Genomic DNA, 72,089 nt, shown 5'->3' with positions numbered 1-72,089 from the left:
ATGTACCGTGAGAAAGTTTGTGCTTTTTCTTTTGGCTCTTTGGTCTCGACCACTTTTCAATTTGCTTGGTGGTGAATCATGGGAAGGCCGGCACGGCAACGCAGCGGTTAGCACGGTTGCTTCACAGCGAGAGTGTGAATGGTTGCTTGTCTCTATATATGAGTGTTGAGCCATGTACTGGAGGTGTGTCCAAGTGTACCTCGCCTCTCAACCAACCGTCAGCTGAGATTGGCTCTGCGGAACCTCGAGAGGATAAGCCTTAAGAAGAAAATGGACGGATGAATCATGAGAAACTGAACGGCAGTTTTAGGCGTATTTTCCATTATGTAACATCACTAAGAGGCGTCTGATTGGTCCCACATGTACTGTATTGATTGATGGCACGATAACCACACCAAATATCCATCCAGAGTCATAAAGAATCTTCTTTTGGACAATAACTGCATATAAAAATGATGATCAGGATCTGTTCTGCTTGAGGAACTTGTGCACTTTGTTTCTCAGGGAAACACTTCCCCTTTCTACGCAGCCTGTTTACTGGTCACTTGGGATGTTATTTATAGAAATGTTTCCTGACTTTACTCCAGATTTCCCTGTAAGATCTTTTCCCAGAATGTAAAAGAACAAGATGCACAACAGGATGATAAAGAAAATGAACTCGAGGCAATGAATGTAAGATCCAGACAGGCCGTTTTCTATAGCTTATAGTATCCTGTAAGCAGTTTGTATGTATGTAAGCTACTGATACAGGATGTTACTGCATGCAGGATGCTGCTTATTAACAGTAGTGCGACTGCTCAAGTAGATAAATAAATAAATAGATCAGCTTCAGAGATTTGGGGGATACTTTTGGACGGTGGCGGAGGCTGTTTTAGTCATCAGGAGCCTCAGTGTGTGATTCCACAGATGCATGAAGGTCATTGAGTAATACTTAAACATTAAAACTGTCTTTTCCCATTATTGATTCAGTTTTATATGTTGATGGGAAATGTGAAAACCGTTTCTTCAGAGTTCCTGTTTTTAAATGTGGCTTTTTATTGAGTTTTTGGTCGTCTTGATTTATGGCCAGTTTTCACAAAATGCAAAAATGGATGCAGACTTGTGTTTGCTGTGCTGGTTTACACAACATGACAACGTTTCAAATTGATTTCCAGACCATAAAGATGTTAATGCCTGGGCAAATATACATATTGCAATTACTGTGGCCCCTAATTAATGCAACTGAGTTTTGTATATTTGTATTGTATTTGCACTGATATACTTTTGATAAAGAGCTGGAACAAGCTGATTCTGATATAAACTGTATATGACACTGTTGGACAGAGTGGGATGAGATTGTTTTAACAACCTTAAACAGAAATTTCAAATAGGACTAGTTCACCCATGTGGTAAGGTGCAGGGCTGGGTAGTACAGTACCAGCACCAATCCAAGTACCCTTAAAGTGATACTGATACCAACTAGGTACTTCATTAGATTCCCATCATGTGAATAGAAGCATTAAATAAAATGCCACCACTCTTCCACATGGCAGTGGGCCAATCACATGTTGCATTAAATCGAAGAACGTCATATTTTCTAGCTCTGGGTGCAAAAAGGATCGATTGAGGATCGACATGGCCGTTGTGCACTTACCAGAAATGACGATTAGTGTTAGCATTATTGTTTGCGGTACCAAATCATTACAGACTGCTAAATGAACCCAATAAACCTACTGATGGCTTTTATGTGATGTGGTCCCTCCCAAGCAGGCGGGGAGTTCTGGTCCCTTGAAATGATGCCAACGCGGAAGTAACTTAAAACTGCATTCTATCAAAAGGCCACCAGGGGGCGACCGTTTTGGTGTCAAAAGGACTTCCGTCTCTATACAAGTCAATGGAGAATTCACCAACTTCTCACTTGATTTCTAACCTCAGTAAACGTTTTCAAAATGTGTTTATGGTCTCAATCGCTAGTTTAAAGCCTTCTTCAATGCAGTATGATGTTCATTTGTAAAATTTTGGCCTCCCTGATTTTATATTTGACGATAAAGCAGGGTATGCATTAGGGCGTGGCTACGTCGTGATTGACAGGTTGATTGGTTCACAGGTTCAGGAGGGCGCCTCATGCTCCTCCTGATGCCCATATAAGTAGAATCCCTGTTTTTATTTTTCCCGCTATGCACCTGAAAAATGTTCAAGATGGCGCTGCTCAGATCCGATACTATTGGCTTCCGAGCAGCAGTCCACAAACCAATGGGTGACGTCACGGATGTTACGTCCATTTTATATACAGTCTATGCTCCCAAGTCTGACATAGTGGCCGCACTATGTAATTACATCACATGATGCTGACTCAAAAAGACTTTTCCCCCATAGACTTACATTGTGAAAGAGACGTCTGTAAATCAGCTGATACATTCATCTGAGCTACGAAATGACTCGTTTAACTATCCGTTCGGTTTGATCACACTTTGAAAGTCCAGAAGAGTCACATGATCAGATTGTTTTATCCCCATTCTAGCTGAAGTCAGTAGTGCGCTTGCTGTTTGGGCCCAATGATGCACAAGCAAAGCAGAAGAAGAAGAACCTAGAAGAACCATTTTTAGCTTCATGCACCACTGAGCTGCTTTCATAGGAATGATGAATGCGGCTCCGCCTCTGACGCTGTATCAAGTTCTCTTTATACATCCATGGTCCTTCCTTTTCTGCTACGGAGCCAAAATGCCGTCCGTTGAGGGCGAGAAGTTTCCATAGTTACACACTCAACTTTTTGACTGTTTTGAGTGAAACCATCCAGATACTCATAGTGCTGCATGTTTCCATTATTCTCAGTGTGAACGCACTTATGAGCTAAAAATATAAAGAAGTGTAAGAACAGAAGAAGAGATTAGAGACACAGTAATAAAAATGATTCCTTCAGAGGAAACAAAGGGGGGTGGGAGAAAGTGGAGGTTAGGGGTTAAACTACAATTTGGCATCAAAGTCTCATTTCTGGTATCATGACTGTGCTGCTATAAATAAATGTGACTTCACTGTGGTTGGTTTACAGTAGCAGCTGCCCTCCATACACACAGCCTGTCCTCTCCATCCTCCACCGTCTTACCTCACTGCTAATATTAGTCATCGTCTTTCCAGCTGTTCCCAGCGTCTGGCTCTCCCACACACATTATATCAGCCTTTCTCTCTCTCTCTCTCTCTCTCTCTTGCTTTCTTTCCATTTGTCTGTCTGCCTCTCTCCACCTTTTTTCTCACTTTCTGCTTTCCCCCTTTTCCCTCCGTCTCCATCGCTGTTAATCCCTGCAACAAGCTCCAGCTGCAGGGCCGGATGCTGGGAGGGATTTCCGAACAAAGACAAGAGTTTTGACCACTGAAAACACATTCCTCAATCACTAAATGGCAAATGTGAGTTTGATGTAATGGATTTTTTATGTTTGTATGAAGCATTTTTGTGCAGTGTGTGTTTGCAGAGAGGAAAATGTGACAGAAGAAGAAGTTTAAATGGGGTAAAAAGTGATTGTATGTTGTGCGAGGTGGCCGCCGCTCCACTTGGCTCCAGCTTGTGGAAGGAGAGGCTCGACGCATTCCTCTGACATCATGCTCCACCGCAGGCACCCACCCTAACCCTCCCTTCCTCTCTTTCTCCACCTCTTTCTCAGTTACAGTCCCTCTCTTGCACCATGTCACCCATCTCCCCCCCCCCCCCCCTCTCTCTCTCACAGCGGCTGCAGCTCAAGCATGACTCAAAAATGAAGGGGTATCGTGGCAAAAATATGCATTAAAGTGGTTTTTCCTACATCCCCAAAGTACCCTGACACATCTAGTAATAAACTCACTCCCACAACATCAACCACTGTGTCAGAGGATGTGTCATTTTGGAGTAAAATTCTTAAAAAACAAAGTACAAACTTAATGGAAAACTGGTGTTGGTTTTGGTGCATTGTGTTCTGGTGAATCAGTGTGTTACACCATGTGCTCATTTGACAGTCAAGCTGTCACAAATCATTTAGTTTCTTCCTGTTTTCCCACGTAAACCGTCTATAAAACATTAAATGATGTAATGACGCAGAACCAAGATCTTACAAAGAGCTGGAAGAAGTACTCTGATCATTTACTTAAAGGAAAAGTACAAATACAGCAATTTAAAAATACTCTATTACAATGAAAAGTGCTATTTAAAAGTACTGCAGTATTATGAGCGATGTAGTATGCAGTATTACAGTAAAAGTACTGCAGTATTATGAGTGATGTAGTATGCAGTATTACAGTAAAAGTACTGCAGTATTATGAGTGATGTAGTATGCAGTATTACAGTAAAAGTACTGCAGTATTATGAGCAATGTAGTATGCAGTATTACAGTGAAAGTACTGCAGTATTATGAGCGATGTAGTATGCAGTATTACAGTAAAAGTACTGCAGTATTATAGTGATGTAGTATGCAGTATTACAGTAAAAGTACTGCAGTATTATGAGCGATGTAGTATGCAGTATTACAGTAAAAGTACTGCAGTATTATAGTGATGTAGTATGCAGTATTACAGTAAAAGTACTGCAGTATTATGAGTGATGTAGTATGCAGTATTACAGTAAAAGTACTGCAGTATTATGAGTGATGTAGTATGCAGTATTACAGTAAAGTAGTGGTTTGGTCCTCTGACTGATATATTATTATTATGACATCATTAGATTATTAATAGTGAAGCATCAGTGTTAGAGCAGCATGTTACTGTTGTAGCTGCTGGAGGTGGAGCTAGTTTACACTACTTTATATACAGTTAGCTAGTTTAGTCCAGTGGTTCCCAACCTAGGGGTGGGGCCCCTCCAAAGGGTCAGCAGATAAATGTACTACAGTACAGTACAAGTACCTCAAACTGTACTACAGTAAAGTACAAGTACCTCAAACTGTACTACAGTAAAGTACAAGTACCTCAACCTGTACTACAGTAAAGTACAAGTACCTCAACCTGTACTACAGTCAAGTACAAGTACCTCAAACTGTACTACAGTAAAGTACAAGTACCTCAACCTGTACTACAGTAAAGTACAAGTACCTCAAACTTTACTGCAGTAAAGTACAAGTACCTCAAACTGTACTACAGTAAAGTACAAGTACCTCAACCTGTACTACAGTAAAGTACAAGTACCTCAAACTGTACTGCAGTAAAGTACAAGTACCTCAAACGGTACTACAATAAAGTACAAGTACCTCAACCTGTACTTAAGTAAAGTACAAGTACCTCAACCTGTACTACAGTAAAGTATAAGTATCTCAAACTGTACTACAGTAAAGTACAAGTACCTCAACCTGTACTACAGTAAAGTACAAGTACCTCAAACTGTACTGCAGTAAAGTACAAGTACCTCAAACGGTACTACAATAAAGTACAAGTACCTCAAACTGTACTTAAGTAAAGTACAAGTACCTCAAACTGTACTACAGTAAAGTACAAGTACCTCAACCTGTACTACAGTAAAGTACAAGTACCTCAAACTGTACTGCAGTAAAGTACAAGTACCTCAAACGGTACTACAGTAAAGTACAAGTACCTCGAACTGTACTACAGTAAAGTACAAGTACCTCAAACTTTACTGCAGTAAAGTACAAGTACCTCGAACTGTACTACAGTAAAGTACAAGTACCTCAACCTGTACTACAGTAAAGTACAAGTACCTCAAACTGTACTGCAGTAAAGTACAAGTACCTCAAACGGTACTACAGTAAAATACAAGTACCTCAAACTTTACTGCAGTAAAGTACAAGTACCTCAAACTGTACTACAGTAAAGTACAAGTACCTCAAACTGTACTGCAGTAAAGTACAAGTACCTCAAACGGTACTACAGTAAAATACAAGTACCTCAAACTTTACTGCAGTAAAGTACAAGTACCTCAAACTGTACTGCAGTAAAGTACAAGTACCTCGAACTGTACTACAGTAAAGTACAAGTACCTCAAACTTTACTGCAGTAAAGTACAAGTACCTCAACCGGTACTACAGTAAAGTACAAGTACCCCGAACTGTACTACAGTAAAGTACAAGTACCTCAAACTGTACTACAGTAAAATATAAGTACTTCAAACTGTACTACAGTAAAGTACAAATACCTCGAACTGTACTACAGTAAAGTACAAGTACCTCAAACTTTACTGCAGTACAGTACAAGTACCTCAAACTGTACTACAGTAAAGTACAAGTACCTCAAACTGTACTACAGTAAAGTACAAGTACCTCAACCTGTACTACAGTAAAGTACAAGTACCTCAACCTGTACTACAGTCAAGTACAAGTACCTCAAACTGTACTACAGTAAAGTACAAGTACCTCAACCTGTACTACAGTAAAGTACAAGTACCTCAAACTTTACTGCAGTAAAGTACAAGTACCTCAAACTGTACTACAGTAAAGTACAAGTACCTCAACCTGTACTACAGTAAAGTACAAGTACCTCAAACTGTACTGCAGTAAAGTACAAGTACCTCAAACGGTACTACAATAAAGTACAAGTACCTCAACCTGTACTTAAGTAAAGTACAAGTACCTCAACCTGTACTACAGTAAAGTATAAGTATCTCAAACTGTACTACAGTAAAGTACAAGTACCTCAACCTGTACTACAGTAAAGTACAAGTACCTCAAACTGTACTGCAGTAAAGTACAAGTACCTCAAACGGTACTACAATAAAGTACAAGTACCTCAAACTGTACTTAAGTAAAGTACAAGTACCTCAAACTGTACTACAGTAAAGTACAAGTACCTCAACCTGTACTACAGTAAAGTACAAGTACCTCAAACTGTACTGCAGTAAAGTACAAGTACCTCAAACGGTACTACAGTAAAGTACAAGTACCTCGAACTGTACTACAGTAAAGTACAAGTACCTCAAACTTTACTGCAGTAAAGTACAAGTACCTCGAACTGTACTACAGTAAAGTACAAGTACCTCAACCTGTACTACAGTAAAGTACAAGTACCTCAAACTGTACTGCAGTAAAGTACAAGTACCTCAAACGGTACTACAGTAAAATACAAGTACCTCAAACTTTACTGCAGTAAAGTACAAGTACCTCAAACTGTACTACAGTAAAATACAAGTACCTCAAACCGTACTACAGTAAAGTACAAGTACCTCAAACTTTACTACAGTAAAGTACAAGTACCTCAACCGGTACTACAGTAAAGTACAAGTACCTCAAACTGTACTGCAGTAAAGTACAAGTACCTCGAACTGTACTACAGTAAAGTACAAGTACCTCAAACTTTACTGCAGTAAAGTACAAGTACCTCAACCGGTACTACAGTAAAGTACAAGTACCCCGAACTGTACTACAGTAAAGTACAAGTACCTCAAACTGTACTACAGTAAAATATAAGTACTTCAAACTGTACTACAGTAAAGTACAAGTACCTCGAACTGTACTACAGTAAAGTACAAGTACCTCAAACTTTACTGCAGTAAAGTACAAGTACCTCAACCTGTACTACAGTAAAATATAAGTACTTCAAACTGTACTACAGTAAAGTACAAGTACCTCAACCTGTACTACAGTAAAGTACAAGTACCTCAAACTGTACTACAGTAAAATATAAGTACCTCAAACTTTACTGCAGTAAAGTACAAGTACCTCAACCGGTACTACAGTAAAGTACAAGTACCTCAAACTGTACTGCAGTAAAGTACAAGTACCTCGAACTGTACTACAGTAAAGTACAAGTACCTCAAACTTTACTGCAGTAAAGTACAAGTACCTCAACCGGTACTACAGTAAAGTACAAGTACCCCGAACTGTACTACAGTAAAGTACAAGTACCTCAAACTGTACTACAGTAAAATATAAGTACTTCAAACTGTACTACAGTAAAGTACAAGTACCTCGAACTGTACTACAGTAAAGTACAAGTACCTCAAACTTTACTGCAGTAAAGTACAAGTACCTCAACCTGTACTACAGTAAAATATAAGTACTTCAAACTGTACTACAGTAAAGTACAAGTACCTCAACCTGTACTACAGTAAAGTACAAGTACCTCAAACTGTACTACAGTAAAATATAAGTACTTCAAACTGTACTACAGTAAAGTACAAGTACCTCAAACTGTACTACAGTAAAGTACAAGTACCTCAACCTGTACTACAGTAAAGTACAAGTACCTCAACCTGTACTACAGTCAAGTACAAGTACCTCAAACTGTACTACAGTAAAGTACAAGTACCTCAACCTGTACTACAGTAAAGTACAAGTACCTCAAACTTTACTGCAGTAAAGTACAAGTACCTCAAACTGTACTACAGTAAAGTACAAGTACCTCAACCTGTACTACAGTAAAGTACAAGTACCTCAAACTGTACTGCAGTAAAGTACAAGTACCTCAAACGGTACTACAATAAAGTACAAGTACCTCAACCTGTACTTAAGTAAAGTACAAGTACCTCAACCTGTACTACAGTAAAGTATAAGTATCTCAAACTGTACTACAGTAAAGTACAAGTACCTCAACCTGTACTACAGTAAAGTACAAGTACCTCAAACTGTACTGCAGTAAAGTACAAGTACCTCAAACGGTACTACAATAAAGTACAAGTACCTCAAACTGTACTTAAGTAAAGTACAAGTACCTCAAACTGTACTACAGTAAAGTACAAGTACCTCAACCTGTACTACAGTAAAGTACAAGTACCTCAAACTGTACTGCAGTAAAGTACAAGTACCTCAAACGGTACTACAGTAAAGTACAAGTACCTCGAACTGTACTACAGTAAAGTACAAGTACCTCAAACTTTACTGCAGTAAAGTACAAGTACCTCGAACTGTACTACAGTAAAGTACAAGTACCTCAACCTGTACTACAGTAAAGTACAAGTACCTCAAACTGTACTGCAGTAAAGTACAAGTACCTCAAACGGTACTACAGTAAAATACAAGTACCTCAAACTTTACTGCAGTAAAGTACAAGTACCTCAAACTGTACTACAGTAAAGTACAAGTACCTCAAACTGTACTGCAGTAAAGTACAAGTACCTCAAACGGTACTACAGTAAAATACAAGTACCTCAAACTTTACTGCAGTAAAGTACAAGTACCTCAAACTGTACTGCAGTAAAGTACAAGTACCTCGAACTGTACTACAGTAAAGTACAAGTACCTCAAACTTTACTGCAGTAAAGTACAAGTACCTCAACCGGTACTACAGTAAAGTACAAGTACCCCGAACTGTACTACAGTAAAGTACAAGTACCTCAAACTGTACTACAGTAAAATATAAGTACTTCAAACTGTACTACAGTAAAGTACAAATACCTCGAACTGTACTACAGTAAAGTACAAGTACCTCAAACTTTACTGCAGTACAGTACAAGTACCTCAAACTGTACTACAGTAAAGTACAAGTACCTCAAACTGTACTACAGTAAAGTACAAGTACCTCAACCTGTACTACAGTAAAGTACAAGTACCTCAACCTGTACTACAGTCAAGTACAAGTACCTCAAACTGTACTACAGTAAAGTACAAGTACCTCAACCTGTACTACAGTAAAGTACAAGTACCTCAAACTTTACTGCAGTAAAGTACAAGTACCTCAAACTGTACTACAGTAAAGTACAAGTACCTCAACCTGTACTACAGTAAAGTACAAGTACCTCAAACTGTACTGCAGTAAAGTACAAGTACCTCAAACGGTACTACAATAAAGTACAAGTACCTCAACCTGTACTTAAGTAAAGTACAAGTACCTCAACCTGTACTACAGTAAAGTATAAGTATCTCAAACTGTACTACAGTAAAGTACAAGTACCTCAACCTGTACTACAGTAAAGTACAAGTACCTCAAACTGTACTGCAGTAAAGTACAAGTACCTCAAACGGTACTACAATAAAGTACAAGTACCTCAAACTGTACTTAAGTAAAGTACAAGTACCTCAAACTGTACTACAGTAAAGTACAAGTACCTCAACCTGTACTACAGTAAAGTACAAGTACCTCAAACTGTACTGCAGTAAAGTACAAGTACCTCAAACGGTACTACAGTAAAGTACAAGTACCTCGAACTGTACTACAGTAAAGTACAAGTACCTCAAACTTTACTGCAGTAAAGTACAAGTACCTCGAACTGTACTACAGTAAAGTACAAGTACCTCAACCTGTACTACAGTAAAGTACAAGTACCTCAAACTGTACTGCAGTAAAGTACAAGTACCTCAAACGGTACTACAGTAAAATACAAGTACCTCAAACTTTACTGCAGTAAAGTACAAGTACCTCAAACTGTACTACAGTAAAATACAAGTACCTCAAACCGTACTACAGTAAAGTACAAGTACCTCAAACTTTACTACAGTAAAGTACAAGTACCTCAACCGGTACTACAGTAAAGTACAAGTACCTCAAACTGTACTGCAGTAAAGTACAAGTACCTCGAACTGTACTACAGTAAAGTACAAGTACCTCAAACTTTACTGCAGTAAAGTACAAGTACCTCAACCGGTACTACAGTAAAGTACAAGTACCCCGAACTGTACTACAGTAAAGTACAAGTACCTCAAACTGTACTACAGTAAAATATAAGTACTTCAAACTGTACTACAGTAAAGTACAAGTACCTCGAACTGTACTACAGTAAAGTACAAGTACCTCAAACTTTACTGCAGTAAAGTACAAGTACCTCAACCTGTACTACAGTAAAATATAAGTACTTCAAACTGTACTACAGTAAAGTACAAGTACCTCAACCTGTACTACAGTAAAGTACAAGTACCTCAAACTGTACTACAGTAAAATATAAGTACCTCAAACTTTACTGCAGTAAAGTACAAGTACCTCAACCGGTACTACAGTAAAGTACAAGTACCTCAAACTGTACTGCAGTAAAGTACAAGTACCTCGAACTGTACTACAGTAAAGTACAAGTACCTCAAACTTTACTGCAGTAAAGTACAAGTACCTCAACCGGTACTACAGTAAAGTACAAGTACCCCGAACTGTACTACAGTAAAGTACAAGTACCTCAAACTGTACTACAGTAAAATATAAGTACTTCAAACTGTACTACAGTAAAGTACAAGTACCTCGAACTGTACTACAGTAAAGTACAAGTACCTCAAACTTTACTGCAGTAAAGTACAAGTACCTCAACCTGTACTACAGTAAAATATAAGTACTTCAAACTGTACTACAGTAAAGTACAAGTACCTCAACCTGTACTACAGTAAAGTACAAGTACCTCAAACTGTACTACAGTAAAATATAAGTACTTCAAACTGTACTACAGTAAAGTACAAGTACCTCAAACTGTACTACAGTAAAGTATAATGAGCTGAAACTCACGATAAAGCTCCATAAAGCTGAGAGGAGCTGCAGAGTCTCTGATCATTCTCTGTAGGTTCATCACTACGACACACACACACACACACACACACACACACACACACACACACACACACACACACACACACACACACACACACACACACACACACACACATCAGCATCATGAAGGAGCCTCATGTGTCCTCTAATAAATGACAACATCCTGATTTGAGCAATAAGTATTTTACATGTTTAATCCATTTTTCACTTTGTGTATGTGGATAGAAACCTTTCAAAGTCTGGTTTTTATTTGGTTTTAGTTTAGTTTCCTTCTTGGAAAAATAGCATAGCAAGATGGGTAATGAATATTTTTCATCATAGTTTTAGTTTGAAGTGAAACACAGCGGGGTGGAAAGGATTATTTAAGAATTCACAAAATCAAAACACACAATTGCACTGAGCTTTCTTATTTGTCATGAAAACATTTGTCTGCTTTGTATTAGAGTCACATTTCCTCTCTTTTTAGGTTCAACGTGTTCATTGAAGACCACAGTTAAAACATTTAGTACAAATATAAAGACTTTAAATGTGAAACTGGGGTCTTTGGCTCCAAATTCATCACTTTTTTTTTTTTAATGTTTCCTCAGACCTGCTTCTAGACAGTCACTGGAAAGTCCTCTCTGGTATTATAATGGAAAATATCAATTACAGCTGCTTTAATGCTGCCAGTAAACACATACTGAAGTGTAAATACCACACAGAAGAATATGTTATGTAATCAAGAGGTTTACATACTAGCATTGACTCCATTCTGTCTATAAGCTCCTCTCAGGCTCTCACTAAACATTCATATATAGATGCAGCTGCTCATGAATTCCCCCTTCATGCATTTTTTCTCGCATTAGTCCTGCAGGCGGTTTGTATTTTTATTGACTGTTGTACAATAGAAGCAAAGTTAACAGGCTGTAAAATTAAAACTCCAGAGTCTCATAACGGTCTAATCTTCACACCGTGGTGTTAGTTTAGTCAGACTGAAGGAGAGTTTGTCCCAGAGTGTGAGAGACGGACAGAGCAGCAGCAGGAGCAGGAGGAGTCTGCTACAGCTCAATCATAATTACATCACTTCAGATTAAATTACTTTAATTGTATTAAATATATAATACATGTATAGATACATTGGGATCTATTCAAAAGACTCGGAAATGCTTTATTTATTTATAATGTATTATTATTATTATTATTATTATTATTATTATTATTATTACATATATTATTCTTATTGTTCTTATTGTTCTTATTATTATTATTATTATTATTACATATATTGTTGTTATTGTTGTTATTATTATTATTACATATATTGTTGTTATTATTATTATTATTACATATATTGTTGTTATTATTATTATTATTATTACATATATTATTCTTATTTTTCTTATTGTTCTTCTTCTTCTTATTATTATTATTATTACATATATTGTTGTTATTGCTGTTATTATTATTATTATTATTACATATATTGTTCTTATTGTTGTTATTATTATTATTATTATTATTACATATATTGTTCGTATTGTTGCTATTATTATTATTTTAATATTTATTTATTAATATTCTTCCCCTCTTGGTTTCTCACTGTTTCTAAGAGAGATGAAGAAAATAAGGACATCTGATTATTGACTTATTTTTTAGTTTAATGGCAGAAATAAAGTAAATAATGAGAATAAATGATGCTCAAAAACTAATGTTAACTACTTTAGTTAATTAGATTAGTGAAGTCATTACTTACTTTTTATTTTATTTTACTTTTAGTATTTTTGTGACCTAAACTTAAAGTTAAATTAAAACTATTTTAGATTAAATTCAGATTAATAGTTTTTCTTTAATTCTCTTGTTTCAGCTTCTTTCAGGGTTTTTATAAAAAGTCCTCTATGATGAATAACTGAATATCTTTGAGTTATAATCGACACGTTTCACCATTTACAGACCACACAACTGATCCATTAATGGAGAAAATAATCAGCTGATTCATTTATAATAAAAATAGTCATTTGTTGCAGCCCTAATATTCATTATCTTCTTTTATTTCATATTTGATCTCCATTCCTGTCTTCCATCTTCTGTTTAAAGCAGTAAATATAGTCAGAACTTGAGAAACATGCACTAACCTTTCTTTATCATGCAGCAGAAAGACATAAACTTTCATGCAGATATTGTTAGAAAAGTCTTTGAAGGTGTTTTAAATACCTTAAAACAGTGTTGCAGCGAATTTTTAAGGAGCACAACAGTGTTAAAGTGACAAAATATGTTTAAATATGTCTAATTTTAGAGTAATACACAGATTAAAACTTAAAGAAATGTAAAGTAGTTGGTTTGTGGATTATATTTAATGTGGTTAAAGGCAGCTTTATATACTTTTATGCAGATTTTACTGGGAAGTAGAGCAAAGAAGGAACATTTCAGGGAGAAAACATCTGGATAACAACAGTATTAAGTGAGGAAATATGACTAAATATGTCTAATTTTAGAGTAATGAACAGATTTAAACGGGGAAAAAAGTAAAGTAGTAGGTCTGTGGAGGATGTTTAATGTGGTTAGAGGCAACTTTATATACTTTTTAACCAGATTTGTTTTTTGAAAAGTCTTTGATGGTGTTTGAAATACCTTGAAAACAGTGTTGCAGTGTGTCTGTGCACAAAGAAGGAACATTTCAGGGAGAAAACATCTGGATAACAACAGTATTAAGTGATGAAATATGACTAAATATGTCTAATTTTAGAGTAGTACACAGATTAAAACTTAAAGAAATGTAAAGTAGTTGGTTTGTGGATTATATTTAATGTGGTTAAAGGCAGCTTTATATACTTTTATGCAGATTTGACTGGAAAGTAAAGCAAAGAAGGAACATTTCAGGCAGAAAACATCTGGATAACAACAGTATTAAATGAGGAAATATGACTAAATATGTCTAATTTTAGAGTAATGAACAGATTTAAACTTAAAGAAAAGTAAAGCAGTAGGTCTGTGGACGATGTTTAATGTGGTTACAGGCAGCAGATTTAACAGCGCTGCTCATTTTCCTATCAGGCAACGCAGCCACAGTCTGTGGTTTGGAGCTGACACATTACATCACAACCCAGCTGTGTCTCGTTGAGCAAATACAAGCAGAATCACTCCCAAAACCAAATGCTTGTCACTTTTAAATAAAAGTCTTGCACCACTAATAGTCACAGCTAACTTTGAGTATGAAATGCAAATATGAATCACGTACAGCATTACATGTTGAAAGAATAAATAATCCCCCCCAAAAAACAGCGATGAAAGGAGTGTGCTGTGTGAGTGTGTGTGACAGCATGTGTACTTACATGGAGCGCTCAGTGCTGGTTAAGGTGGCATGCTGCTGCTGCTGCTGCTGCTGCTGCTGCTGCTGATGATGATGATGATGATGATGATGATGATGATGATCTGTCCAGCTTCCTAACGCAACAGCTGCTTCCACATCTGTCTGCAGGTTGACTGGAAAAACTCATCAGTCTGTCTGACGAGAGAGCGAGAGGAAGAGAGAGAGATAGGAGGAAAGATAATCAGCAGAGTGTCAATGAAAGAGAGAATAAAAGAAGAGAGGATAGAAGTCTTACTTGTTGGATAACGTGTAGATAAAACTCTCCTCAGAGGCGACAGCATGACAGACACAAACACTCTGTCCATTTTCTCTCTGTGCCACTCTTTCCCTCCTTTCTTCTCATCTTTTTTTTTCTCTTTCCCATTCCCTCACTCGCTCCTCACTCCCCTCTCTCCTCCTCTTTTGGGAGCCGCCTCTCTTTGTCCAAAGGCAGAGACATTTTTTCCCCCCTCACACACAGAGAGGCTCAGTGTGCTGCCATCTAGTGGTTAAAAATGTCAAAAGTATTATTCATTTTACACCTGTTGATGCTGTGATTTATTCACTGATTGCTGTTAATATAATGACAAGAAATATTTATGCTGGAGGTGTCAAACATACGGCTCGCGGCCCACAACCGGCCCGCCAAAGGTTTCCAATCCGGCCCACTGAATAATTGAAGAAAAGTAATCCCAATATTTCTGCCTCAGAGAGTTTTGACCTGAATACAGTTCTCTGAAAAAATAATGAGTACATATTGTGTTCATATTTAAATCATATCATATCATTATATATTGAATTATGTGCAAAATGTTGTCAATCAGCAACTTCTGTGCAAAATAATCTGAAAAAATGGACATACTATTGTTGAAATTGCATCTCATCTGTTTTGTAAATAGATGATTTATTATACCAAAGTTATAATAAATAACATACGACATTATATATTATGTGTAGGTTATTATGGAATGGTTTTACTGGTCCAGCCTACTTGAGATCAAACTGGGTTGTATGTGACACCCCTGATTTAAGCAGTGGTGGATTGTAACTCAACTAGAGCACTTAAAGACCGTGTAAAGTGAATTCAGACATTTTCTTCTAAACACATTAAATAGTTCATAAATGTATTTATAAAAAAGGTGTAAAAAGCATTTCAACCATTTAGATTTGAATTGTGGAGCTAGGCTTCACAAACTGTGTTTCAAGATTTCTGTGTCTGGATTTAATGGCATAAACCCGCCCTGCTGCTGTAGAGGTATAAATACATTCAGCGCACACTACTACTACAGTCTACAGTTAGCCAGTTAGCTGAGTTAACCGCCGAGCTAACCAGCGAGTTAGCCACCAAGCTAGCCGCCGAGTTAGCCGCCGAGCTAGCAGCTGAGTTAGCAGCGGAAAGCTCTCAGGCCTAGCGTCCATGTTTCTGGTAGAGGTGGTGACTTTGATTGACAGGTGACACTTGGTAGGGGGCGGGGTTTCAGCGGACTCGGCGGCCACTCCCACAGTGTTTGGGAGCAGAGACAGAGGCAGACTTTTACACAACTTTGAAGCCTAATTTCATATATTTGGCGATTTTTTTAATCATTCAAATTTTGCAGGGTGGTTAACAACACACTTTTCTGTGTTATGCCAAACTCAGAACACATATTTATACTTACTTTACACGGACTTTAAGTACAGTTTAAAGGTATTTCCCCCCCATTTTATGCCACTTTAGAGGCAAATGTTGTACATTACACCATTTATCTAACAGCTGGAACCACCGGTTAATTTTCAGATAAAAATATGACATTTACATTTATTTAAGATTAAAGATAAAAACCAGCACTTCCAACCTTTTGTTTTTTTCTAGTGAGATCGTGTTTAAAATCAGCTTGTAGTTGTGTCCTTTTAGATGTCTAAGTTGTTAGTGTTTCCCTCTAAACTTCTCACATGGTTTCAATAAATGTTCAAATGATCCAATATTTCATCAAAAATCAAAGATTAGAGAAAAGTCCAAAAACTGAAAACACATTTGTGTATCAGAACTTAGTTTTTTCTTCTTTCCTCTCCCATTAATCATCTCACCAGCCCTCACATTTATTGGCTGAACTCTAAGACACTCACATAAAAGTACAGAAGTATTATAAACTAAACTTACTGAAAGTATTAAAAGTATAAGTACTTATGAAGCAGAAAATCAGCCTTTGTGAGTTAAATAAATCCTTAGTTTTGGTACTTTTTACTTCAGTTGTCCTCTTATTTTTCCCCTGGTTATCCTAAGTGTTACTTCCCTCATCCCCTAGACATGTTCAGGGTTGTAAAAGTGAGAGTTAAACTATATATAATATATAATAATATATTCAAGATTCCTTTATTTGACATTTTTATGCACATTGACTCACAGGTCAGTGTCTAAATGCTTCACTTAACCCTCCTGTTGTCAAGGAAGGAGGAAGGGAGTAAGGAGGGAGGGAAGGAAGGAAGGAAGGAAGGAAAGGAGTAAGGAGGGAGGGAGGAAAGGAGGAAGGAAGGAAAGGAGTAAGGAGGGAGGGAGGGAGGGAGGAAGGAAGGAAGGAAGGAAGGAAGGAAGGAAGGAAGGAAGGAAGAAAGAAAGGAAGAAGAGAAGGAAAGGAGGAAGGAAGGAACGAACCAAGGAAGGAAGGAAAGAGGACGGAAGTAAGGAGAGAAGGAAGGGAGGAAGGGAACGGAGGAAGGAAGGAAGGAGGGAAGGAAAGTAGGAAGGAAGGAAGGGAGGAAGAAAGGAAGGAAGGAAGGGAGGAAGGGAAAGGAGGAAGGAAAGGAGTCAGGAAGGAAGGAAGGAACGATGGAAGGAAGGAAAGGAAAGGATTCAGGAAGGAAGGAAGGATGGAAGGAAGTGAGGAAAGAAGTATGGAAGGAGGAGGGAACAAAGAAAGAGGGAAGGAGGAAGGAAAGAAGGAACAGTCAAAAGAGATGGGGTCAATTTGACTCGGGAGGACGACAGGAGGGTTAAACAGACTTTTCTGAGGACAATTAGAGAGTTTAAATAAATAAAAACTACATTATAGACTCAATCAATCCAAAGTTCACACACACAAAATTTAAGAGTTGTAGGTTTGGTAGAAGCATAGACTGTATATAAAATAGACGTAACATCCGTGACGTCACCCATTGGTGCTCGGAGGCCAATAGTATCGGATCTGAGCAGCGCCATCTTGAAAATTTCCGGTGCATGCTGGGTGAAAATAAAAACAGGGATTCTACTTATATGGGCATCAGGAGGAGCATGAGGCGCCCTCCTGAACCTGTGAACCAATCAACCTGTCAATCACCACGTAGCCACGCCCTAATGCATACCCTGCTTTATCGTCACATATAAAATCAGGGAGGCCAAAATGTCCCAAATGAACATCATACTGCATTGAAGAAGGCTTTAAACTAGCGATTGAGACCATAAACACATTTTGAAAACGTTTACTGAGGTTAGAAATCAAGTGAGAAGTTGGTGAATTCTCCATTGACTTGTATAGAGACGGAAGTCCTTTTGACACCAAAACGGTCGCCCCCTGGTGGCCTTTTGATAGAATGCAGTTTTAACTTACTTCTGCGTTGGCCTCATTTCAGAGGACCAGAACTCCCCGCCTGGGTAGAAGTCATTCTCACCGCTGCATTTAAAAGTTCCCAGACTTCGATAGGCTGGGAGATCTCTAATGGTCTGGTATCATGAGACTATAAAAACAAATGTTGTTCCTCCCAGTGCAAAACAGAGCAAAAGAAAAATACACAATATGTCTGGAATAATATGTATATAAGAAAAGAGCAACTAAAAAACTCACTCAGTTTAAAAACAGTCAGCAGCAGTTTGGTTAGAATAAATATAAGTACCAGCATCACAATCAAATATACACACACACACACACACACACACACACACTCCTGTTGGTACATTAGACGTTATTTAACCTTCGTGTCGTCCTCCCGGGTCAAATTGACCCCGTCCGTTTTGACTGTTCCTTCTTTCCTCCCTTCCTTCCTTCCTTCCTTCCTTCCATCTGTCCTTCCTCCCTCCCTCCTTCTCTCTTTAGTTCCTTCCCATCTTTTTCCTCCCTTCCTTCCTTCTTTCCTCCGTCCTTCTTTCCTTTCCTTCCTCCCCCCTTTCCTTCCATCCTTCCTTCTTTCATTTCCTTTCCTTTCCTCCCTCCCTCCTTTCCTTCCTTCTCCCTTCCATCCTTCCTTCTTTCTCCCTTCCATCTTTCCTTCCTCCCTCCTTTCGTTCCCTCTTCCTCCCTCCTTTCCTTCCTTCCTCCCTCCTTTCCTTCTCTCATCCCCCCTTCCTTACTTGACTCGAGGACAACAGGAGGGTTAAACAAACAAGAGTGATGCAATAGACGACATTGCAGCATTTGGGTTATAATAAATATTAATACATATAAGTACCAGCATCAGAATCAAATATCCAGTGTTCAAACTGTTGAGTCTCACTGAGAAATAATAAAATGTATAAATTAATAAATGAATAATGTACTAAAAACTGTTTAGCCAGACTTTTCCTAATGTGACCCACAGTATACAGAAATGGAAATGAAATGCATCTGTTTTCTTACATTTTAGATCAGCTGGTACACATTTTTGTTGTGCATATGTACAAATTTGTGTTTATCAAAAAAAGAAAAAATAATCAGCATTCAAACATGTTTTATTCTTCATATTCTATCAAGTATTTGCTCTCTGACAGCTTTTCATTAAGGATTAATCAAACATTTATTGATGACTGATGGGGGAATGTATGAATGTGAATTGAGTAAGAATATGAGCAGTATTGGATCTTGAGACACACACTGGTCAAACACATACTCACACACTGCTGTCAGTACATTAGAGGCTATTAAAACAAACCACAAGAGTAATGCAGTTGACCATATCGCACATTTCTGGTCAGAAGGGGCTACGTTGTTTGTTTTGGACGGGACTGTAGGTGAAGGTACGAGTGTGAACTAAGGTCACGCCGAAAAAAAACACTTCATATTTGCAGAGCAACAGCTGCTGTTGGTAGCAACTAGAACCAAACCCTGAACCACCAGATCCCAAAGAGAGAGACCGAGTACAGCAGATGGAAAAACTGGCTTGTTTTTTTTGTGTGTTTTTTTGAGGGTTCGGTCAGTGAGATCACTTCCTGTCAGGTTCTCGTTCTTGCCAAGACAGACAACATGGCAGCCAGGGGCGGATCTGTGGCACCAGAACATCCAGTGCTTCCACAACCAGGATGCTGGGTGGAGACACAGCGGGCAGCTGCTGCTTTATTTACTCACATCTTCACAATATAAGAGGTCGAGTTGGACTTTTAGGGAAGGCAAGGTCCACTATGGTCCAGTCTGAAATATTTCGACAGTTGTTGAATGGATTACTTAAAAACTTTGGTGTGGACGTTCATGATCCCCAGAGGATGAATCCTGATGATGATGATGATGATGAGATTTCAAGATTCAATACTTTATTAAGGGTTGTCCCTGCCTATCTAACTCAAAAGGCCTTTACAATCATTTACAGAGATACTCAGATTAGGGTCGTCTGCAGTGTGACTGTTGGCTTACAAAATCCACAATTTATGCCACCTTCAATTCAATGGTTGTATTGTTTCAAACTGAAATGACACATTATACCTCCCTGAATGTTTTAATGTCGTGTGTCAACATATTTTATTTTGTCATTGCACTTTAATTTGTAAAGGTATATCTTTAATTAAAACAAGTAGTTTGAGATGTATTGGATATCCCCTCATCCTTTTTGCACTACGTAACAGAAAGCGTGGTAGTAGTGGTACTTTTACTTTAGCCCTTTCATGCATGAATTATGATAAATAAGTGTTTTTATTTCTCTTTAGACATAAAAAACAATATTTGAACTATATTTTTTTCATCAAATTGCATTGCTTTACTTTAAAATAACCCCAAAAAGTTGCTGCAGATGAAGTGGTAGTGTATGGGATGATGAACTAGTGTCTACTGTGGTGGTTAAAGTGCTACTATGACATAAAAATCCATGCATATATATAATAAAACAGCTTTTGAATAGCTGCCCACTGTAGTGACCACTATGCATGAAAGGGTTAATATACCCTTGACGAAACAGGATGCAACACACATCCAAAAACTTTCACAGGTGCTGGATTATAAATCAACAGAAGGCAAAAACCAGAAAAAGGATCCACACACTGTATTAAAGCAGCTTTTATTACAAAAGCAACGTTCCAATCTCACAGATGTTGGTCAGACAGACACAGGTACATTCATTACACAGGTGAGTGTGATCTGCATCACTGAGAGTCAAGCTGCTCTCAGATTGGACCAATCAGAAGCAGAGCTGGACAAAACACTGTCTGATACTCCCATATGGAAGACAAAGCATATCTCTATGAAAAGGGCGAGAACAATTACAAGCAAATCAATCGAATAAATCACATCAACAGCAAAGTCAACGGTTCACCCTCAACCTTCACACATGCAAAATGTATAAAAAATCTGCATTTGTAAGCGTTTTTGTCAGCATTTAATGTCAAAATAATTACCTTTGCATGAAGGAGAAGTAGCAGACCTCACCTCAACTTATCATTATTATTATTAGTCTATTATTATATACATGTCTAAGTACAAGTCAATTAAAGTGCTTAAAGAAAACCATTATCAATCAAAACAATTGCAGGTTGGTATAGACTCAACAACCAAGGACTTGACAATGCTTTTAAACTCTGTATATGAGACCAGCTCCTACAGAACACATAATGGACTTCCTGCTCAGACATTAAAACAGTAACACACTTTGTTGGGTATAATTTTAGTGTTTGAGTTAGTGAAGAAATGTTATTCAGTGGAGAAAGAAGACGGTTTAGTTGAAGGACTGTTATTTACAGTTGTCAGTGAACATGTTGCCAGTTTAACCCTCCTGTTGTCCTCGAGTCAAGGAAAGAAGGGAGGAAGAAGGAAGGAAGGGAGAAAGAAGGAAACAAAGGAGGAAGGAATGGAGGAAGAAGGAAGGAAATGAGGGAGGAAGGAAGAAAGGGAGGAAGAAGGAAGGAGGGAGGGAGGAAAGAAGGTAGGGAAGAAAGGAGGGAGGAATGTAGGTAGGAAGAAAGGGGGGAGGGAGGAAAGAAGGACAGAAGGAAGGGAGGAAGGAAAGGAAGGAAGAAAGAAAGAAAGAAAGAAAGAAAGGAAGAAAGGAAGGAAGGGAGGAATGTAGGAAGAAGGAAGGAAGGAAGGAAGGAAGGAAGGAAGGAAGGAAGGAAGGAAGGAAGGAAGGAAGGAAGGAAGGAAGGAAGGAAGGAAAGAAAGAAGGCACAGTCAAAACAGACGGGGTCAGTTTGACCCGGGAGGACGACACAAAGGTTAAACACAGTGAAGCCTGTTCGTCATGTCAGCTACCTGTAATTGGTTGGGAGCTGTGTGTCTGTGTGTGTGTGTGTGTGTGTGTGTGTGTGTGTGGGGGGGGGGGTGGTCTATAGTTTTCCACTAAAGGACTGAGGAATCAGTTGATGTTAGGGGGGATTAGCACAGAGCTAAAGGCAGGCATTTTGTTATTTTGGTGTTGTCTACGGCCCACAGTAGTAATATGGTCCATCCTAACCCTAACCTCCTCTATTCATTCAATCGAGGATCACCACGTATTATGACAGTATCATAGTGGGAGATAAGTATATCATCCCAGGCCTGTAAAATAAACACCATCATATCTCATCTTTTTGTTCCATCTTGGCATAAAGATCCCTACCCCCACAGGTTCAAGCACAAACTGTCTTCTCCAGCCTTCGCCACCTTTTTTATAACTATAACAGAGCTGATTGAGATTTGTACTAGAGAGCTCACAGACATACAAAAGCACAAAAAACCCCACTCATGTAATACATAAAAATAAATATTTAAAACTAATAAAAATAAAAATCCAACACGGCTCAAAAAATAACCATAAAACAAAATGGTAGAGTGCACTGAACTGAACCCCACCACATTTTAACTCCTATGGTGCCACCAGCTGGTCAAAATGTGTCATATGTTGTGATGCTCTCCAGACATGTTTTAAGATATATATGAAATACTCTATTTTGAATAATCCTTTGTATTTTATGTCGTTTTTTTTACAGACAAAAATAGCTAAATTATAATGTTAAAATCCTTCAAATGACACAAAAAAAAAAATCCAGAATCTAGAAATATGCAAATATATTGAATCTGGAAACTTTCCCTGTTGGACAACGAATGTCTCCTCCTTCACTGTAAAGTCCATTCTAAGTGTTTGTGCATCTGCAGGCTTCAAGTTTCCACGTCACACTTGTGTAAGAAGAATGGGTGAGGATGAGACAAATGGGTGTAAAAGGTGCCAAACACAAACAACCACTCACTGATAACAGCTGCTGACCTTTGAGCAACACTGGTAGAAGACAGTTATAGCAGGGTGGGGATCGCTAAGGCTTCCTGCATACTTGACTTAATCTCATCCTGTGGCACACTAACCAGTACCACCTTAACACTGCTTCCTCTTGAGCTGAGACTTTCAAATATATCAAAGAAATTAGGAGATAGAAATTAATCATTTAACATCACAGGAGCATCCCAAACATCAACCTGCAACTGTTTTCTTGCAGCAGCAACTTTTTAATATCTACTTGATGGATTATCATCAAGACCGGAAAAAGGTTTCTGTGCAGACAAAATTTGCCTACAAGCACCTTTAAAGGTCAGTAGTAACATTACAATGTTGTATCATGTTTATTTAATGACCAGGTTGTAGTTTTTCAGGTGATCCTATCCTGGTACGTGTCCTGTTTGCATACGCATGGTTTATTTTTAGATTACAGCCTCTTTTTTCTTTCTCGTGGTTGCAGTACCACTTTCCCTGTGGGCCAGCGTGATGCAAATGACACACTTTCAGGTGGTTAGATTATCTTGCACGATTGCACCACTGCATTATTTTGAAAGCATGTATTTATTGATCATTAATGCAGTGTGTGGTTGCAGTTTTCTCAGCACTTTGCAATGCATGGTTTGCATTGTACACCACTGCACTGTCCTGTTGTCCATGCATTTCCACATATTTTATGATTTTAATCTGTGGAGAGTTTCATCACTAACAATGATGAGACAAACTACAGGACGGAGGTATGCCAGTGATCACAACTATAATCTCTCTCTAAATGTGGAGAAGACAAAGGAGATTATTGTTGCTACACACACTTCTTCAGTCTCTTGTCATCTTGGAGGAGATACCGCAGCCTTCAGGCCCGCACCTGTTCTGGATTTATTCTTTATTTAAAATTGTAAAAATATTCTTTAGTAATGAAAATCTGGATGTATGGAAGATGCTTGTGGGATGCAACCAAGTTCCCTGACTTGACCGGTAACCATGGCCGGATCTACAAATGTGGGAAAGTGCCATGGGGCCCCTGAGGGTACTAATCTAGCCTTGCCATTAACCAACTTTCCTGATTTCTCAACACTGACTGGACACCCTTCTGTAATTCTGTAAATTCCCACCATTTCTTGTTTGAAAAGTGGCCCCTCCCCTTCTGCTACGTAGCCAAAATGGCGACCGTTGAGGGCGAGAAGTGTCCATAGTTCCACACTCAAGTTTCTGAGTACTCATAGTGTGCTGCATGTTTCCATACTTCTCAGTGTGAATGCACTTTTGCACTCAAAATATGAAGTATAAGTACAGAACTGAATGTAAGCAAAAAGTGAAGGTGCATACAGTATGTGTGTCACTGCTAGAAAACAACTTCCAGTGAAAAGCTCTCAGGGAACTTCCACAGTTTCGTTTCATTTCCCTTCAGTGTTTCCAGCTAACATCCTTACACTGTGCACAGGAATGAGGCGAGGAAAAAAAGATTTTTAGAAGAAGGAAAAAAATTAGTTTTTCTCTCTGAGCTGTGAGTAATGGATATGCACCTTTTTAATCATGAAAAGAACAATACGTACGTTGTCAGGCATCTGTATTCATTTGTCTCAGCCTGCTTTAGTATTTTCTGTAGCCAGATTTCTGTGTTTTTTTTTCATAACTTAAAGTTGATGCCAATTCATTTTAACTGGAACTGAAAGTGTCAGAGAAGCTGTCTGCATTTAGGTTAGAACAGGAAGCACAAACCAAGTAGGCATTTCACACAGACCTTTGACGTACTGTCTGTTTCCAGTAAATAACATTTAGACATTGGTTTACAGTAACTGATTGTGTACTTTTTATTTTCTCAATAAATATTCACATGATGTTAGTGTTGCTCAAGGGCAACACAATTTTAACTTGAATAAAAGAAGACAAGACTAAAACAAGACTACTGGTGTCTATATACAGACGTTGGACCACATACTGCACAAGTGATTTAAGTAAATCTGTGGCATTCACCTGTTTTCTCATGCTTAAAATTTTCACTGAAGTTTGAATGAAATTAACAAGTTTGGACATTCATCATGCCAGAAAAGTATAGTATAGTATAGTATAGTCCATTTACCATTTAAGAGAGTTTGATGAAGCTGATATAGTACAAACTAACACATGTACAAGAAAAACCACACAGTAAAAAGTTGGAGAGATTAAGGAGAAGAAAATGGAAGTTTTGGAGAGGGGGGTTGTAAGGGGGCTGCAGGTTTGAACTTTTAAATCATCTATAATGAAAAATATATTAGACATATTGGACAGTTGTAGGTGGATTATTTTGTTGTGGTTCAAGTATAAACATGGTATAAGTGACACGTGTCCTAGCGTGACTGTGTTATGCTTTTAACTCATCTCCAGATTTTATACTGTGTCTCTACTGGAATATCTTTACATGATTTCCAGTTAAAGCCTCCTTATTTATCTTCTACTGGTCCTTTATGCAGCCGCTCAGTTCAGCCTCTGTCTAAAACAGGCAGTTATTAAGTTTATGGGCATGACATGTTAGCTCGTTGGCATGCTATTAAATAAAAAATAAAAATCTGCAAAAGTGTTCAGAGCAGGTTGAAACCCTGGCTTAAAGTCCCTAGGTTATAGAGGATGAAAAAGAATAGCATGTTTCTTCACTTTAAATAAAGTAAAACAAACTAAATATCAATTGATAAACAGTACAAGGTGTTTGGTTTGATTATTTTGTTGAAACTGAGTCTTTGTGACCTCATGTGAGAACGGAGCTGCAAATAACCCTCCACTGACTTGTGCAAGGAGATTACAACAATCATTTTGCACAGAGAAAGAAGCCGGTGTTGAATATTAGAACAAAAAACTGAGACAGACTGTGATAGTATCTGAAACATGACACATTATTACCGCAAAGTGGCCCAGATGTTTCTGTCTCATATTTTTAATTGGATTAGTCATACAGCATGTTTGTCATTAACTTTGTTACAGATGAGGGTGAAGGATGTGGGACTCTACATATGCCAGTAATCTTATCATGCACGTTTGACACGTACTCTGTGGTGCACCAGTTCAGATTTCATCAACGTAAACTGTGATGAATGACACACTTTGGCAACCTTTTTATCCCACACAACAAAAACTAAACTAAAACTAAAGTAACCCTTTACGAAAATGGGAACTACGATGAAATGTTCCAATATTTATTGCTAAAAATCAACTTCAAATAAAAGACAGATGAACAGACAAATAAACTAATGACTCATTTTAATCTAATTTTTAATCTGTGAAGGGAAGTACTGTAGCTCCTAATTAGTAAAACAGTTGATTTAGCAGTTTGACCAGTTGTACTGATGTACACAAATTTATCGACTATAAGTGTAATGGAGTTAATGATTCACTTGCCATTTCTAATTGTCCTGTTTTTAATATATATTTGCACTGACTTTAATTTATTATTGGCCATTTGTTCATTTTCTATTGTGTTATGTATTTTATTATTTATTTTCTCTGCATAAGAATAATGGCTATTACCTATAGACTGTATATATAATGGACGTAACATCCGTGACGTCACCCATTGGTTTGTGGACTGCTGCTTGGAAGCGAATAGTTTCGGATCTGAGCAGCGCCATCTTGAAAATTTCCGGTGCTTGCTGGGAAAAATAAAAACACGGATTCTACTTATATGGGCATCAGGAGGAGCATGAGGCGCCCTCCTGAACCTGTGAACCAATCAACCTGTCAATCACGACGTAGCCACGCCCTAATGCATACCCTGCTTTATCGTCACATATAAAATCAGGGAGGCCAAAATGTCCCAAATGAACATCATACTGCATTGAAGAAGGCTTTAAACTAGAGATTGAGACCATAAACACATTTTGAAAACGTTTACTGAGGTTAGAAATCAAGTGAGAAGTTGGTGAATTCTCCATTGACTTGTATAGAGACGGAAGTCCTTTTGACACCAAAACGGTCGCCCCCTGGTGGCCTTTTGATAGAATGCAGTTTTAAGTTACTTCCGCGTTGGCCTCATTTCAGAGGACCGGAACTCCCCGCCTGGTAAATAATAGTAGCTGCTAGCTAGCACAAAGTCAAACTTACCGTATTTTATGTTATTTTATTTTAGCATTTTTGAGAAGTCCATGTGAGAGACTGACTGTGGGATATCACTCCTTTTACCATCAGAATAAATGGCAGGTTGATGCCGAAAGTGACGGTGGTGGTGCTTCTTCCATAACACAACGCAACAGAGATAGCGAACACAACCGCTACATAAGCAGCAGCAGCAGCAACCAAACAGCCGACAAACAAGAACAACATTAAGGCATCATCCAAACGTTCATAAAAATCTAACGTGAGATTATCAAGCTAACATTAACTGTCAGGTTTATTAGAAACACCAGTTGCTCTGCTTGGAAGCCGCCACAAGTGAGGAAACGTCACTGCGCATTTAGGCTACGTTCGAGGCTGAGCATTCGCAGAAAGAACGCAGTGAGACAACTTTCCATTTCACCGTTTACATGATAACATTTTACCTTTGATCGGTTTGGGAAAAAGAATATTCTATCCCTCCGAAACCAAATGAAATCCCATTCGGTTTGGTCCTGTTTATTCCGATTTAAGTGTTTACATGGAGCATTTTCATTCAGTTCGTGCTTCTAATTTGGCTCCATGTAAACACGGCTACTGTTTCAGGTATAATATGTGTTTTGATTGTTTCAATTAAAAGTAAATTGAACACGTTTTGGAGTATAAACATGTGTTTGTAAATGAATATCTACTGGTGCATTCAATTAAACCAGTCTTTAATAGTCAAGCATTTTTCTAGCAGTCTTATACACCAGTACGACTTATCAACTGGTTTCTATGGAAATATCAGCATCAACTAGTCAACACTGACTTTGACACCAACCTCCTGTTAGACAAGATCCACACCTGTAACTATGGTGACTGCAAAACAAAGATTGGTGGCCTCAAAATGGTGAAAAGCCTCTGGCTGTGTCTGACACCCCTCCTTTATTCACTCATTCACTTCTCCCTATATAATAAACACTAAATAGTTCCCTCAGCATCAAGATTTCGGATATTAATGAATCGTCATCGTCAGTTGGGCATTAAATACCCTCTATCCTTCTTGTTTTCTCAGCTCTCCCTCTTGCTTTCTTTTTCTTTGTGTTTTCTTATTCTCAGTTGACATAGTGATGATGAGGGGATTAAACAAGCAGCAGCAACCAAACAAGAACAAACATTTATATTACCTTATCAAATGATCAGGTGTGACAATGTGTTCATTCAGCTTGTGCAAGTATGATCACAATCTGTCGCCTCGAGCAAAATGCAAAACAGACTGTTTCAAGTGAACAGGCAAATCAAAACAGAGACACGGTGTCTGCCTCAACCAGCTGATCAGTTTTTCAATTGAAGCGTAGAAAGTTGGCACGCAAACCTGTTGGACCTGTATTTATCACACACCACCAAAATCAAATAAAGGTCAAAGAGAATTAGCATGCTTACTCTTGTTGAGCCAATCAAACAGCAGAAGAGGGGCTTCCTGGCTTCAATTATAGTTTCACTAGCTGTTTCGTCTTCAAAGCAGAAGTGAGCTAGCTAAGATAAGGAACTCATTAAATTGTAAGTGTCTTATTTATTAACAGTTGCATTTGCATCATGAACTTGAATGAATTGGGATTAATAAACTACAGCGCTGAAGGAAGCAGCTGAAATGTAAATATCTTAAATTCTGTCATGATGCAAGTGTAACTTTTCCTTTCTCTCTCTGCATACCACGTGTCTAACACATAGTCTGCATCAGACTTAATGAATATGATGCATTTTCACAAGGACCTTTGTTTTCTATCTCTTTGCAGACATGTCTACTTCAAGCCTTGTGATGTTACTTCTTTCTTGTAAGTAGTTCACACTCATCCATTGACGTTGAGAGTTAAAAGAAAAGGATGTGGTTCTACAGGTTGCATCAAACGAAGCTAAAAACAATGTGGTTTCTGGTGTAGACTCACATAGGTCAAATGTGCCAGACACCAAATCTCATCTGTAGAGTCACATGATGTACTTAGAAGTATAAACGTATACAGCAGAGTCAAAACTGTTTTTCTTAGAATTTCAGTACTCTCAAGTTTTAAGCACATCGGTTAACAACCCCATTAGGAGTTGGTTTCTTCATCAATTACCCTTCACCGAGTTTTTTTAACTGATACGTAATATTCAATAGAAACGTTATCATCCACCGACCTTTGTTTTAAATCTTTTTCTTCCAGACATGTCTCGTGATGTTATTTCTTTCTTGTAAGTAGTTCTCACTGATCCATTAAAAGACGTTAAAAGGAAATAATGTGGTTTTACAAGTGACATCAAACTAAACAAAAAAAAAGTGGTTTCTAGTCTAGACACACATAGATCAAAGGTGCCATAACAATCAATTCAATTGCTTTTTATTTTTCTTATATATATATATATATATTTTTTTTTTTACGGCCGCTGGTTACGTGTTTTTCGCCCTTCTTTAAAAGAAGTTGTCAGTATTACTATCCTGGATAGTGTAACTGTCCCAGAGATTTATATTTTAACCGCTAGCTTCAACTATTTCCACTTTGTTTGGGAGAAATCATGTTTTTTCCCGTGACTTGGCATTGATTCCCATGAGTCTCAGCCACTACTGCTATGGAGAAGCGTCCATGGATGTGAATCAGACATGAATCAGAGTGTAATTACTTCAAAACACTATTGCTTAAGTTTCTAACATTAGAGATAGTTGTTGAAAGAACACAAAAGGTGCATTAAGGTGCCAAACTATGCGTGTGTAAATAGTGGCGTGACGATATCAATATAATTATCTTGTCAAGGTGTGTAGTAGTATTCATATTTTTAATTTGTGTCTGTGTGTGTGTGACGCCACACTGTAAAAATGCCTTCCTCTTTCAGCAGTCATGCAAAACCACAAACCCTGTTACTTAGAAACAGCTTTTTCTTTACATGAAAGTGTCAGCAGTTCTACCTCATCATAACAAACAATGCAAGATAATATAATACTTTGGGTGGTGGAGGTCACACAGTATATATTGGTTTATGTTTGTGTCAATAGGATAGAAAGGAATAACAGCTGCAGATTTTGAATAACTGAATACATTTTATAGATAAACGTGAAGGTTAAAGACTCTATCCAAAAATGTTTCAAGTCTATTTTAAAGTCAGAAGACCAAAGTGTGGCATATCAACATAATGCTTAGTATGCATAGTATTTAAGGAACTGACCATGGGGTGGAAATCCCATTATTTCGAATACCACCTACAATGTATTATCACATGCTCTACTGACTACTCTTTTCTTACTCAAGGACACATTAGTGTTGGGTTAAAAAAAAAGAAAAAAGATGATACCAGTACCAATCCAAGTACCCTTAAATTGATACTGATACCAACTGAGTACTTCATTCGATACCTATCAGCCACAGTAACACAATGAACAATAATTACTTATGGTTTGACAAAGCTGTATTTAAGAGCTTTCTTATTTGGACACACAAAAAAACACTTGGTTATGATTACAGAAATATCTTGATGTGAGATCAAAATACTTGCACCAGTGTATGTGTGTAAATTAAGAGGAGTGGGCTTATGTTTTGGGCAGAACAGGCTGTCGCTATTTTGGCTTTCGGTACAATGAGACAGTTTTAAACTTTTGGGGTTTCAGAATAACAGGCTGTCGGACCAATGACATAGTACTGTGCTGTAGGAATTTGAACACTCAAATAACTTTACGATTTTTATGGGGAAGTATGAACCATTATTGCACACCTCAAATAAGAAATGATTCATCCAGCAACATAAGTCATGTAAGAGCAGGTATAACTGATGATTGTTATTGGTTTTAATCATGATTTTTGAAGGTCTTCTATGGTTATGTGATTGAGATGCACACACACAAGACACACAAGACACAGAAGAAAATACCAACAAGTTCATTTTAAATTATACACACTTATTACAAGTACTCCAGCTGCAAGTAGGTCCAAAACATTTACAAAAACGAGCGAAAGGGAAACCGGTACTCTAGACTGGTTGGTGAATCATTGGAATGTATGACGCAGAGTTAACTGTTTGGTGGGTGTGAGAGATAAATAAATGAGACGAGTACTACCTGAGAAGCAAATCAACAGTAGCCTACAACAGTTCAGTGCTGTATTGCCAAGATACAAATTGTAGAAACACTGGGGTTTAAGCAAATTATTGGAATACTTTCCTTGTGGTGTCATCTAATGGAGAACGGAGCTCGATGTGCTGTGTTGAGAGGCTGGATACTGAATCTTATAATGATGAGTAAGTCGGCCAGTCTTAAATGCTGTTCCTCTTTTAATCTGAATATCTACAGTTTAACTGTTGGTACATTTCTTGGCTTAAAGTCAGACGGGAAAAAAAGTAAAACTAAACTTTGTAAGTTTATGGGTTTTATAGTTATTTGTTTTTCTTGATGTGGCTGAAAACTTCGGGGCTGTGTGTGTGTGTGTGTGTGTGTGTGTATGTATGTGTGTGTAGTATAGGTGAGTTGTGGTGGGGGTGTTTATTATATATGTTTTATCTAAGCGGTACTATCAGTGCACACTGCTCTGTCCATCGTGCTGACTCTTGTAGCTTGAAGGATCAAATGCAGATTGAATCATTGGTCTGGTTTAGTGACCATGTAGGATATGAGGGTTTCCTCATCTGTTCCTTTCTGTTTGCAGGATGTTGTTTAGGTAATGTGGTTGGTGTGAAGTTTGTAAATCTCACTTAGGTATGTGTAATTGGCCAGCATTCTTTCGGGGGGTTGAAGGGAGAGCCAGCCTGCAGTTGTAGGATTGTGCTGACAGCGTTAGAAACGAGCGGCGACTTCCTCATACAGAGCAAACATAATGCAGGCAGAGGTTACATCTGCCAATGCAAACAAGTATAAAAATATTTTTCTAGGTTCTATATTCACTGCTGGTGCATCTGCAAGAATCTTATTTTTTGATTTTTCAAATGCTTTTATACAATTCAGCCACACATTTGAATGGGTTATGGACTACCTCACATCTAGACCTCAGTTTGTGAAACTTGGTGTTGAAGTATCTAATACCATTATAACCAACACAGGAGAACCACAGTGTACAGTGTTGTCACCTTTTTTATCCATTTGTATACCTCTGACTGAGTCAAGTCTGGCCTCTGACTGAAAAATACAATGGTGACTCCTCTTCTTATTAAAGATGTGACTAGTTACAGGCGTGTTATGTTGTCTTAACTGTGGATGTAGCTACCATGTCATTTCCTGATAAGGATCAATAGAATATCGATCTAACTCTTACTGTATGTGGATGTTTTCTTTTTCAGCACTCGTCATGGGTCAGACATCTGCGCCACTGAATGCCACTGTTGGACAGTCCGTCCTGATTCCCTGTTCACTACCAGTGAATTCAAAGAGCCTCAAATGGATTTATTGGCAGGAGGATGGGACTGACAATGTTTTATATAATTGGCACAGTGCAAATGGCATAAGTGACAGCGTAGATAATGAATACAAGAACAGGTGTCAAGTCTCCAATACTGATTTTAGTTCTGGAAATATTTCTATTTCACTTAATAATGTTAGTGTTAGCGATGATAAGAAAACTTTCTGGGCCAGTGTTAGTTTCACTGAGGGGCAACCACTTATACATCAGTGCAAATCCACTTTGCAGGTCTCAGGTATGGAATAGTAGCTTCTTGCTGTCTAAACACGTTAAAATACTATAAATGTCTCCACTGTGTAAATCATCATACTTTCTGACACACCCACAGCTCTCTACAAAGATCTTAAGATGACCATTAACACCACAGTAAACACGGCAACCTGTACGACCCGAGGAGGATACCCCGAACCTGAGGTGACATGGACTGGTCAAAATCAATCCTGCACTGTGCAGCTGGTTGGTAACATGTCTCTGCTGAAGGATCCAACTGAGAAAACCTTCTCTGTCACGAGTACCGTCAGCATCAAAGACTTAAAGCATGTAACCTGCTCCGTGTATAATCCTCGCTGCGACCAGCGCATTAACGCCACCGCACCGATTGATGGTCCTGGTGAGTGATACAGATGAATTAATGCTGAATAGTTCATTTGGGGCAGAGCAGATGCTTCTCTGACGGTTTTGCATTATTAATATGAATCTTAATAATATCTAAAGTGCCTAAAAGTTTTTCACAATACTTTAATTCTAGTCAACACAATTCACCATTAATCAACTATAGTGAAACTTGATTTAAATAAACAACATCAGTTTCAGTTGCTTGATTTATGTATTAAAAAGTGACTGAAGAGCTGGACAGCTTGTAATATATTTAGTTGTGGTATAACATAGCAAAGTAGAAGTTTCTGGCACAACTTCACCCACTTACAAGGTGCATGGAGAAGGGGGAAAAAAAGTCTAAAAATATCAAAGCTCCAGCAACACTTCAAAATCTTCATTAATAGACCAACGTGATTCGGCTTGCGGCCTTCATCAGGGTCATCATAAAACCACATAACAAGCAACTTGTACATTTCATTTTGTATTTATTCATTTATTTATCAGGGACAACACACTTTAATTAACATTAACATGATTTAAATGTGTCAGATTTAGCCTAAAGGTACATTTTCAACTGGGTGTGTTGAACAAACAAACAAAATAAGACATTGAAGTAAAAGATGAATTTGTATTACTGCAGCATGTTGAAATAATGTATTACTCTGTTATGTTTCCTAATTTACAGATGAGGACACATACATACATATATGGGTACCATTAGTTGTTAGTGTCATAGTGATTGTCACAGGGATTGCTGTCTCCATAAAATGTGAGTAACTTTTATTTATTCTCTATTGTGATTGTTATTTGCTTTGCTCTTTTTGTTAGTGGACAGGAGAAAGTTGATGGAGATATCATCAACTTGTGAAAAAACATGAACTCAAATATCACACAGACACTATGCAGCATTGGTACAACAGTCCTATAACACAAAACCATCAAAGCTCAATGGTTAATAAAATAGCTTTTTCTGAGCTTTCAGCAACATTTTATTCATGCCTCTTATAAATGACGTTTCTGCACTGCTAAATTCTTAACCTTGTAATGCTGCCTTGCTTAACATAATGGTTGTCTGGCTTATTTTCTCAGAACATTTGTATTTGTAGGTTCACATCCTGAGTGTGGTGTGTGGTTCAGTTTGAGCAACAGAAGCACTGTGGTTAACATTACACAAAGACCTTGGCTTTGGTTAGATGTTGAAAGGGGCATATGTGATGTCTACCATCTATATACTGTAATAACGCTAGATGTTTAACATGGTCAAAGCTCCCAATGTGAGGGGAACATGTGGAAAAATGTTCCCTGGAAGACAAACCCCAGGTTTCAGCTGCCCCTGATGTCCCTTTTTCCAGCACATCCATAAACAGCTGTCCCTTCTGTGATCTTTGTTAATGAGAATGTTGTTGTTGTCGACACTCTTCATTCTGGATCAGATTCAGGCTCAAAAATGATGATCATGTGACTGAAGCTTCACACTTAGGACAGACAGTGAGATGCAATCAGAAGCTCTAAAGAGGTAATTATTGGACCTTTAGAGCTGAGGTCATTTTGTTACACATGTTATTCTTCAAGGTGAAGAATGACCTTTAAGACAGGTGGGAGGCAGAAAATTACATTCAAATAATTTGCGCATGAGAATGTTTGAGTGCAGTCTATGAAATATGTATGCTCATGGGGTCTGATCTTAGCGTGCATTTTGCGGGTGATCTACTAAAAATAACTGTACAACTGACAACAGGTGCAGACAGCAGTATTTAAATGAGGGTTTTACGTGTCTTAATGGAGAGTTTGGACAAGTCACAAGCGCAAAATGAAATCTGACCCCAATTGAATTAGAGGTTCTAGTGGAAAAGGTTAACAAATATATTGAGTTACAGCAAATAAAAATAAAAAATTACCAGAAAAAAATGCTATATGGGAGAGTATTTGTGAAACCAAAAATATTCCACTCAAAAAATATTAACATGGGTGGAAAGAAAATCAGTTCTCTGTGTATTCTGTCATTGTGTGTTCGTCTCCTCCGCTCCACAGAAACAGAAGTCAGCAGTAGATCAGCAGATTTTTTGTCGGTGATGTCAAGACACAACTTAAAATGCTCCAATTCAGCAATCTGTTCACAATTGGGTGCAATGTGCTTGTCAGTAGCTCTGAGAACCTTTGCACCACTTTGACCACAAAGGGAACTTGAATGACGTCACCTCTCTGCTGTTGGTGTCACACCACCGTCAGATTTACTTACGATAAATGGTCTCCGTTGAGTAAAATGATTGAAGTACCAAGTTGCTTAAAATGAAATTAAAAAATAAATAAATATCGCTGTCTTATAAAGGAGTGTACACAGAACAGACTGAGTTGTGTAGGTAGCATCCATACTGCACAAAAAAAAATGAATGTCTCTTTTTCTGAGTGAGTGGTTCATATTAACTGACAGCAACAGCATTAATGTTTCCAACCTTTACTTAATGTGACGTCATTTGGAAAGTTGTAAGTATCAGTAGACTCAGCTCACTGGCTGTTTTGTTCTAACTAAAATATATTTCCCTTTAATTCCAGATAAAGATCAGTTGAAGCAGAGGTGTCCGCAAGCATGTTGCCGAGGTTACTCACTACCCGATGCAGCTTCAGCTCATAGTAACGAGACCAAACATGAACATGCATCTTATCGTTTCAATCAGGGGCAAGAAGCTGAAGTGTTCTTAGAAAGCAGAGAAGAGTCTGATGAACCACAATCCATGGAAAGGGATGAAGAGTAAGGAGTCAGCGGCTTTACATGAACGATGGGAGCTACTGTCCGAGAGCATTTTGTTTGTTTGTATGTTACACACAACATTTAAAGTAAGCTACAGGTCAGATCTGATATCTGCTGCCAATAGAATCAGATTGGAATGGAATCTTTTTTTTCTTATTTACAACATACAATATTAAGGAGCAGATAATACAGAGCAAAGAAACTGTATGGACCTCTCTAAACTGAGACACCGTTAAAACTGTTTGATGCTGCTGTTTTGCACACTGTAACTTATTTTTTCTTTGTAATATTTTCCATTTTGAGTGTGATATTTGGTTTTTAATTTACGTTTAATATAAATAAATTGTGAAATACACTTTACTCAATGCATCAGAATGGAAAGGAGTGTAAATAGACTTGTTGTCTGTTTTGTTTATAAATGCTATACAGTACAATGCAGGACATTGTACTGTAATTATTGTATTTTCTGCCTCCCTGTTGTACGCACTGCACACATACTTGAATGTTTGTCTACATTATAGTGACTTATTTTCTCCTCTGTTATGTCTTTGTTGTTTCTTTATGGCCCCAGTGATGCTAAATAAACACATCATGCTGGGCACAAAAGGATCTTTTGTTAGTTTTTATTTTATTTTGTGCTGAACCAAACTAGAGGTGTTAAAGCTGCATTAAAACAGGCTTGATGCCAGTACAGCAGAGATAGAATATATGAACTCACTGGCCATTTTATTTTAGGTATACCTGCGCAATCTAATTCAATCCAATACAACAGCTCTGCTATAAAAAAAACTAAAAAAACTTGACTCACTTGTTCCAAGAAGACGCCTGGGCCTCTATCATTGATCTGGAAGACAAACATCTTCACTAGTCTTTTTTTCTCAGGGATAATGTAGTCCAGCACAGGAAGGGGTGATACTGAGAGACACCACTATCTGAGGCTCTGCAACACCACAAAACAGGGCCACAGATGATGAATAAAAAATAATTTAAGATGCTTTTTTTAAATATCAGACAAATACATTTGCAAAGGATATTTTTGTCCTCTCAGATAACTTTTTATTTGCATGATAAAAACATCACAAATACAATTTCTGCCATCATACATTGATGAAAGAATATGGGACACCCTATACAACTCCCTAACCTGCTCACTGGGAATCACGACTTTCATCTTAAGCCACATAAATGTATGTTTTGAGCTGTAATTATTTCAAAGAAAGTTGTGACATGCTAATGTTAACCCCAAAGAGTCCTACAGACACACCACTGCCGCTCCACGTCACCCCTCAGCAAACATACTAGTTTTACTGCTTCATTTCAATGTTAAACAACACAAGAAACAAAAAAACCCTAATATTTATGTGAGTGTATTCAGTTGACTGAATATGTGAGGCAATGTCAAACATTCATGAGTCATGGAGGTGAAAGGAGAACACATGACATGGTGGGTGGGCGTTTTAAATACTATTATATGATATTTTGTTGAAGCCCAAATTACAAACGTATATTCAAATCAAGTACAGTTATGGCCCTGAATCCTACGTTACAGCAAACTTAACAAGAAGTCAAAAGGTCCTTAGTAGCACAGTTGAGAACAGGAACCCTTCCTTTAGACCTTAAATATTCAAGAGGATGATCGGTTATGTGAATTGTGTGAACTCGGAGTTAAAAATGGAAGTTTATTTTAGATGAATCACATCTTCTTCTGTATTGTCCTTTTTTATGATGAGTTGTCTTGGAGACGGTGCCTTGATTGATGTTTGTGCTTGTGATTTGTCTTATATACACTAATTTATTTTTATTCAAAATTATTTATGTTCAAAACAAGGATAACGGTGAACATAAGTAATAAAAAGCTTCCCCAAACACATCAGTACGCTTCATCCACTCTGGCTGGTCAGCTACACTGGGAACTTTGTGCATAATATTACATTAAAATAATCCCAAAAAAAATCTGACAATGTTCCCTCAGAGAAAACATCAGCATTAATGTTGGTTGAATTTTATATGGGAGGCTGTTTAGGGTGAAATCATTGAAATATGTGCACATACGCATTGAAAACGTGCACACACACATTGACGTGCACACACACATTGACAATGTGCACATACGCATTGAAAACGTGCACACACATTGAAAACGTGCACACACGCACATTGACAATGTGCACATATGCACTGAAAACGTGCACACACACACATTGACAATGTGCACACATTGAAATACTTGCACATACATTGACATGATGTGCAGACACGCACTGAAAATTTCCACACCCTACCACCTTGTCACACAGTGGGATATAGGCTACTTGTGTGTTTGTGGGTATCTGAGTGTGTGTGTAAAATTTCAGTGCGCCCGGAAGTTGTTTCAATGTAACAGGAAGGCACTGCCATCTGACCTAATTTTCAAAATAAAATCAGGGCGAATGATTAATAAGATATCTCTATATATCTCTCCATAGGTTTAGGGATGTTGAACTAAATATTATTCCTAAATCTGTGAGCATGTGATTAATTGTGCATATGGTTGCCTAGATACACAATCTGTCACTACAAGGCACATCACCTGCTCATAAATCTTATTAATTATTCGCCCTGATTTTATTTTGAAAATTAGGTCAGATGGCAGTGCCTTCCTGTTACATTGAAACAACTTCCGGGCGCACTGAAATTTTACACACACACTCAGATACCCACACACACACACACACACACACACAAGTAGCCTATATCCCACTGTGTGACAGGGTGGTAGGGTGTTGAAATCTTCAGTGCGTGTCTGCACATCATGTCAATGTATGTGCAAGTATTTCAATGTGTGCACATTGTCAGCGTGTGTGTGTGCACGTTTTCAGTGCGTATGTGCACATTGTCAATGTGTGTGTGTGCACGTTTTCAATGTGTGTGCACGTTTTCAATGCGTATGTGCACATTGTCAATGTGTGTGTGTGCACGTTTTCAATGCGTATGTGCACGTTTTCAATGTGTGTGCACGTTTTCAATGCGTATGTGCACATTGTCAATGTGTGTGTGTGCACGTTTTCAATGCGTATGTGCACATTGTCAATGTGTGTGTGCACGTTTTCAATGCGTATGTGCACATTGTCAATGTGTGTATGCACGTTTTCAATGATTTCACCCTAGACGGCCTCCCATACATTAACATTACTGTATGTTCAGAGTACAAAAGACCACAACAACACCCATGTATCACCAGACTCAATTAATACAGACACACTTACAGCTCAGTAAAAAAGTTTTTCTAAGATAATATACTTAAATAGTAATTACTTACTGGCAAAGTACCTTGGAGACTGTCGCTCCTGCTTCTCCACTGAGCTCTTACAACTCATACATGCAAAAAAAAAAATATATATTAATTAATCCCTACACATTAATGTTACAGTTTTTGTTCTTTAGCCTGCCTGATAATATGTTATAAACAAGAATCAGCTTCAGATTTTGTAAATTAAAATTATCATAAAAAATAATGTATGTTGTATAAAGACTAAATACACTATTTGTTTGTTCTGTATTTCTCTTTAGATGTAAAGACGAGTCAGCACGCCTCAGTGTAGGTAAATAGTTGGCTCAACTAAAATCAATGCGTTCACACAGTATGTATCTTCCAATATTTTAACAACACAATATAACATGTCGTGTCAACTAATTCAGTTACAAAAAGTTGTCCAATAATATAGAATTAATTAAGTCAACATTAATCAAGTTGACATTTCTACAGTGTGTAAAACAAAAATCTAACAGCTTTCTCACTCTTCCCTCCCCAGCTAGTGATTTAATCCACTTTAACCGACCTGTTTACCTCCCTCCCAGGCCAAAATTGAAGTTTACACATAAATGAGGTATTTAAAACCTGTGGTAATAAGTTGGAATGATGTTTGGCTAAAAGGTCAAACACAGAATTGGGTGATAATTTATACCTTTATAGCTTTATAAACAGTCAAATAAAAGAGGACAGAAGTTGCGTGGTGGATAGGAAGACATTGACACTGGGCCATTTAACTCTGATTTATTGTAGATTTACTTTTACTTACTTCCCTGTTAGCTAAATCACAAATCTAATTGCAACCTTTGTAGTCCTTGGCTACATTCTAGGTTGGCCCTACTGAAACCCCTACTTTTTTTTTAAGGGTGTATATTAATTATTTACAGATACTACACTTGTCACCTTTAAATCTGGCCACTATCGCTATCTTATACAAGTATAAAATAATTTTTGCAGTCAAAAATAAAAGTAGTGTTTGTTTTTAATTTATAGTTCCGTTTTTGTATTAATAAAAGGAAGAAAATAGTTTTTTTGGAAATCTGATATGCTGGTTTTCCTCTTAGCTGGCATGATGGGTGTAAGGGGATATTTGTACAACCCACATCAGGTTTCACATCTTACACAAAATCACAATTTGCTGGAGGGAAATCCCATTCTGATAATGAAATGGTGGACAGTGAAGGGAAGTGATTTACAAAGCAGATATGTATGCCTCAGTAGACCAAAAAAAGTGATTTAATTTGACTTAAAATGGTTGCTTGTGGTGCCCAAGTTGTCAGACTGTTGTGTCAGATGGACAAAAAAAAAAAATTCCCATAGTCCCATTTCCCTTTTTAAGTGTTTAAGTGTTCTCTTATTACACAACAAATCTTTAAATCAGTGATTTTCAAACAAATAAATAATTTGCCATTGTTGAGCGTCTGTGTCTGCAATGTAGTGACTGGCAGAGTAATGAAATACTCTTTCATGTCAGTGGGTGGAGGTAGGTAGCGCCATGACCTTGCGACCTTGTTAAATTTGCATTGCAACTTGATGATTGAAATCTCGGACAAGGAGGAAACCAAAGGCTTTGTTAGCAGAGTGAAAGAGAGACACCCAGATGTTATTGTTACGCACTGGTTTTTGCACCGCGAGGCTTGTTGTTGTATTAGCGTGTGAGGAAATGGGAGTGGAGCATAAAGATTTATTACTCCATATGTAGGTCCGATGGCTGTTGTGTTTTCAACTGATGAGAGGTGCGATGTTGCAAAGCTGTTTTCAAGTGATGAGCGGTGGGCAATGCTGGCATACATGGCAGATATATTTCAGCATCTGAATGAACTGAACACAAGGATTCAAGGCTGAAATGAAAACCTGCTCACAAGCACAGATAAAATAAATGGATTCCGTTCACAGGTGCACCTCTGGCAATAACATCTGGAAGGTGCCAACCTTGACATGTTCTCCCTCACCCAGAAATGGCAATATGATGTCAACACTGCTGCACTGTGTGAGATACTGCAGGCAAGATTATGGGAATAATGCCCCCCCTTAATCCACAGGACCTGTTTGAGCAGGCGACTATCAGACAGGCAAATGCCATTTTATCAGACAGTGAAATGGACTGTACTTATAGTAAATGGACTGTACTTATATAGCGCCTTTCGAATCTTTACGACCACTCAAAGCGCTTTACATTACATCTCATTCACCCAACTCACACACATTCATACACTGATGGAAGGAGCTACCACGCAGGGTGCCAACCTGCACATCAGGGGAAGCTAACCATTTACACACATTCATACACCGTTGGCACAGCAACAGGAGCAATTAGGGGTTAAGTGTCTTGCCCAAGGACACATCGACATGTAGACTGGAGGAGCCGGGAATCGAACCGCCAATCTTCCAATTGGAGGACGACCGCTCTACCTCCTGAGCCTCAACCGTGCTCATGTGTTGAACTGTGAATATACTCTTCTGAATTCTGGGAAGAGACATAGACTTCCTTTGTGCAGGCACGATCGATACAAACATTCCTTTGTTACTGAATCAATCAAGCTTCTTAACAGCCAGAAATGAATGCATGTGATGGTTTTGTGTATGGATATGAAATTGTGTATTTGTGACTCCAGATAGTGTATGGATGTATGCGAGTGAATGGATCAATGAGTTTTTGTGATAGAGTGCTGGGATGTGTGACCTATATTTATGACAGAATGAATGTTTTGGTAGGTTGACATGGTAATGTGGTGAGGGTGATGTGAGGTGAGGTGATGTGATGCGAATGCTTGTGTGAATGCTTTGACGGAGGGTTTGGGGGGGATGTGGATGTATATTTATGGCGGTACATGCGTAGGATCGTCCAATGTCAGTCTGTGTTTGTTCCACCACTGTCTTTTTACCTGATGTACGTTTGCATTGCATGTTGTTTTTATTGTATGTCATTTATGTGCTGCAACTTTTTTCCCTGTCTCCGAGACAAATTTGTAAGTTTGTAAGTAACCTAACCTAACCTTAGATAATAAGAATACATCTTAAACAGTTGGGGAGAAGTTGTCCTTTTATTTCCCCTCAACATTCACTGAATGCCTTGACTGGGTTAGGGACCCATATAGCTCAGCAGCAGTTTTTGGAAAGGTCATGACTTTGCAGGAACAGGAGGAACTGAAGACAAGACTGTGGTTTAAAACTTAACTTTGATGATCTACCTTTGGACAGTTTTTGGTTGACTGCTGCCAATGAGTTCCTCATTCTGGCAAACAGAGCTATTTCAACATATCTATGTGAGCTGAGCTTTTTTAAGCATAACTGATATAAAAACTTACAAAAGAGAGAGAGAGAGACTGAAAGCTGTTGAGGAGGATTCATGTGTGCCTTTCTTCAGTTCCTGCCAGGATATCAGCTTTGTGTTCATCTAAACAGGCCCAGGTTACAGGCTGAGTGAGTATAAACTGAGTATAAACTGAGAGACTAAATGTGTATTATACGGTATTAGACTACAATGTGTCATTTTGTAACATTTTTTGGTTGTTTTTTTTTAATGTAAAAGTGAGATAGTGATCTAAGTATATTACAGGAAGTATATAAATCAGCTTTGACTTTTACTTTTTTGGTGTTATTTGGTGACATATATGAAGGTGACTGGAGCAAAAATTTAATTTGTTTGTACATATTGTGCAACAGGAAAGATTGCGTTTGATGACACATGAAACTGAGAGAGTCCTGCTCTTCAAAAATAGTGATTTTTACACCCCAGCCCTATGTGAGAAATTTGAATATTGAATATTATTTTGAATAGGAAACAACCTTGAGACGCTGATGCAGTTATGTAATAAGTAGGTGAGGCACACGGCCAAGTCTCTGAACATGAAAAACAGGTTTGTGTGAAAAAGCTGCTAAGAGTTTAATTACATGTTGTTTTGATTTCCTCCGTTTGAGTTTCACTTGCAGTAATTGTTCACCTACATAACCTTGAAATTAATACGAAAATTGATTCTGAATCGAATTGGACACCAAAGAATTATATTTGTTGTAATTTTAATTATACAAAGGAAATATGGACTGTGCTATGTACAAATAAATGTGTATGAAAGTATGAAATATATGAAGGTGACAGGAGCAAAAATTCAATTTGTTTGTACACATTGTGTAACAGTGGAGATTGAGTTGTATGATGTATTTGAAACTGAGTCAGAGTAGATGCATGAATCACCTTTTTCTTGTGTTGGCATGAGAGATGGCATGTAAAGAGTAAACAATTTGACAGTGTGGGAGGAACATTGCGTAAGACTTCCTCTTTCACTCCCAGATGAAAGCCGTCACACCAATCAGATATGTATCAATGGGTTGAAAAGTTGAGGAAGCGTGGTTTAGGTCAGCCTCATCCTGTCTTTGTCTTATCTGTGTGTATCGCCAGACTTCTGTCATTTACAGTCAAGTTTGCAAAGATGAAGCTTTTCTCAGCTGTCTGCTTGCCAGGTAAGATACTTTCAACTTTGAAACTTTGACTTTAAATTCAGTTATGCAGAGGGATAGTCACAGATTAAACAACAACTTATGTATACTTTTTACCATTAATGTGAGATTTCATATGTAGCATAATCGGGTGTAGATACAGCCAGATAGAGCATGCATATTTAAACATAGAAAGAGAGATCAAATTGATTAAAACAGCAGAATTAAAGTGAAAGTGTAAAAAGGTTGTAAAAAGTGTAATAAAGAGGACAGATGACTCTTAGGCCAGGCAAGTGAAATTAGTAGGAAATCTAATGCAAAACAGGCTTACAGGAGGCAGTCTGTGACAGCTATTTCACAGGGCAAGGCAGACAGACAAATAATAAACATGTAGAAAGGTTCACAGTAATGGTAAAAACAAGTAACGTACAAGATCAATATGGCGGGAAAATGAGAGTTTGTATTGGCAATGCTGATGAAATAGTACAAAGGAAGTGAAACAGCTGATAAGGCAGTGAGTGGACGGTGGGAACAATTACAGAGTGGCGACTGTAGTGGAAAACTCCTGACTGAGGAGCAGACTGTGATTAAAAAGAACTGAGAGATGTAACAGACCGGCAATTTTCTAGGAGTTTTTTCAGACACGTGCACAGAAACCAAAAGTTTGACCTTCATGTTAATTTTTGACTCTGGGAACAGGAATCAGAGCACATGAGAGGTTTGGATGGTTCATAACGTAGCAGCAAATCTATCAGAAACAATCACATACTTCTCCAAATGAGTCTAAAATGTAAAGTTTGCATGTGACTTTAAAGTGATTTTGTAATTTGTTCCATTTATATGTTGCTAGGTACTAGACTTATTGGTTGGGAATGAAGAATTAGTCGATAAGAGATGTAAACAGGGCTGGTCCCCCTCTGCATAGACACCGCCAAAACTGTTGACTATTGTCAGTATAAATCTAACACACCTATTGTTAATTCTTATAGTTGGAGCTGTGTTGTTTACATCAAACCAATGTCAGCCTGCCATATTTTTACCCTTCTGTGGGTTTTTTAATCTCAAAAGGTGGCAAGCTCACAATGGTAGTCTGGTGTTAATTAGGCTTGGGTATGGTTTAAAAACATAAGATACCAATCCAAGTGATAAGGTGAAACTGATACCAGTTGAGTGATTCATTAGATATTCATTACATATTTAGTGCTCTGTCTTTCATCCGGTGTAACAGGCTTGTAGTGTAGAAACACTTAATAGCGTTTAGGTGGCATCTTGGCTGCTGAACTGCTGTGGCAGTGGGCCAATCACATGTTGCAGTAAATCCAAGAACGCTTGTGTTGATTGGCTGTGAGCAAGTCCATACAATGAGTCATTTTCTAGATCTGGGTGTAAAATGACATAAAATGAACAGAGGATCCTGTAACAAGATAATAATAATGGTTCAAGAATGAAATATGAAGCTGAATGATTATTTTTGAAAACTTTTTACAGAAATTACTTTAATCCAGACATTTACTCTTCTCATTTCTTGCTCTTGGGCGACCTCTGGTGGTCACATGGGCCTAATGCATGCACTTTGTTCTGGATGTAAGACACTGCGGTTATCTGGAAAAACTGATATATTTACATACGTTATGCCTTTCATCCACACAAAAACTCCAGCCGAAGTGGAGATTTGGGAAAACTCTGTTTTCATGTCTGCGTGTGTACAGGGCATACAGAGTTTTAGCTTCCCAAACGTCACAGTATGTGATAGAAGATGCATTAACGGCAGGTGTGCGATCATTGTTTAGGCTTTAGGTTTGTGTAGATTCAAACTTTTCTGAAAACGATCTGGTGTGTAGGATCTTATTATTGAAAACGGAGGGAGGGAAATATTTGTTTTTATAAATACCCGGCTACGTGTATACATGGCTTGACGCAACTTTAGTAGAAGACATTTACAGACCTCCACCACAGGCCTGCAGACTTTTTCCTAGTTTGTTCAGACTGGAATGAGGTTGCAAGTTATATTTAAGGACCACTTGAGATACAATTGGTGTCCACTTTGACTCTTATTGGAACTATGCCTTGTTTTTAGAGCTTCAGTTGTCTTTGAGTTTGATCTATGGGCTGGTTGTGCTCTTATTTTAGTTGTGTTCATGTAAGTTATGGGATGGTTCATCTGGGGTTATCTTCTGTTTGCTTTTCTGTTTGCTCTGTCTTTCCCATCCACATTCCTGTGCTTCACACCTGCCCTGCATCAGTCTCGTTATCCCACCTGTTCCTTGTTGTCTCGTTAGTTCAGTTTGTATTGATGTCATGGGTTTCAGTTCTGTCTGCTTTTATTTGTTCTGCTCTGTGTTTAGTTTTGCTCAGCCTGCACTCGAGCCTGAATAAAGATACTCATCGTTTTCTGTGTCTGACGTCTCCCACATTTGTTTTGACTATAAATGTGTTTTGACTATACTATGTCAGAAAGTAGTCAAAGTGCTCGTTATAATTTCGCACAGTAAATGGTTATATCATTTAGTGTCTCATTTTGTCTAAACAGCATTCAGGTATGACAAAGAAAAGCATTAAATCATCACATTTGAGAAGCTAAAACTATCAAATGTTTGGCATTTTTACCTTAAAAAGTGAATAAAGCACTTTATAAAGATAGTTACTGGTTAAGTTTCTGTCTATTGACTAATTGTTGCGGCTCTACTGTACATAGTGAAGGGTTTGACATGTTTCTCCTGTAATTAAACGCAGGGCACCATGGGAAACTGTTTTGTTTTTTAATAGGTGGAATGAGCTTTAGATGTGTTAGAGATATCATTCCTTGATCCACTGACTTGATCAGCATTAAGGTTCTTGGGCTTTTCAGGCTGTTATCTTGTTCTAATGAAACCAGTTTGCTCTTGTTTGGGTTTTACTGAATCTGTTCTTGTTTTGTTTGTTTCTCTGTAGCTATCGGTTTGGTTGTACTGCTGCTATCTTCATCTGGAAATACCTTGAGTGAAGTCAATGGAACGAGAGGAGAGCCGTGGCTCTGGCAATGCCATCACACCTTAAGCGAAATGTTCCAGGCTGAAAAAACTAACATATACTGGCAAGGCCGAAGTAAATCTGACCTTGTTCTATATATGTACAGAGAAGGAAAGCATGACCTTGAATTCCAAAGCCCATCATTTAAAAATAGGACTAAGATCTTCGATGATCAACTGCACTTAGGAAATTTTTCAATCATTATTGAGGACCTGACACTACAAGATGATAAAACCTCCCTTGAAGTTGTTTTCAGGCCAGCATCAGGCACTAAAACACTCTGCCCGACCACTCTGTATGTATCAGGTATGATCATCTGTACAATTTTCTGTATTATGTAAACTGACTCACTGATGAAAGTTCATTTCTGTCACATTTTGAAATATCTGGATTGAGTACTGGCAATAAGTAGTTGTATAAATAATTTTAATCTCATGTGTATTTGGTTTTATTTACATCTTATGTTACATTAATGTTTTCTACAAGCTCTTAAGTGAGTAATTTTCCATCTCATGTTATATGAGTGCTGAGGTCAGTGGTTGGTAGGTTTGAGTTTAAAGATAGGTGTGTTTTTGCGGGGCACCTCCAGGCTTCACTGACACAGGTGTCAGACACACAGTGAGGTTAAACCAGTGGGAGGATGTTCTGGGTGGTGAATCTCAGTTGGGAAAATGGAGGTTATGTTGCCAATTTAAGGATTCAAACCACTCAAACCACTGAAGTACACATTCTGTGTTTTACACTCACTTCATTTGATCTTTTTTCTATTCATGTCAAGTGGGTTTTATTTATCTTATATTACATAATTTGTATGTTCTTTTTATGTCCTTTTAATATATTTGGTGCATGTAGTAAATCATTTTTGTAAAGCACTTAAAGCTGCATTTTTCTTGTATGAAAGGCACTGTACAGATAAAGTTAATATTATTATTATTATTATTATTATTATAATTATTATGGTGGTCTGGTGCATTAAATATGAAAGGAAATCATTTTATAGTTGTTGAATTACCAGACATTTCAGATTTGTTAATATTTATTATAATTTATATTATGAGCTCCTCGATAACCAAAGAATTGTATGAATACTCACATACACACATTACAAATCTTGCTAAACTAATCATGATCTATTTCCAGCTCCTTTCCAGGAACCTAAAGTTGACATAAATAAAACGAATAAGACGGCAACCTGTACCACAAAGGGGGGTTACCCTAAACCTGAAATCACATGGATCATTGAGGACGGAGTGAATCAAACAGAACGAACACTGGAACCACACCAAGTACAGACGACTATGACACCTGAAGAAGACGGCACTTACAGCATCCGCAGCACAATCAACGTCACAGTCACAAAGTCACAGAAAGTGACCTGCATAGTTTACAACCCCACTTCAAACAAGACACAAAAACACTATGCAAAAATTCCTCCAGGTGCTTTAATTTGTGACATAAATCTTACTTTTCCTCTGATTTCTCATTTCTCACTATTTCATCTGAATTTATTTTCTCATGTCAAAACACACTGACAGTTCTTATGTTGTATTTGTCTTTGTTTCAGTAAACACACTTGGTGTTGGAGCTTTAGTTGGAGTTGGAATTGGAATAGTAATTGCCGTTGTATTTGCTGTTGGTATTGGTGTGGCTGGTATTATTCTTTGGAGAAGGAGAAGCAGGAGAAGTAAGTGATTCCTTTGACTTTCCTTTGAATGTTGTGAATAATGTGTCAAATATGAGATAAATATTCAGTCACATAGTTTTTAAGGAGAAGGACAGGTGCAGGTTGGACAGTTGTTTACAATGTTTGCTCGCTGTAGTAATTTGTTTGTCCATGAGTCCTGAAAGGACTTGAGACTTTAGGCACATATGGCGCTTTTCCACTATACAGTTCTAGCACTACTCGACTCAGGGTTTTTTTGCGTTTCCACTAGGGATAGTACCCGGTACCTGGTACTTTTTTAGTATCTGCTCTGCCGAGGTTCCAAGCGAGCCGAGCCGATACTAAATGTGACTGTCGGCCACTGATTGGTCAGAGAGTCACTGGAAGAGTCATGAGCCGTCCCACACAAGAATCAAAGCCGGCATTTTTAAATACCGGCAACAGCATTACAGCTGTTCGGCAATTTTCTTGCTTTGTGTGTGACAGAAAGCCTCATACAGCAGCAAGTACACTATCGCGTCAGTTAGTCACGGCAGTTTCGCAGAGCCGTGCTATGACGACCCCGCTCACGTTGAGGAGGAACTGTAGTAATGGAAAAGGTCGTCCTGGAACCGTACAGAGTCGAGCCAAGTAGTGCTAGAACTGTATAGTGGAAAAGCGCCATTAGGGACCCAACAGTTCTTGGGACCCCTGAGTGAAGGTACCCACTGTCTGGTACGCTCCTCTGAGAACTACATACTTCATAAGCTTTTTTCTGTTTGCATTCGTGCCACCAATAGTAACATTTAAAAAGTTGAAGGATGCCAAGATAGGAGCTGTGAGTTTGTTGTGTCAGGGGTTTCATGTTAATAACAGTTGGAAAGGAGACTGGCGTTGCTTGGTCAGTGCTGTATTGGTTCATGTGTTCAACCAATACACTCATCTCACTCAAGGCTCCTCTTGGGCTCGGAGAGTATATCCCCTGAAGTAGTAGGGAACATACTCTCCGAGGAGTGTCTGCACTGTTCCTGCAGTGCAGACACAATAAAAAAGACATACCTCCAATAACAGTTCTGAGAACCGTGAAAAGGTTCCTCTGGTTCTAAAGCGCCTCTCATCAGAACTGTTTGGACTCATCCTGGTTTGAGTTTCTTCTTATTTGAATAAAGGCTCTGATAATAGAGGATGTTGTATTGCTGTAAAGATTGTCGAGCCGCCTGAGACAAACCTGTGATTTGTAATATTGGGCTTGACTTTAAACTGAATCTAGAACAAGAAAAAGGGGCCCCTTATAGATGCTAAACAGGAACATTGTGTTTCTTGATATGTATTAAAGGGAAAGGAGGTTTTGGGCAGTTAAAATGGAGGAAAAGCTGTATTGTGGAAAAGTTCATGTTTGATCTCTTTACATATTTGAAGCTGTTCAGAAGACAAACTATGGGAGGAGGGAATGTCAAATACCCTCAGCATCTGATTTGAATTGCGAGACAATCATCAGTAAGGGGGCACAGTGTTTTTACGTCATTTTAACATGGTCAAAATCAGAAGTTATTTCCTCTCTTTCTATAAATAAGAGAGGATATAACATGATAATAACAAATCCAAAACTAAATAACCCAGAATACGTGCATAATAACGAACACAAATATAAGTAGCTGGTCATAAATCAAAGTATTAGACAATTTAATATTTTGCCCTGAAAGTCATAGGATCACCAAAGTTATTACAGTTTAACCGGAGCAGAACATTTTATGTCTGTATGAAATGTCATGGCATTCCTTCCAAGATATGTTGAGATATTTATGTAAAACCACAAGTATCAACTTCATGGTGGCACCAGAGGGAAAGTTAAAGTAGCACTGAAGTCAGAGGGATTCGTCCTCTGAGCTCCATTCATGTCTGTACAACACTTCATTACAATCCATCCAATAATTTATGAGATATTTCAGTCAGGATGAAAGTTGGGAACGGACGTAATAACTTAGACAAAACTAATTAAACTAATTCTAATTCATAGAGATCCTGACCTGGCTAAATGTAAGACAGAACATCCATCACTGCCACTGTCCTGCCTCCTTTATTGTGTTATTATGACTAAAATAGTTGTCTTTAATTCCAGGAGGAACAGAAGCAGAAAATTCTGTGCGATACCATGCTGCTCCTACTACTGCAGGTCAAGATGATGATGCTGTTGCTGCAGCTGGTCCAGGTGCTGGTTCGGGTGCTGGTCCTGGTCCAGGTGCTGGTGCTGGTTCGGGTGCTGATTCAGAACAGCAAACAAACGAAAGTGACAAAGACAAATAAGACTCAACAGTATGAATAGAGCAGGTGTTTTGTACTTTAACCTGTTCAGTACAGTGCAAACAAACTCTGGAACATTTTCTCCATTTGTTTCAGCTTGTTTTTGCTCTCATTGGAAAACAACTGGACCAAGGAGATCCAAAAAGGTGGTGATACACCCTTAGTTGTTGAGACATCTTAACTTATAGGCATCATTTAATGTATTCACTTATTGTGATCATGTTGTAATATCTTGTTATCTTTTTGTTATTACTGTCCAAACGAAGGCCTTTGGATTCTTTTAGTGGTATTTTAGCGCCTCCTAGTGGTGGTTTTGTTGAAACAAGTAATTTCCATGTGATGTGATGAAGCAGCCATTTTCTCCTCAATTAGAGATGAGAAGCAGAGATGTATCTTATCTGCTGCCATCCTTTTGATTAAGCTTGTGAAAGCATCATCTGAAAGTTTGTGTGTTACTTAACTTCATATTCTCATCGTATTTGGTGCTATTTGTGAGAGGGATGTTTTTAAAAACTTTATAAGCTGTGTGCTCTAACTGCTGAAGTGGAACCTGTGCTTACACTCGTGCCGGCTGTTTCAAGTTTTGTTGTATGTAAAGTGTAAAGTGAATAAGTTATTTAATGTTATCTACATTTCTAGGTTTATTTAAAATGTACATGGTATGTAGCAGCTAAGCTACCTCGTCTCTCATCTAAAGAAACGACTGAAATGCTCATTTAGTTTGTTTTTCTACTGTTACATACTTGAATCATCGACAAACAGCATCAGTTTTTGTAATGTATTGAGGTCATTTTTGTTTCACTCAATATTATGATGGTTATTGTGATATATTAAGAATCTATTATTTTATTTCATTTTCATAGTTTTTATATCTCGTGTGACATTATTTTTACCGTTTACTGTCTTATTCTTGGCTGGACAGTCATCTATTAAGTACTTTGAATTGAACACTGTAAGAAGGGTACTAATCAAATAAGGTTTGACTGATTTATTAAAACCATGTAAACCTGCTGGTGGGGCGTCATGCAGGCAATTTTGAGAGAGGTCACAGTTTCATGATATACCTTTAATTATCTGCTTTAGTTTCTTTGTGAATGATATATATTAGCAATACTGAATAAGAAAATATTAACAGAAAGGCTTTGAACTCAGGGTTAATGTTAGCTGGTTAGCGTGCCAGCAACTTAGAGTATCAATCAATCTATAGATATGCAAATGTTTATAAAGTTCACCTATTTGAAACAAGATGCAAATATGTCTCCTCCTTCAAGTCCATCGTCTGTGTTTCATGTTCTCTCGTCAAAATTTTCTAAGTAATATTGAACCACGATTGACTCCAAACTAGTTATGATGTCACAAATCCTGCTCATAGTAGGGCTGGCTGATACCAAACCTTTTCACTTTAATACAATACTGATACTTTCTGTTACAATTTTAACCATACCGATGCTGTACTACTCTTAAACGGGTGAATTCATTATAAGTAAATAAAATAAACATTTGTGGGCTAATAAATGTAAAATGCAGGAAGTTTTACAGAAATACCACAATCAAATTAGAATAAAATAAATTACCAACAACATAAAACATGCATATTATATAACGGTGCTATCCATACCTGGATATACTTTGCCTCCCTGAAAACTCTCCTGCAACGTCTTTTGTGGGACAGCGGGTGGTACCCATAGACTGTATATAAGAAATGGACATAACATCCGTGACGTCACCCATTTGTTTGTGGACTGCTGCTCGGAGGCCAATAGTTTTGGATCTGAGCAGTGCCATCTTGAAAATTTCAGGTGCATGCTGGGGAAAAAAAAAACACGGATTCTACTTATATGGGTATCAGGGGGAGCAAGAGGACGGAGGGGGGGAGGTTGCGAGGGCTGGATCTACCACAGTCTACACCGGCAACCTGGCGATGCTAACCAAGTTAGCTGTTACGACTATAACAGAAAACTGTTGGTGTGAAACAAGTTCACGGCTATTTTCATGCAGTCTATCTGTCCGCGCTCTCCTGAACCTGTGAATCAATCAACCTGTCAAACACGATGTAGCCACGCCCTAATGCATACCCTGCTTTATCGTCAAATATAAAATCAGGGAGGCCAAAATTTCACAAATGAACATCATACTGCATTGAAGAAGGCTTTAAACTAGCGATTGAGACCATAAACACATTTTGAAAACGTTTACTGAGGTTAGAAATCAAGTGAGAAGTTGGTGAATTCTCCATTGACTTGTATAGAGACGGAAGTCCTTTTGACACCAAAACAGTCGCCCCCTGGTGGCCTTTTGATAGAATGCAGTTTTAAGTTACTTCCGCGTTGGCCTCCGCTCAGAGGACCGGAACTCCTCACCTGGTGGTACGGATGCAGCAGACTGGGCTTCATCTTTTTGTTGTTGCTCAGCCTCCTAATGACTTTCAGGGTGCTTTGTTTTTAAATGTTTAAACAGGCTACTGGCATTGCTGCTGTGTGGCACATTCTTGTCACAAATAGTGCATCTCACTGTAGTTCTATCTACTGATGTGGATGCAACATGCTGTGTGTGTGTGTGTGTGGGACTTTCAAGAAGTGATTTAAAAGATGAAACTGACTGTTACTTTAGTAAAGTAAAGCTAAAGTCATTTTAAAGAGGGAAAAGTAATTTACTAATTAATTTTAGTTTAATGTTGAGAGCTGAGGTTGGTTATTGGATGTTAACGATACAACATGACTCCACAGCTGAGCCGCTGTACAAGCTCCACTGAAACCAATGAAAACACAGTAAATAAACTATTGTTTTTATACATAATGTTAAGTAAATCATTTGTTTCTTTGTGAGGCTTTAACATAAATAAGTTGTTTTTTTTGTATCTGAGACCCAAATAATGTTAAAGACTGTAAAGTGAATTCAGACATTTTCTTCTAAACACATTAAATAGGTCATAAATGTATTTCTAAAAAAGGTGTAAAAAGTATTTCAACCATTTAGATTTGAATTGTGGAGCTAGGCTTCACAAACTGTGTTTCAAGATTTCTGTGTCTGGATTTAATGAACGTGGCGGTGATTGGCATAAACCCGCCCCTGCTGCTGTAGATACATTCAGCGCACACTACTCCTACTACAGTTAGCTGAGTTAGCCACCGAGCTAGCAGCTGAGTTAGTAGCAGAAAGCTCTCAGAAGTAGCATCCATGTTTCTGGTAGAGGTGGTGACTTTGATTGACAGGTGACAACGTGGTAGGGGGCGGGGCTTCAGCGAACTCTGCGGCCACGCCCACAGTGTTTGGGAGCAGAGAAAGGTTGATTTTTACACAACTTTGAAGCCTAATTTCATATATTTGGCAATTTTTTTAATCATTCAAATTTGGCAGGGTGGTTAACAACACACTTTTCTGTGTTATGTCAAACTCAGAACACATATTTATTCTTACTTTACACAGACTTTAAGTTTTGTTTCTGAACATGCACAATGTGTCGGAATGACAATAAAAACTTTGAATGTGTATTGTGAAAATAGACGTTAACCATTTTTAAAGCCATCCAATCAATAATGTTTAAGGGGTCAAAACACCTCTGTGTAGGAGGAAAGTCAAATTATTAACAATAAAGTCTCTGGGCATCATGGATATCTGTACAAAATGTTATCCAATGAAAATACTCTTATTTAATGCAAATGTATTAACACAACTCCAAACAGGATACAAATGTTATATGATAAAATAACATCATGATAAATATTAATGTGGGAGGAATAGTGGTTTTAGAATAATTAAACATTAAAGAAATATAAAGGCCACAAAATTGTCACATACAACTGAGATTGCATATATTTGTCTTATTTTTATTATATCATCAATATATTGTTATCAGTGTCTGTTGTCGGATATGTGCTGATGTTTTAATTTTAGTTTTAAGTTATATGAGCTGCATTTTATGTAGATTTGATGATTTTTCTTAAGTCTAGTATAATATTCATGTTTTTTGTTGTTTTTTTAATAGTTATTTTTGAATTATGAAGTAGATTAAGAAATTAAGTTTATTGTTTAACCGTAAAATATGCTTAATTTTCTTATTTTAGTCACAAATGTTTGATAACTACATTTGAGTGATGTGTTTATGTATTTATTCTGAAACTAACAAGATTATCAGCCAATATACCTATCAGAATTGTTACTACTTTATATCCAGAATCGCCATCGGCAACCAAAATCTCGTATTGGTTGGGTCCTAGTTAAATGTCTCTGGAAGCTTTTAAAGAATTTCAATTTTACCTCCAACAAATAATGACAATAATATGTATAGAGTGTTACATCACACATTTATGCATTGTTTATTCATTGTTGCACATTGACTCCATAATGTACATATTAATATCTAGTCAACATCTGAAGATCAAGATGAACAATATGCATCTTTCAGACTAAAACTGAACACAAAGGATTGAAAATTAATCTCCAGGAGGTGTTGGGTCGGTGCTTTGACCCCATCCTGGAGTGTATACGCTGTTATACCTTCAATGACCACCAGATGTCAGTGTTTGCTCTGCAATGCCCTGACACTTAAAATCTGTCTCTGCAAACAACAGGTGGAAAAACAACCTTGAAGTCCTCTAAGGCTTCATTTATATCACCAGAGGTGGGTAGTAATGGAATTCTTTCATAGATTTTTACTTCTGAGAGTAGTTGTTTTGTGGAATACAGTACATTTGTGATAAAGTATATGTATTTCTACTCTGTTACAATGGACGACACTTTTCACTATTGTTACTGATACATTTTGCTATAAATAATATTCATATTCAGCTGAGATTGCATGCAATAATTAGGTTGTATCACACTGTATAACACCTCTGATGTCACAACTGCACATTCTGACCCAAACAGCTGATCTGCAGCTTAATACAGGGTGTGGCTACGTAGGAAAACTGAGGTTTTGTGGTAGAAAAGATGTAGTGCTAAAGGAAAGAGCTGACTAACTGACTGACTGACGACGGCAGCACAGTGCATGCCGACCCCCATCTACAACAGGTAATACACTGACTATAGATAAGCACCTCATACAAACTACTCCAACAATATATGTATATTGTAATACATTCATTTATTATTGTTACTAATTTTAGTTGTGTGTTATGAAAATATGTTAATCATCTAGTAAAGTTACTATAGTACATTTTACTTCTACTTGCGTAAATATTATAAAGTAACTATACTTTTAACTTTAGTACTGTTTTCTTTACTCCAGCCACCACTGCCAATCACTGGTCATAATACGTAAATACAAAAATAAGGCTATTTCACAATGTCCAGACATACACATATATTGGAAATACACAGTAGGCTACATACAAATAACACAGGCACAGGAATAAGGATGTGAGCAGTCGTCTTCTTCCTCTTTTTCCTCCTCTGTGATTTATAGGAACTTTGCAATCAGTTAGTGGTTCTCATATCGACATAATAAAAAACCTTCACAGTCTGTTAAACACTGCACTAACTCTATTATAATTGTGTTATATTTCCTGCAGTTTACAGCCTTAGAGCTACCAGTCTCATACCTGTACCTGAATGTTTTCTTGTAACCTGCAAAGATTAATCTTACCCACAGTTATTAGTCACAGAGCAGCAGTTGACCTTTTTGTCCTCTTTCCCCCAGTCCTTATACCAGTAACTGTCAGTTCTCATATTGATTGTGTCTCTCAATGACAGTCTGACTAAATGGTGCAGGTGATCTGCCTACAACAGTGGTGTTACCTGCAAACTTGATCTGTTTGCATGATATGTTGAATAATGTTTTAAAACTGTAACATACAGTACTGTGCTAAAGTCTTAGGCCACCACCACCATACAAACAGAAAGTACAGGAAATATGACACAAAGGTGGTTTAAGAGAGCCAGGTCCCTGCTATTGCTGAAGAGTAAGGGGAGGTCACTTGCCATAAAAACTGTTTCTGTTTTTCAATACTGCATACACATTTCCTGTATTTTCTGGTTGTATACTAATTAAGATTATATATGGTCATTAAAGCATAGCTAAAACAACAAATCTAATGGTGGCCTAAGACTTTTGCACAGTACTGTATATAATTGTTTCACAGCACAGCCCACATACAAACAAGATCAAGCACTACTCATTTGTACTTTCCCCCACCCTCAAGAAGAAGAAGAAGAAGAAATAAAATGGTGGCAGGGAAACCCCTTTCTCCTAATATGGGAGAGAGAGTCAGACAATTACAGGAACTTACTTGAGCTGATTATTAAAGGCACATATTCTCTAACTCAAACATATTCTTTAGGTGTTGTGACCTTTGGGCATGCTTTTAGTATCACATGCATACAGTAAAAAAAATATTTATTGCAAGAAACGTCAGAGGATTCCCAGAAGTGTTTGGGCGAATTAGCAAATGAGAAGTGTTGCAAATGAAAAAAAAAAAAAAATTCCATTACGTCACTTTCAGTTGCGCTTCTCTATGTAGTCTGCTAAAACACATTCTGTCACATGCAGAGTTTTATCAGATCGTTGTCGTCTCTGCATCTTATCTCTAAAAGGAAATCAATCCTCACAACTTGACTGTTGTTGTTGGGAAAGAGATACCACAGACACACTTGCTTGTTTGTCGTCTGCAGCTTTCTCAACATGGATGCCACAGCTTGGATGCTCGACTGTTTCTGCGAGAACAGGAAATAACACTTAAATAGCTCACTGTTTTTGTGTGCTCATTTTACGTGGATGTCCAACTTTGATATCGTTACTTGATGTGATAAGAGTCAAACTTGGATGTTCAGATTCTGAAAATCGTCTAAATGTTTTGCTCAACGATGTGGGTGGTATCATTGCTCATCCTTTCTGGGATTTTAGGTAAGTTTTCTGTACTCTTGAATTTCTTGAGTTTAATCTGAATGTGTGTGTGTGTGTGTGTGTGTGTGTGTGTGTGTGTGTGTGTGTGTGTGTGTTTGTGCGTTAGAGAAATACCTCATAATCTGCTGCTCCTGTATAATGTTAAGATTAAAATGGGAAATCATTTTGTTATGAAATGAGCATCAAATGTGTAAAAACTGACTTTGTGAAGGTTATGGTGTTTGGTGTTTTGTGAGAGTGCGATTGAGACAGGAAATGTTTGCTAATCCTTCTAACTCTTTTTTTTATCTGTGATTGTGATTTATTTTTAGGTGTTGATGCAACAAGGTTCGGAAAGGTTAACACTACTGCTGGCGAGTCGGTCGTCCTCCCATGTACCCTGACGCCTCACATCAATTTACAGGATCTGCGCTTTAACTGGCAGGATGAAAGAAATTTTGTTCTCTACTCTTTTAACAAAGGAGAGGAAAAGCCAGAACATGTAAAGGATCTTTATCGAAATAGGACCACAGCCTTCCCCCAGAGCATGGCAAATGGAAATATTTCAGTGCAACTTAAAGACCCAACACTTGAAGATGACCAAAGGGTTTTCAAAGCTTATGCACGTGATGTAAGGGACATATATGCAACCTACCCTTTGCAATCAATCTGTGAAGTCAAGTTACATGTTGGAGGTAAGAACGGATATTTCACTTTTAATGAATATTTAGATTGGAAGGTCAACACCATTCTTATATCTGCCTGTTGAATATTATTATTATTACCTTTTTTCCCATATTTATCTGCATCATGTTCCTGTCTCATCTCAGGTTCCTTAACCTTGTGCCTCTCTTTAAAATACTATCAATACAGCATATTTGGTCCCCATCAAAAACTGTCATAAAAATATGATATAAATCTATTTTTTTCCATTTTCACTGAGTTCAGTTTTGATCATAACGACCAAATAGTCAGTAATTCTCAGAATGTATATAAACAAAAGAACTGAAAAATTGAAATAATTTAAATATAAAAAAGGCGAGTGGGTTTATTTCTTGTTCGATTATCACAATCTGGGATGTGTCAATGATTAGTAACAATATTGATATTTATGTATTATTGTTTTTTGGTCAATATCAGATTAACAATGAAAGCATTATTATGAAGGGGAACAAAAACCCACAGTATAATCCAAGTTTCAGCATCCAAATGAGTCAAATCTTCATCTTCTATGTTTCAACGTTACAGTGTTTTTAGTAGCAAAGTCTTTTTGTTACTATACTTCCACCACAGCTCAACAGGAAACACTAAGAGGGAATTTGATGCTAAAAAGACTGATACTACTACAAAAGTACTACTTCTACTAAACTACTACTACTAATACTACAAAAAGTACTACTACTACTACTACTACTACTACATGTACTTACCCACTCAGTAAATGAGTCAGATATCCACTTGATATGACTAACTGAGATGGTTCCCAGAAGAAGTTAAACTTAGTTATGGTAAAGTCATATTTATAAAGAAATTCATTCTGTGACCAGCTGCACTATCAGGAACAAATACATAGTTATGCCACCTGTGTCTTAAGTAACTGTCGTTTAGTAATTCTGTATTTTTTCTGTTCTCCAAAGTTAATTTTTAATAAATACATAAGCATACATCTTAGATTGACCACATAAATAAACATACTGAAAGCAGATTGGATTAATGTGTCTAGTATGACAATATTTGTGCTAGCGTCACCATTGGTTGTTTTTTAATCAGACACTCTTATATGTATCTTGCTTTTGTGAAGAAGGGTGTGGACCACAAGAAGAAGGAACTATAGTAACAAAAAGAGGGACTTTGGCACTAAAAAAGACTAACATTAAAGTATCTATTTGATTTGACTAATTTGGACAGCTGAAGCCTCATATTAGCTTCAGATCAACTTTTAAATCCATGTTTACACAGGAGGAGGACTGTGGGTTTAGTCCTCCATCACTTCCATTGTAAACATTATGAAGGGATCTTCTAATGGTCAGTATGAACAGGAGGAATCATTACAGTAAACATTATGAAGTGATCTTCTAATGGTCAGTATGAACAGGAGGAATCATTACAGTAAACATTATGAAGGGATCTTCTAATGGTCAGTATGAACAGGAGGAATCATTACAGTAAACATTATGAAGGGATCTTCTAATGGTCAGTTTGAACAGGAGGAATCATTACAGCCACGGGTGCCTAACTTTGTGTTAATGACCTGGATTGTATGGGCTGTTGACAATAAGTGCTGGAGCAGAAACAAATGAATAAATCAGATAAAATATTAATACTGAAAGTAAGACCTCATGCATTTAAGCCCTGATATTTGCCAAATTTTATTTAAAACATTTGCAAGCAATATTGAATAGTGTAACTTGATTTTCAACCTTTTGGTTTTATTTGTGTTATATGATGTTATTCTCACAATGACTACTCGGAAACTATGCAATAGTAATCTACTGATGCAACATATGAGTAGTGCTCATAGTATGTCCTCTGATTTCCAGTAAGACAGTACATAAGGGAACTTCCCAACATAAATGACCTTTTTGTGCTTACTTAACTAACTACTAACTTAACTACTCTCAGTTCACTACAAACATGCCTTCCTGAATGTGAATGAAGAGGCCATGACAGCTGTCTGCACTACAAGAGGTTTCCCTCAGCCGCTGATCTCGTGGACACTCGAGCGCCTTTCTAACGACTCTAAACTGGTGTCAGAGCCGAGGAATGGACACACTACAGCGGTGCAGGATGCCGGGGACCGATTCTACAATTCAAGCAGCACCATAGATATCGGTGAAGGTCATTACAGATCTTTGACCTGTCACATCTACAACCCTACCCTCAATGAGACTGTGATTAAAACCCATGTTTTTGACACAGGTGAGTTCAGAGAAGCTTTACAGTCATCTAGAGTCATCTGTAGTATCCCTAACCCAGTCAAATCCTGTGTTCTTTTTCTATTTTTCTCAATTGTCAGGTGAGGAAAATATATGCTCATAATTACCACAGTGACACCTGCTGGAGAAATAGTGTATTACAACAAAAAAAGGACTGGTTTCATAGAGGAAATGTCATGTATGCATCCCATAAAACACTTTTTATTAACTAGAACCAAACCGTAGGCAGTACACACTGATTGATTCATCAGTTGAATGAGTGATGAGTGACTCAATAGTGAGTTAAGTAATCTGTTCGGAGAAGTATTACTCCGCACTCTTAATCAGTGCAGTTCTCTTTTTTTTTAGATTCATACGTCATAAAAAACAAGAAGTTTCACATGTAAAGGAAGCTGTGGCCGGATCAATTTAATGCTGAAGTTGTTAGGGAAGTTTTATATTTTACATATTTTCTTTCATCATGGTCTGGTCCTATTTTACACATTTTAGACACATTTTAAGTTAGCAACAGTTAGTTAGACAACTGTAGGTCTGTGGCTCCTTCTACAGCTCACAGCTCATACATAAACTAAGATTTTAACTGGTGCAAAGAACAAATCCTGGCTTCCCGACACTGGTTACCAGTATGTCCAGTTAATTACAAAATGAATCATAATCATAATAACATAACACTAACTAACAAATAATATAGCAGCAGCAAATCTATCTATCTATCTATCTATCTATCTATCTATCTATCTATCTATCTATCTATCTATCTATCTATCTATCTATCTATCTATCTATCTATCTATCTATCTATCTATCTATCTATCTATCTATCTATCGAGAAAATATAGTTACAGGTTAAAGAGAAGAGAAGGTTTTAGCTTACTTTTGTTGCCTCGTGTCTTCTCTGCTCCCCAACACCCTCAGATGTGTCTCTTCTGGTTGTTCTGAGGTCTGACCCTTGACCTCAGTGCAGATCAGGGCTTAAAACTCTGCCGCTTCTTTTAAATCACTTCTTAAAATCTGTGTTGTTTTTTTTTACAACAACTGTGCTGTATTGATGCTGTTTTTATTATAAAGGGTAAAGCAGCTGACCACAGTGCTTCTCTCTGCCCGCAGGAACACAGATGCGTGCTCCCTGGGTCTGGGCTGTGCTTCTGATCGCCTTTCTGGTTTTAACCATGAATATGATATAAAATGTGAGTTGTTTTTCTTTTTTTGATGATTTTTTTTAGCAATCATTTTTAATCTTAACTGATGAGAGAGATTGGTCAGTTAAATGCTTAAACCTGGATGGAAGAGATCTAATGAATGTGTTTGTTCTCCTCTCTTTTATGTCTCACTAATAAAGGGCACAACACTGTTAAATGACTAAAATAATACAATTATACAATTTACATACATTACCCAAAGTTTCCTCTTTGACCACTTTGGGTAAAACTCCACAACAAGTTGAAAAGCACACACACCCAAACTATGGCCTGATGCTGCGTTCATGTCATGTAAGTGGAGTTTTGAGTGGAGACTTGGAAACTGGAAAACACATGGCACAGTGTCTGAAAATCAAGCAAACATGGATGCCTCACGCCAGCCAAAGTCCCCCATTCGATGTAATTAAAACCAAATTTAATGTATATAATGTAATTTTGCCAATGCACAGTATGTCAAACCCTCCATGCGACCAACAGAGTTATCACATTATTTTCTTGTGTTGTCAGACAATGTGAACATTCGCATCCTGAACATGGGAATCTTCCGGATCCTCGTAGAAGGACCTGGCTGCAAACAAGATGACAGATCTCAACCATGGAGCACACCTGTCCTGCAGCCTGGATGTTGGTTCTTCTTCGTGGTTTTCATTAGAGACATTAGCTACTCCAGCAGGTGGTGGTAAAGCACATTACACTGGTTGCAGCCGCTAAGGAATCGGGGGGGAAAAATGAAGACTTTGGGAGCAAAAGACTTGTTTTAAAGTTGAAGATTTCCTCATAGTTCTGATCTACTGGGTCAGTGTGTGCTTGTACAGGTCTATACCAGCAGTCAGCTATTTGGTTCAGTCACAGAGCAGTATAAAGACAGGCTTATAGGCTAATTTAAGAATAGTATAGTTTTAGAACAGTAATGGTAATAGTTTTATAACACTGTTAATGATTGTACCTGTCTGACTACATTTGTGTTTGTGAAGAACAAATCTGAAACATGGTTTATTGAGATAATTTAGGAGTCTGTAATGAGTACTGTAAATGATAATACTAACGCTAGCTTTCTGATTAGCTAATCATTTCAGCGGTCGTGTCTGATTAGAGACGACACTACACTGATTACATTTGTGCACTATGTCAGTAAGTACTTAGAGCAGACAGTGTACTACTACAGTGTATTAAGTATGTGATTTGAGACACAGTCAATGTTGGGATTCATTCATTTAACTTTTTTGTTTTATTTATATGTGTGACATCTGAATCATCTGAACATTTCCTCTGTCGCTGATTTGTAAATAAAATGTGATCAGATGTTTATGACCGGCCTCATTCTGAAGAAAAGAAATGTCAAGTTTCAGAATATTCATTGTGGGATAAAATGCACCTCACTTTTAATTGAAAACAAATCACGTTTATACACTGGTTTTTACGGTCTGTGAAAAATACACCAATGTACTTGCATGAGGCTAATTGTGACTGGATTTAATGAAAATTTGTAGGCCAGAAAACCCAAAACAACGAGCGACAGGTTATATAAAGCTGCAGACAGCCGTCTGTGGCTTTGTCTCTATGATCAGCGCCGGTCTCATTTCACAGAGTCAATTCACATCTTTTTCATTCTAAATGAACACACACAAAAAAAGTGATTAGTACAGCTTTTAAGCATATTCATGTCAGTATGCAGAAAGCAGGATTGACCCATTTGTGGCACCAGAGATTTGCTCTTTTGTTTCACTAAAATAAAAAAATAAATGAAAAGATTCTGGCTGCTTTTATTATGTGCGCTGTTTTTCTGTGTTTCTCTCTCTCTAATACTGTGAGTGAGTCTCTGAGGGGTCTGCTGGGTTAAGCCAGTGTTTCTGAAACAAAGTGAGTGAGTAGCTGCCACAGCACAAGTGGTATTAGTAGTATTGCGTGTGTTGTTGTGTGTGTACGTGTTCATGCATTAAAAAAAGGGATGAAACCATAAAAAGTGGAAAATAAAAAGCTACTGTTGGAGGATTTTTCCTGATAAAAGTCTCTCAACACGTGTGAGAAGTGTGTATTTCATAATCAATTAATGACACACAAATGTATAAATGTGGGAGATGATCTGCGATTAATTTAAAAGCACCAATCCTGGTGTAGTTTGACTATTTCTACATTGTCTTATTTGTATTTTTGAATTAGTATCCGTGAGTGAAAGAACTGTATATGTTTGCCCTTTGAGGGATTTATGAAGTTTTTGGATTGAACTGAATAAATCTACAAATACAAATCAATTAAATCACATTTGAACAAATGTACAGGTCAGTGATAAATAAGGGTTGGCAAGATGAGCAATTCAAAAATATGTAAAAAATATTTTTTAAAGCAGCATCAAGTTTGTTAAAATGTACATTTAGTATTTTTGTTGGTTTTATTTGCACCATTTTTTCCTTTTTACCAAAAGTAAGACTGAATGCTCCTGAAAATGTCAAATGGTGTTACCACAAAATAATGATAAATATTACATATTTTATCACCTACAGAGTATTTAAGTGAACTTATACTAATAATGACTTCATTTAAAACATGTAAATGTTTCCTGATCTCCATGGTAACCAGAGTAAATGTAATATTTAGAACAATTGTATTCCATTACCTTTATTTAATATAAAAGTTATAATGTAAGATCATGCCAAACTAGTTGATATGGTGTTTTATTGACAATTTCGTGTTTTTAAGCAAGTTGAATTATTTGGTACAAAGTTTTTATGGTTACACCACTTAGACATTTTTGCCATAATCCTCTAATATATTCTCTTTAAATGGATTAAAAGCAGAAATTTGATGCTGGGTCCACAAAAAAAGAATGTGTGCATTCATATAAATATTTTCATATTTTACCCCTTTAAATTTAAACTAAACCACATGGACACAAAAAACACATCATTGACCCGTTTATATTTTCCTACAGAAAATATAATAATAATGTCAGATTCATATTAATGGCTTTAAAAATGCACTTTTTTGCATTTATTTTTTAGATCCTTGAATGTGTGTTCATGGATCAGCTGACCCGTGTGGATTGGTTTACATCTGTGTGGAATTTTGAGCTTTAAAAAGGGGGATTGCTTCTGTTTTTTTTTTTTAAGGTAAAGAGGTTCAGAGACATTAAGCTGTTAGACAAACTGGCTCGGAGGGAACGGACTGGGAAAAATGCCATCCGAATTAGCTAAACAAACAAGGGAGAGGATTTTCTGCATGGTCAGTAAAAGAAAGAAAGCTGATCGAGCACAGACATATGACACAGCTAGAGTCACACTCAGAGGGTCAGGGGTCAGACTTTAGTAACTAACAAGTTATCACAGACCGAACCTGCTCAGTCAATAACATTTTCATCAGTTTAGACGGCGTTGTTCTATAATCATTGCTTCATTAGATTCCCATTAACACATTTAGGTCTCTTTCTTTTATCCGGTGTAACAGGCGTGTAGTGTAGACACACTTTAGAGCGTTTAGGTGGCATCTTGGCTGCTGAACTGCTAAGCTCGCTAACTCAAATTCACCACGACTTCTCCATCACAGAAGTTGATTGGCTGCAAGCAAATCCATACAAATAATCATATTTTCTAACTCTGGGTGCAAAAAGGATCGATTGCAGGTATCGTTTGACTGGAGACGTTTCCATGCTACTTGGTATCGATTTATTTCGGTCAATACCTTAAAGATATCGCGTACTGATACCCAACCCTATTGGTGGCATTCTCCACTTGGAACAACTTATATTCAAACCAGCTGACAGACAGGCAATATTCAAGATAAAAACTGGGGCCCAGTTTTGGCGCTCAAGGGAGAATCAAGAGGTGACACTGACAAATGAAAAGGCTGTATTTCTGTTTCTGTTGCACCTGCCTTTGTGTCCCTTTTTTCTTTTTCTTTTCTCTGCTGCATTGTTTTTGTTTTTATTAATTTATGTATTAAGGGGTAAAATAGAAACTTTTGAGCATGTTTGCATGAGGATTTGGGGGTTATTTTAGGCTCTAAAACAGCCAAATTGTGTTCTTCTTATTGACTGAGGCAACAAACTGCGGTTTTGTGAAGAAAAGTGTAACTGCTGCATGTTCATACAATACTTAAACTGTTCCTGTTTACAGTTTCAAATATGATTGGAGGGAACGGAAGTTTAAACAAACAGACTTACCGCAGCAGTAATATACGTCATCCTTAGTAAATATTTCCCTTTTCACTTTTTTTCTTTTTATTTACCAGAAATACCTCTCAAAGTTTGAGAAAGGCTCCTCACCAGACTCATCCCAGCCCCACAGTCAAGTTTCACATAATGTGTGGCAGTCAGTTTGCATCACCTGTACATCTGTAAATGTGTAAAAGTGTTAAAAACTGAGGGGGAAAATGAATTCATGCATTGAGGCTTCTCTTCTTTCCCCTCGGGGACAATAAAGACTTTCTATCTATCTATCTATCTATCTATCTATCTATCTATCTATCTATCTATCTATCTATCTATCTATCTATCTATCTATCTATCTATCTATCTATCTATCTATCTATCTATCTATCTATCTATCTATCTATCTATCTATCTATCTATCTATCTATCTATCTTCTGCCACTAAAAACTAGTTTGTATGATTCATAGTGGGTAAGGTTAGGGTTAGGGTTAGGGTTCTGGTTCTGGTTCATCTGCACCTGCCACCAATCTTTCCAACCGTTTTGGTTCACAAAAGCACCAACAGGCCTCATGGGGGCAATGTAGCCGGTCCCTCCTCCTTTCCTACTCTGGACATTTGGAGCCATCTTGTCCCTGGTTCCCATGTCTCTGCTGGGATTAATCCCTGAACTGCAGGTGTGATAATCCCAAACAGAATGGGGCTGCTGAACACTGGGACTGACAGTGCCCAGGCTCCAATCTGCTTTGATCAGGGGCCCAACAGCTGGGCTCCTGTTGGTCCACAAACTGAGCCTATAGGGCCTCCCCCCACAGAGATGGGAGGACAAAACAAAGCACACTTGTTCTACAGACAGCAAGCATGCTGTTTGATACACAGTTGAGGGATTTTACAAACTTTCTCCCAACAAACTTTTGCCTTCTTGTCTGTTGCACAATAGATCATGTTTCCATTATACGTGGCTCATTGCAGAGCACTAACCACAAATACTTTCAGTTCCTTGTTAAGAAGAAGTGATGCAGTATATGAATGTTTAGATCTTTGACCTTTTCATTGTTTTCATGTATAAGGGAAAGACGAGAGATAACAATAGGTAACAAAGATTAATATCGATATCAGGATAGACGGGGAAAAATACATACACCTAAAACAAAATAACACACGAAAGAAAAAACAATAAAAACAAATGAATGAATGAATACACAATAAATGAAAGGAGGAATTGTGTTGTCTCTGGATGATGGCATTAGATTGTTTTAGGTTCATGATAGTCTAGAGTGAGTTAGACTTGAGGAGTGAGTTGAGAGAAGAGAAGATAGAAATAAATGGGTGGCAAACAAAATTAAATGTTCTGCCTTGCTTTCTTATGTATATTTAATCTTTTCAAATAACTCATCCAGTGTATATGAGAGGGTGGTTGACTAAACTTCCAGTCCAGGAGGATCAACTGTTTGGTGATCAGGGTGGAGAAAACCAAGGCATCGTTCTGGGAGTTTGAGAGAGGAATTTTTGTGGGTGAGAGGCCCAGAAGAGTTAGGAGTGGGGAAGAATCAATAATTGTTTTTAATGTTTCAGAAATAGAGTCAAAAATTGGTGTCCAGAAGGTAAATAGTGTGGCGCAAAAAGCAAAAACATAATGCACCCATCTAGTTGCAGCTTGCTTGCATCCGTCACACAGGGGGTCGAGACATTATCAACATGGTATCAGTCAAGACATATAATCATTTACTACACAATTGAATTGTATTTAAAAAAAAATATTATTCTGTGTTCACAATCAAAATAAACAGTCATCAAAGTCTGTAAGCCATTTATTTTTCATGAATTTTGTGAGAGCTCCAGAAATAACGGTGACCCAGGAAGGCGAGATTGGTGTCTTCAGGACCTGGTAGTGAAACGCATGGTGAAACCTTATCAGGACTGAAAATAATGGTAAACAGAGTTAGATGATACAAGTATGTGCTGAGTCTACTGCTTCATGACCATTCTGATTGCTGAGGGGTGCAAAACATGGCTGGTTTTAAAGGAACAGCCAAGAAACTCAATTAACTGGAAATAACTGGCAAGGGAAAGGTAGAAACTTTGGGGGATTTTGAAAGTAGGCGTGACATCTTGAAGCTGAGCTCTACAAAAAGAGGACTTGGTTTGGGTATAGCCTGTAAGAAAGAGCTTTCTTATTTCTAAGTATCTATCCATGGACCAGCCTTGGTTTACATGTATGATTGCTTATTATACAGTAAACCTATTATTGCATTGTGCTTGTTTCAGTGTTTTTCCTGACTTTGAAGTCAATATGTTGTGGAAAATATCTGATCTGAAGAACTTCAGTGGCACATCTGAACAACAACAGCCTGACGTTGGTCCAGTGTATTCGATAAATGAGGAGCTTCAGTTGGATAAGACTGTGAAGTGCACAGATGAAGGACTGTCTAAGATTTTGAGGAACTCACTGGCCCTGTTCAGACCTGATCCAATCACAGGTTGGCAGCTCTAAGTACAGGTTTGAATCACCCAAGATGCATTGAGGACACGTTTAAAGCTGATTGCTCATTCACGTTTGGAGGTAGTAGCTGCTAAACAACAAGAAGCTACAACAACAGGCAACATGGATTCTCATGGCTCTGTAGTGTGCAGATGGAGTCCGTCTACAATTTTGTCTCACTTATCATCGTGAAACTCATAGGCCCCGTTTACTCTTAAGAGGACAGTACAGGTGTGAACGCACCCAAGAAGCATTGAGGACACATTGAGAGCCGATTGCTGAGACCACATTCGGAGGTTGTCTAGGACATGTATAGCCACATTCTTTTAGCAATAGGAGTACAAATGTGTCCTGGGCCACATTGAAGGGACATCTACTCATTTGACTCTTCTAAGCAGAAATACGTACTTATTTGTGCGCCAACAACATAACATTAAAGTGAGAAACAACAACAAGCTACAACAATAGTCGCAATGGATTCTGGTGGATGGAGTAAACATGAAACACACTGTCTGATTTCCATTTAGGCCGAAGACTTTTTATTTTGCCTGCATGCCAAGATCTTTGCAAACTTCCTTATACATTTCCAGCAGACTAGGAACAGGAAATGCATTGCTGCCTCCCACCGGTTAAAACAACAATGCATTTGGTCTTTGCAAGCTGAAATATTGTATGTTTATTTGCTTGTAGAGCAGAGAAGTGGTCACTCGAGACAGATGTGGGGACGCATTTTAATACCAGGTGTGAACTGATGTACTTAGACCTGTGATCGGATCACCCAAGACGCCTCTAATGCCAGGTGTCAAGAGGCCCATAGTCTAAATCAGGCTCTCACTGTCTGCCTAATAGGTCTTGAGATGGTGTGAAATTTTTAAAGGTCATATAAATGGGAAAGAACCCCTTTGCTGTGGAAAAAGATCTTCAGTATATTACTCAGCAGATATTTACGAGGAAGTGACAGAAAAGCTTGGTTTTTCCTCACAAAATCATGAATGTGAAAGTATCTGAACATTTTTGTTTTGGAAAGTTGAAGGTGTTATCATTCAGATGTGGAGGAATGCCTGGGTCATTGTTAAAGGGAAAGAGAATTGGAATTGCTTAGAATTGGCGTTGGAAGGACAACAAAAAAACAGAAAACAACAGCAAACTAATGAAAGTTCATATGAAATAATGCAGATTTCCCCAGAATCTAGTGGAAGATTCTGGTTTCTGTTCCTCTTTATTTCTGCTGATAAACAGACAGTTGAAACTTTTCAACTGGGCAAACTCTTCTCAATAATTCCCCCCTTTGGTTATTTCCACCATCTTTATCATCATTACAGGGATATTTTGTGCTGAATTCTGACCCTAATGTTTAGCAGGTATTATATTTATTGTGATTACTATCTTAGTGTGTTAGCATGCTAAAATTTGCTTATTAAGCACTAAACAGTACAGCTGAGGATGACGAGAATGTCATTTTGCAGCTATATTTAATAAAAAACTAACGTCACATAGAATTGTTGATCTGATGATGGTGCTAGAAGAAAAGTCAGAGGATCATCAAAACTTTCACAATTAATCCTGAAGAGACAATGAACATCTGTACCAAATTTCGTAGTAGTTAATAAGTCTGAACCAACACATCACACTGTTGGTTTCTGTATGAAACCAAGACCATGATCTTTCCCCAGCTTTAACCCAGTGCTGCTAGAGTACAAACGTAACCATAAGTGTGTTAAATAATTGACCATACTGACAAAAGAGTACAATGGAAAAGAAGAGCTGCAAAGACACAATATCAGTAAACAAGTACTGTAAATAAAATTAAAATAAAGATCAGTAATATAAAATGGGAGAAGGGCGGTCCTACTCTCATTAGGATATAATGTATTGTATTGTTTTTTTTTTTTTAATCATATGTGACGATGCCAAAGATGATTTTCCAGAACATGGACAATAAAGTTGAATAATGCTTTTGTCAATATGAGCATATCTTGTACTGTACGATAAGATATTTTGGGCAGAAAAAGATATCTGAGCTCCTCACCCCGTTACTAAAGCTGAGCCCAGACATCTACAGAGGATATTAACAATCTGTTTGGCATTAAAACTTCTCCAAAATGTATGTGTTGCTGCTGTTTAGTGGTTTATAAACTTCATCTTTAAGGTGACAGGGTAACTGAACCTGATGTACATTAATTCATTTGCAAACAAAAAGAGACTGAAGGGGATCTAAGGACACAGAGACTAAGACTCACAGTGATATAACAGGACCCTACATGAACCAGCTAGATTTAAAATTATTTGGATTTAGCCCAATTTAGGTCCCAAGTCAATTCAAATAGCAGGTGTCTTGGCCACTTGAGAAATTAGGACAGTTTTTACACCATATGACACAAAGGAAACAAGTGTCTGGCCTTACATGAAGGACCCTAATGAGGGTCCCAGACTCTAAAAAGTGAGCAGTGCTGAGAAGGATTTGGTTCCCAACTGGTAGCATGAAGAAAATCAGCAGGACTGCGTGAAGAAAGTAATCTGATACACCTGATGAATTACCTCCACACACTTAAGTGCACACTTAAGCCATTTTGTTCCACCGGTGACAGTAATACGATGAAATGAGACGCAGATAAGACACATACCTGATCCAGTATTTTATCTGCCACAGTATTGGTGCTGTAAAAGTGTGAGACGGCATTAACTGAGTCTGATGACCTGAGGTCACGGCAGTGGTTGACGAGATGCCAGTATGTGTGTCATAACAGGAAGCTCATATTTTCATGGAAGTACAGTATAAAAGGAAAAAACAAGTAGTTCTGTCTTTGTGCTTTCATTAGCATCAAATTTTAGTCTGACGTTTTTCTCGGTAAGTAGAACAACTCATAGTGAGTGCTCATCAATATTATGGGTGACAGACGAGTTTTGTTGTGAAATAATCACGTTAAAAAAAGCAGCTACGCAAGGAGTCATGAGAGCATTTTAGAAGTGAGTAAAAAGAGAAATTGGAGAAGTGATATGATTTAATCCTCTGAACCAAAGGATGCACGTTTAAAAAAACACATGAACTCAGAAATCAAATTAAATATGCACACTTTAAATAAACACTCTTTGTCTACTTCCATTTAGTCCACAGTGTCGCTTCTTTCATTTGGGATAATTTCTCTTTTTCCCACTTTTTCTCCATTAGGGTTTCTTTCAGTCTCCTAGTGTGTGTCAGTTTTTTCCATTAAATAGATTTCCTCGACTATCTGTATCCACTGATCCAGAGCTGGTAGGTCAGCTTTGCCCCATTTCTGTGTTATAGCCTTTTTTAAATTACAAAAAATAGAGCAGAGAGCTACAGAAGAACATTATATCTTTATGTCTTAATGTTCTTTTTTATTGCTGTACATTTTGTCTTTTGGGCATTTTCCAGAATTCATAACCATGATCAATATTTTCAGATCCCCATTCTCACAGTGTCTCCTTTATTCAAGTGCTGGAGGACAGAAAAAGTGCAAAACCTTTTCAATAACAGCAGAAAGAAAATGATAAGCAGGAGTGTCAAATTGAAAAGTAGCTGTTTTATTTATATAGAACATTAATTTCAAAGTTGAATGGGTAGAAAGTGATAAGTTACTTTATATACGTACAGTAGGTAGTTATGTAAAGAATATACAGCCTGCTGAAATATACAGTAATGAACGATTTCTATACATTTTATTGCACATTTTGTGTCTTAAATTACAATAACTATATATAATTTGTAGGTACAGTGGGTTTTATAATGTTACTGACCATCAGGGTGACGGCGAGAGGAAATAAGCTGTTCCTGTAATTGGTAGTTTTGGTGTCACAATGTTCTCTGGTGCCGACCAGAGGGGAAACACTGCTTCATATTAACTTCAGATCAACTTTTAATTATTTTTTTGCACAGAAGGAGGACTGTGGATTTTGTCCTCCATCACTTCCATTGTAAACATTATGAAGGGATCTTTTAATGGTCAGTATGAACAGGAGGAATCATTA

General features: G+C 37.7%; 1 protein-coding gene across 1 annotated transcript; it reads left to right on the top strand.

Moving 5' to 3' along the window:
• Positions 1-32,673: 32,673 nt before the first annotated feature.
• On the top strand, positions 32,674-51,675 carry LOC133992656 (CD276 antigen-like). Its single transcript, XM_062431342.1, has 8 exons — positions 32,674-32,728; positions 32,822-33,103; positions 33,776-33,859; positions 35,644-35,839; positions 39,389-39,416; positions 47,726-48,011; positions 48,139-48,258; positions 50,336-51,675. The coding sequence occupies exons 2-8, from the start codon at positions 32,842-32,844 to the stop codon at positions 50,518-50,520; spliced, it is 1,161 nt and encodes a 386-aa protein (XP_062287326.1). The 5' UTR covers positions 32,674-32,728; positions 32,822-32,841; the 3' UTR covers positions 50,521-51,675.
• The last annotated feature ends 20,414 nt before the right edge of the window (positions 51,676-72,089 follow it).

Source organism: Scomber scombrus, chromosome 13 (genome assembly GCF_963691925.1).
Source record: "Scomber scombrus chromosome 13, fScoSco1.1, whole genome shotgun sequence".
Classification (NCBI taxonomy): domain Eukaryota; kingdom Metazoa; phylum Chordata; class Actinopteri; order Scombriformes; family Scombridae; genus Scomber; species Scomber scombrus.
Note: the sequence above shows the minus strand (reverse complement) of the source record. Positions and strands in the feature narration are given on the sequence as shown.

Bases quoted from the DNA above. Each gene is read 5' to 3' on its own strand.
- LOC133992656 (XM_062431342.1), top strand. From the start codon at position 32,842: ATGACCATTAACACCACAGTAAACACGGCAACCTGTACGACCCGAGGA. The intron at 48,012-48,138 runs GTGCTTTAATTT...TCTTTGTTTCAG, and splicing joins CTATGCAAAAATTCCTCCAG to TAAACACACTTGGTGTTGGA. The intron at 48,259-50,335 runs GTAAGTGATTCC...CTTTAATTCCAG, and splicing joins GAGAAGGAGAAGCAGGAGAA to GAGGAACAGAAGCAGAAAAT.